Consider the following 60,948-nt stretch of genomic DNA (forward strand, 5'->3'; position numbering starts at 1 on the left):
GCCATTAGATTCACAATACAAAAGCAATAAGCAGACAGGTAAAATAAATAAAAATCAGGTAAACAGCAGACTCAAGTTGTGTTAAAAGTGGTGGTGTCGGAACAGTGTATATATGTTCTTCCTAAAATGCATCAAAGTTAAGGCTTGATGAAGAAGCAGAAGGAGGGTGTTCTGGAGGAGAGGCATACAGACTAGGAAGCCCCAAGTGCTCATTACCAGCCATTTGGTTTCAAAATGCGCAGATACCCTGAGCAAAGCCTTTGATGGTCTTTTAAAAGCCAGGCAGGCTCATGCAGGAACCAGCAGTCCTCCAAGGAATCAGATTCCAAGCCATTTAGCACTTTAAAGGTTAAAATCAGCACTTTGAACTGTGGCCAGAAACACATTTTGGGCACAGTGCAGTTCTTTTTAAACTGGCAAGACGTGTCCTTTATTCTTTGTACCAGTTAGCAGCCTAGCTGCTGTGTTCTGTACCAACCGTAGTTTCTGAACAGTCTCCAAAGGCAACCTCATGGGGAGCACATTGTGGTCATTTAATTTACCCATCAGAACATAGAATCATGGAATTGTGGAGTTGGAAGGAATTCTGAGGGTCATCTAGTCTAACCTCCTGAAATGCAGGTGAATACCTACAGCCAGGTTCTCTCTTTCTGTCTTTTTCTTAAGGCGTAATTGCAGCTGGCAAACAAGCCAAATTGTATAAAAAAGCACTACAACTCACAGAGGATACATTAGACTCCATCCACAAGTTTCATGATACACAAGGTCATCTGTCTCTTCCTCCTTAACAGTAAAAGTACAGTAATAATAAATTAAGTCGCTAACAATTTGCTGCCTTTTCATGATCCCTAAAATCAGCCATGCATGTTCTGCCCTCCCACTCTGCTTCTCAGATTCTCAAGAGAAGCTATTAAGTCATTCATAACAATGTATAGTAATTGTCCCAGCATTAGATTTTGCCATTTGGCTCTTCTCCACCCGCTACTTCTGCATGAATTTACTGTCACAGCCAAGCTAATCCGATGGGTGACCATATCTGAATCTAGATCTGAGCACTTGGCGAAACCAGAAGAAGAAGAAGAAGAGGAGGAGGAGGAGTTTGGATTTGATATCCCGCTTTATCACTACCTGAAGGAGTCTCAAAGCGGTTAACATTCACTTTTCCCTTCCTCCCCCACAACCAGCACTCTGTGAGGTGAGTGGAGCTGAGAGACTTCAAAGAAGTGTGACTAGCCCAAGGTCACCCAGCAGCTGCATGTGGAGGAGCGGAGACAGTAACACATGGGCAAGTTTCCTACATTTCCAGCTTGTAGTAAGGCATGGAACAGTTTTCCATACCATGTGGAGGTGACCGGCTTCCCATGTGGCTGCAACCATTTCACACAAAATTGCCAAGAAGCACATTCCCACTCTACATCCAGTGCACTCTCATCGTACCTACGGGACCGCCTCTTCTGGTATGCCCCGTGGAGGACCTTACGGTTTGCTAACAACAACACCTTGAAGATCCTGGGCCCCAGGGAAACTAGACTGGCCTCGACTACAGCCAGGGCCTTTTCGGCTGTGGCCCCAGCCTGGTGGAACACTCTCCCACAAGAGACCAAGGCCCTGCGGGATTTGACATCTTTCTGCAGGGCCTGCAAGACAGAGCTGTTCCGCCAGGCCTTTGGATAGGATGCAGTTTGACTTACGTTCCTTTGTATAAAACAAGCCCGAAGGAGGCCCCCAACCCACTCACATGTCCTTGTATGATCAGTGGAAACAGTTGGTACTGGCAAGTTTTAACCACTCTCAATTCCAACCAGATAATTGCCGCCTGTCCAGATTTTAACTTGTCTGAATTAATTTTAAGATGTATTTTAATTAATTGATGTCTGTTTTTATGAGGTTAGCCACTCTGAGCCCGGCCTTGGCCAGGGAGGGCGGGGATACAAATAAATTATTATTATTATTATTATTATTATTATTATTATTATTATTATTGCTGGTTTGGGAAGTGGTGTACACATGACATTATCTGCAACCCATATTTATTCAGGGGGTAAACCTCCCTGAGACCTCCAGGTATAGGGTGGGACATAAATTCAATAAATAAATAAATAGCAAGTTTTCCCATAGGAAAGTGATGGAACAAGTGGAAGTGTGGATGAGCCACTGAAATTAGTGCATCTAAGTTAGTAAGGTTCATTCATTTCATCAATTTCAATGGGTCTACTCTTAGTATGGCTAACATTGGAAACAAGGCATCTCATATTATTCATGTTGTGGTGTCTACACACCCAAGAGCCCAAAGATAAATATTGAGGGCCCAAAAACAAATACACTTTTCATGACAATGTGGACTATTTTCTTTTTCTTTTTTAATGCTAAATTGTTTTTTATCGGTTTCTTGAGATTGAGATGATAGTGACCCCATGACAGGAATTTCCATTACTGTGAACTACAGGGGAGGGGAGGGAGATCCCATTGTGGGGACACCATTTTGGGCAGCAAGCCTGTGTGGTAGATAACCTATAGTTCTGCCTTTAAACTTTTGGGCAAGCACTATTGTCGTGGCGTACTGGAAAGGTACCAGCAGAATGTTGCTTTGTTGCGTTTTCATCCTCATTTTCATATGGGACTGGGTAAGAAGTCCTTTTGGGGCGCTGCAAAGAAAAGAGTCTTTGCAGCAAAGGAGCGAACTTACAACTGAAGAATGAGCATATGCCATCTACCATCTGCGCTTTGTTGCTTCATGAAATTTCTATGAGGCGTCCTTACAGGCCTTTGTTTTGATGATGCAAGCAGGATTTTGTGGTGCGCAAGCCACACATGAGAACTCAGACAAGCGCAAGGGTAGAGCTCTTCAGCTCAACAAATGAAATAGTCTCCATGACCTACTTACTAAATATAGCTCTGCTACTCTGCCTCTCTAGATATTATCCCAATATATGGAAGCCTGGAGGAAAGGGAAAGAAAGAGAGAAAAAGGAAAGACAGGAACTTTTCCATTTCTATTCCTTGAGATGAACTTTTCCTCTCCTACCTCCTGTGGCTCTGGAATTCAAATGTCAGTTTTCCAGAAATACATGCATTATCTTTTGTTTAATTGAATTAAATAAGCTGGATCAAGTATTGTTAGCAGCAGTGATGGCTGGTGAAGTCAGAACTGCTGGCTGCCACCATGGATTACAACTGAGGGAATTGCTGTGCTTATCAGAAATGATGAGGGCAGAAGCAGTGAATACCTCACTCATCACGCTCAAGCTTAGGGCTCCTTAAGGCTGGTTTACTTGTTTGCAGTGCTATTTTTCTAGAAAAAGAGGTGCCAGAACCCAACATATTCTCTTATAATGGCAAAGGTGCCCACCTGAGAGGTGTCAGAACTGAGTTCCGGCGAGTTCCAGCTGAAAAACAGCCATGCTTGTTTGTTAAATTTCTATCCCTCCTTTCCTCCCAACAGAGCCTAGAGCAGCAAGCACTTCTGTGATAAAGCAGTGACATTAAAAATAAAATAAACATTTTGAAAACATTGTAATTTGAAAACAATGTAATTTGAAAAGAATAATTCAAAACAATAAAACGTTAACACAAATTTAAAAACGTATGTAGCCAAATCATGTGTTTGAACAGGTCTGTGAAGAGTATGTGGGGTGCCTCCCCCCACAAAATCTTTTTGAAAATAATTTGTTTTAAAAAAAGAGTTTCAACAAGAAAAATGCAGGAGCTTTGAGGGCTACCAAAACCACTGAGGCCCACAAAAAAGATTCTTGGGGACTGGATGCAGCGCATGGGCCATTGGTTACCCACCTCTTCATTTAAGGATACCAAAATTTATCCAAGGAGCATTTTTCTCACTAAGGGGGCAAGACAAGAAGATTTGAACCTTTTGGAAGCTCGATTTCCAAAGTCTTCCATAGATCTCTCTTGGATCTAACCCAAATCAAATTCTCGGGAATGCAAAAGGGTGTGTTTTTTGTTTGCTTTTGCTGCTTTTCCTGCTGTCATCGTTGCTATTTGATTTGTTGCCTTGTTTTTATCTTGATGATCCGACATGGGACTCTTTTATTTCTATTGTAATTCTAGCAATTATTTTAAAAATAGTATCTGTGCACACAACTCAGGGGATGCAAATTTCATTCCTCACCCCATCCCCCAAACACATACACGCATGATAGCACAGGAACAAATCAGAAACAAACGATTTATCAGCCCTTCCCCAACTACATTGCATTTTCCTTTGGATTTCATTTTCAAACAAGGAGTTGGGGGAGGTTTTATTTTTAAAAGAAATGCTGTGCCATTAGGAGCATTAAATATGTCAAAGAGACATAGAGAGCTCTTCCCCTCAGTGTAAACCTGAAGTGCTGAAATTTTGGTTTTATTATATTTAGGTGGTAAAACTGCCAAGGCAGATTTCTCAAGTTCCATAAAATTCAAAGCAGTTTCAATTAAGGCTGGGAAAGAACTGGGTTACAAGCCCAACTTTGAGCAGCTGTTGCATCTTTATCCCAGAATCCTAGGTGTGTAAGATGTAGGTCCTGCACGCCAGAAAGGGGGATCACAGACAAATGTCCCCTGAATTTTCTGCAGTGAGAAGATAGAGTCACTGAGGAAGAGAGCCAGTGGAGGGTATCTTGTACAACAACCCTCTAAAATTCTGAAGCCCAACATTTGACATTTTCCCACCCTGTGGCTTTGGCCTGCATTAAGTCACAACAAGGATCCATCATCTCCCTCTGAAGAAGAAGAAGAAGAAGAAGAAGAAGAAGAAGACGTCATTATTTATACAGTGGTACCTCGGGTTACAGACGCTTCACGTTACAGACGCTTCAGGTTACAGACTCCTCTAACCCAGAAATAGTACCTCGGGTTAAGAACTTTGCTTCAGGATGAGAACAGAAATCGCGTGGCGGCAGCAGGAGGCCCCATTAGCTAAAGTGGTACCTCAGGTTAAGAACAGTTTCAGGTTAAGAACGGACCTCCAGAACAAATTAAGTTCTTAACCCGAGGTACCACTGTTTCCTGCCCATCTGAATGGGTTGCTCCAGCCACTCTAGGTGGCTCCCAACAAAAAATAGTAAAAACACAATTCAACATCAAACACGAAAAACTTCCTTGAACAGGGCTGACTTCAGATGTCTCTTAAAAATCACATAGCTGTTTATCTGTTTGACATCTGCTGGGAAGGTGTCCCACAGAGCAGGTGTGACTACTGAGAGGGCCCTTTGCCTGGTTCCCTGTAACTTCATTTCTCGCAATGAGGGAACTACCAGAAGGCCCTCGGAGGTGGACCTCAGTATCTGGGCTGAATAATGGGGGTGGAGACACTCCTTCAGGTATACGGGGCAAAAGCCATTTAGGGCTTTAAAGGTCAGCATCAACACTGACCAATTGTGCTCAGAAACATCTACACAAAACATTCACAGAATTCACAGAATCCAGGAAAGAAAGAATGCTCAGTCTAATTTTCCATCTTCTAATGTAACGAAAGTGGTAAAAACCTCATAAGTAGTCATGTCTAGGGCTAAGTCTTGACATCAGTGAGGGTGACTGTGCTGCAACTTAATATTTATTCCTAGACTACATTATTGTGGGGGGTAAACCAATGGAAAGTCTCACGGGCAACTTGCCCAGGGAATATTTCCTCCCTTAGAATGACCAGGTTATGAGAAGCCAGGTTGTCAAAGCATTAGCTAGGAAGAAAGTAGTGGGGTGCCTTGAATTACCTATCACTGCTGATTCCTCCTTTAATGTAGCAAGTTTCTAAAATAAACCTCATTGCGTTAACATATATTTATTTATTATTTTTAAGCATAAGAGCATCAAGCACTAATTTCCATCAGGAAGGGAAGACTGAACTAGTTCCAGTCAATGGCAGCTTTGCATTTATTCATTCATGAATCCTTTCCACTCTGTTTCTGAATTAATCTGTGAATTTTTTTATTAATACTGTGCAGCAACAACAAAAATATTTAAATTCATATTTAAATAATATTCTATCAAGAATTATGCATTTAACAACTTTTCAAACAGGATTTTTCCAATGGAGTCATCCCACGCGTGTGTCTGTGAGTCATTGAGTAACCATGGCAGACATGCTTGTTCAAGGAAAGCCCAAATTAAAGATTATCTGCTGTTTGGCAGATAATGGATGAGTTAATTTTGATCTCATCTAAGCCCTGAGGGCTTCTAGAAAGGTCCCTCCTTTTTAATATGACGTGCCTTGTTCTTTGAAAGTCTATTGCATTTGTAGAACCAGATTTACACCAACTAGGATGGACTAGGAGAAACTCAGTACAGAGCTACGACAAAATTGCAGAAACAGAAACAGAATCAGATATAAATTCAGAAGGAGAAAGCATCCATTTGTGTCATTCTTGCCATGGGGGGATTTTTCTATCACTAACACACAGTGCTGGCTTTCCGCTAGCTAGAAAAGTTTCCTTTCTTTTTTTAAAAGTCGCCTCTGGGAAAGAAAAAAAAAGTGATTTTGCAGATGAATAAAAGAAGCAGGGTTGAAAGAGTTCTGCTGTTTTATTTGGGGCAGGATACTCTGTCTCGTTTAACTCTAGCTGTCAACATTTTAAAACAGTTAAAACATTTAAGCTCTATATTTTTATCCTTCATGGTAAGCAGGTGTTACCTTCACTTTTCCATAGAGGAAAGGAGAAGGGCCAGAGGTCAGTAGCATCTGCTTGGAGTGCAGAAGCTTCCAATCCCCAGGATCTCTAGGCGCCCATAACCAAAACTGTCATACTTGCGTTCAGCCGAGCTACTCCTCCAGTCGAGCCCTCTGACACTGATTAACAACCTGAGCCTTTGATGAGGCTCCAGGCACATTCCCTCATTACACAGAGTATACAGCAGCAGCAGAAGACAAGAAATATGAGCTACATGCTAAGAGTTTTATTTCTAACTACACAGACAGAAAAGAAATATACAACCTCTCTCTGTGAAAGCCGAGAGGCAACTGGTACAAAGAAAACAGGAAACCAGTAATATCAACATCCGTCTCCCGTCTCCTGTGAGGCTTCCAACAGTCTGGAATGTAAACAGCGTCTTTGACTCCAAGCACTGCACAGTGGCAATAAATAGAAACCTAACAGAAAGACCCCTTGTCTGAACCCCTGGAAATTCACTGCCACTCAGTGTGGACAATACTGGACTAGATAGGCCAGAAAGAGAAATCCATCCTGTGAGCCCCACCTGCAGTTTATAGAATCAGTGCATGAATTATGGGTCACGGTCCAGCAGCAGAGTGTTTGCTCTGCATACAGAAGGCCCCAGGTTTGATTTTTGGCATCTCCAGGTGGGACAAAGAAAGTGTCAGGAGTTCAACCTACACTCTAGTAGGACCCTGGCAAAGACACATGCCCATCTGGCATGTTCCCTCCCTCCTGGTCGATTGTTTGGGAGCTTCATAAGCTTTCTTCAGCCCAATCCTCACAGCGACCGATGCCTATGGACACCGGCACACTTAGGGATCCACAGAGTTTGCGCATCTTGCATGACAGACCTCAGCAACTCAGCATTTTGGCTAATCTACTTTATTTACGTATAAACACACACGGAGCACTGCATCATGGCTCCCTCTCTCTCTAGCATCAGACAGCAAAAAGAAAAAGAACAAAGGGCAATACAGTGGTACCTTGGGTTAAGAACTGAATTCATTCTGGAGGTCCGTACTTAACCTGAAACTGTTCTTAACCTGAGGTACCACTTTAGCTAATGGGGCCTCCCGCTGGCACTGCACCACCGCCACACAATTTCTGTTCTCATCCTGAAGCAAAGTTCTTAACCCGAGGAACTATTTCTGGGTTAGCGGAGTCTGTAACCTGAAGTGTCTGTAACCTGAAGCGTTTGTAACCCAAGGTACCAAGGTAGTCCCACTTCATGGAACACAGTAACACAAACATCCTGTCTCCGTCACTTCCCACTCTGTGGAGTCAAAAGATATATCGTCATGTGAAAGACAATCCTATGACTGCAATCATAGATCAGGAATTCTAACAGAAAGACCCATCGAGAGCCAATCAAGGTAGATAGGGCTAAGATAGAGGTATAAATGGTCTGGCGTGGTATAAGGCAGCTTCCTAATGTTAAGTTTCCTTTTTTTAAACAAAAAACCCCAGATACTGAAGAAACGTGAAAGTGTGTTCTCCTTCATGGAGAGCATGTGTTGCAGTGGGGGCAAACAAGACATTTCTCTGTTGCTGGGCGGGTTAGTTTAGATGGCCACAAATCTAATTGGGGACCTTTTGGTTGTTAGGGAGAATTTGATATTGCAATTTATGATTGACAGCCAAGGGGCTATTTATTCCCTGTGCAGCTGCCTCTTTTTGCAGCACGCATTGGATCACCCGCCCACCCTCCCTATATTTAGGGCTGTTTGTGTTGACCTTGCTGTGCCTGTCATGGGGTCGTCTGCTTTGGGTTGGGGACTGGTAGGAATTTTTCCATTTGGCTGATTGGCCGGTGCCTTTTGGTTTTTTGCCTACTGCGTAGCAAAATCATCACAACTTGCAAGATTGCAGTTAGGCATTGGTTAAATTTGGTTGGTGGAGGGGGTATGGTTGGCTGTGCCTGCCCCTCCAATGCTGCTGCTGCAAGGGCATTCTGTTAAAGGAATCCAGGGACTCTCCATGGTCTTGTCTGAACCCCTGTCAAGGGGCTAGGGCCACGCAAGAGCCCCTGGGAGCATTTGGGGAGAGGTGAGGGCCTGGCACCCAGCTCTATTATTGCCCCAAAATGTTTTCCCTTATTGACTTTCGCAGGCTTGCGGATGTCAGTTCTGTTCCTACCTCTAGGTGGGAACAGATAGTCGCAAACCAATGCCAAAGCAACCACTCACATTCTGTAATCAATAAAGTTGTGGCCAAAAAAATATGCCAAAAACCTTAAACAAAAATTCTGGATGAATTGTGTTTTATTTGAGGGTGGCTTGGGAACCTCGACACGCAAATGCTTCTACCAGCTGGCTAGGTGTCTTCTTCTTCTTTGACAATCACTCATAGCAGAGTAAGATTGTCTTCATTAAACATGGTTTTGAAAACAGGTAGGTAGCCATGTTGGTCTGCTGTAGTCGAAACAAAATAAAAAAAAATCCTTCCAGTAGCACCTTAGAGACCAACTAAGTTTGTTATTGCTATGAGCTTTCGTGTGCATGCACACTTCTTCAGATATCTTCAGGTGCATGCACATGAAAGCTCATAGCAATAACAAACTTAGTTGGTCTCTAAGGTGCTACTGGAAGGATTTTTTTTATTATGGTTTTAAAAGTCTGTAAGTTACTGTGGAGGCCAATTCTGGATCCACATGTCCTTCCACAGTGGGGACATAGGTTTCCGGGTGGGAGTTGATCATGATGACGGTTTGCCAAGTGTGCCTTCCTCTTAACGCATTTCTCCCTTTCGTCCTGAGTTCGAGCCTTTTCAAAACCCATTACACCTTTCGTAAAGGCTGTTCTCCAATTGGAGCACTCGCAGGCCAGTGTTTCCCAGTTGTCGGTGTTTATACTACATTTTTAAAGATTTGCCTTGAGACAGTCTTTGAACCTCTTTTGTTGACCACCAGCATTGCGCTTTCCATTTTTAAGTTCAGAATAGAGTAATTACTTCGGAAGACGATAATCAAGCATCTGTACAACATGGCCAGTCCAACAAAGTTGATGTTGAAGAATCATTGCTTTGACACTGGTGATCTTTGCTTCTTCCAGTACCCTAGCATTAGTTTGCCTGTCCTCCCAGGTGATGCGTAAAATTTTCCAGAGACAGGTGTTTGGCCAGGTGTATGTCCCTGCCTGCCTGCCCTCCCCCACACTTAAAGTACAATTCAGCCTTGCTTACCTGTTTTCATTAAGGAATACCTAAATGAAATTTCAAAACAATCCCTCTTCTTTACAGGAACACTGACCGAGAACTGATACAAGCAGAAACAGCAGAAACAGTGTGTGTGCCACACAAAGCAGGCTTATGCCAAAATTTGGGCTGCCAGCTGACAAGATATAAGAGTGAGCTGTACCCAACAATGTTATATTCAGAGTAGATCTGCTGAAATTATTGGACCTAATTTAGGATTATCAGTTCATTCCAGTTGGCCTACTGTGGGGAATATTAATATTGGATGCAATGCCTCATCATTTGCTTTTTAGCTAGATACCAAAAAAAGAAAGGAAGGAAGGGAAGACAGGCAAGAACAATGGCTGGTTTTTCTCTCTCAGATATTGTTGCACATTACCAGCTGACTAGACAAGGTTTTTCTGTGCCAAAAATTGTTGGTTCTTAGAGTCACTGGTACGAAGTGCATACTCTTCTCTCCTCCAGTTTCTCCTTGTGTATCAATACTCATAAATCGAGGGAAATTTCCCTAAACATAGAACCATTTTGATAGAAGGAAAGGGATCCTCCCTAAGAAAAATAAACAAGCAGATATTTTTTAATATATTTTTTAAAAAACAAGATTTGTATACCTCTTGCTTGATAAAGCAAAAGCTTGATTCATGAAATTTAAAATTGACAGTGCTTCCAGTCATTGCATCAAGGGCTCCTCTGTGTGTTCTGTGTCTTAGGCCAAGTGAGGAGAGGAGCTTCCTGCCTGTACACATTCGATTGAAGAATTCTTCCCCCAAAGAATCCCGGGAAGTACAGTTTGTTGAGGGTATCCAATCAGAATTCTCTGCTAGAAATCACTATCCCCTCCCATGACTTTGCAGGCGTCAAGGTTAAATGCCTGTGATATAGATGTGTCCCCAGCAGCATTGCTTCATTTGGATATAGCCTGGGTGCGATTTAAATCAAAAGCCCGTCTTAAGAGAGTTTAATTTTCTTTGATCAAGGGTTGAATGGAGATTTGATCCAATTATGGATCAGCTTGTTGCCCGTCGTCATCCCCCATTCGCCATCTTGACCAGCATAACTCCAGGCAGTCTCATTTGACATACGTAATTTCCCAAAGGACGGCTCCTGACAAGCAATCTTTCCTGGAATGACAGTACGACTTTAGGCAATCAGCAAATCCCGAAATAGCAATATCTTTCCCTGACAGCTTTAATTCGGATGCTGATTTTAAAACTACACATAACATAAGATGGCGATAGATGGGAGTCGGTCTCAATTTCTTGCATGGTCCTCTTTATAAAGATGTAAGCTCTGCTGCTGCACAAAGGCGCTGAGAAAGGGGACAAATTGCAGTAGAAACATAGCCACGTGTGCTTTTTGTACCAGTTATAAAGCCTGGAGCTGGGCACAGAGGATTGCTGCATCTGGCTTAGTACTGCCCACACTGACGGCCACCCATGATTTCAGGCAGGGTTCTCTCCCAGCTTTATCTGGAGATGCCATTGGGACTTGTTATGTACTGAGTTGAATAGGATCCAAACTGCAGCAGTCTGATTGGTCCTAGAACAATAGGATCCAAAAGGCAGCAGTCTGATTGGTCCTAGAACAATAGGATTCAGAATGCAGCAGTCTGATTGGTCCTAGAACAATGCAGCAGTATGATTGGTTGGCAGGAACCACCCAATCATGCTCCAGATAGAAGTGAATCCACAACCTGATTGGCTTACAGTAGAATTCCGGAATTAGCCAATCACGCGCAGCCCATTGTGTAAATAATGTATATAAAGCAGATACTTTGAGGGGACTTTCATTCATTCCTCCTCACCACTATGAGCTGAATAAAGAGCATGAAATCACTTGGCAACTCTGAGTATATTTCACTGGCGACGAAGGTGGGATCCCGCTGAGCTGACTGCCACACACAGCACCGCAGCACCACCACCTGCTGCACCGCTGCCTCGCACCGTGTATCCAGGCTTCAGCTCCGGGACACAAGGAACTCAGAATGGCAACCGACAGCAGCTTCTCGCCATTCCACCCAGCATCTGGAGACTGGGAAGCGTACGCCTCCCGTTTCACCTTCCTCCTAGAAGCCAAAGGGGTCACCGATGAAGAAGACGCCAAGAAGAGGACAATATTCTTCAGCGTCTGCGGAGAGGAGACGTTTGAAATCGCCCGGGCTCTCCTTGCGCCTGAAGATGTTGCTACTGTTCCATACAAAACAATAATGGAACAGCTGAAGGGGCACTTTTCGCCACAGCCCTCAGTGGTGGCTCGTCGAAATGCCTTCTACGCAAAGCGGCAAGCCTCTGGGGAAACCATAACTGGGTTTGTGACCTCTCTCCGCCAAGCCGCCCGGTTCTGCAACTTCTCAGAGCTGGAGAACATGCTTCGGGACCGCCTCGTCGGTGGCCTGAAGGATGAGAAGCTGCAACGACGCCTCTACGCTAAGAAGAACCTAACGTTCCAGGTCGCTCTGGAGGAGGCCCTGGCAACGGAAGCTGCTGAGAGGTCGACGCAAGAGGCACGGCCGAGCCAGCCGTCCCAACCGAGGGTCCACCACGAAGACCTCACCAACGACTCAGGATCCAACAGGGAGGAGGTGCACCGAGTACAGCAGCGCACTCAAGCAGCCCACATACCACAGCTGCCTCGACGAGAAGGAGGGAACTGCGCAAGCTGTGGAGAAAGTCACGAGAGGAGGACCTGCCGTTTCCGCAATGCAGAGTGCAGGCAGTGCAGAAAATCGGGACACATCGCCCGGGTGTGTCGGGCTCGGCCCACCCGACGCCAGGCATCAGATGACCAATCCAAGAGCCCCAGGTCCCGGGGCCCAACGCACCAAGGCAACTCGACGGAGCTCACGGACTTCCAGGTATACCAGTTGCCCCACCCCAACGTAGAGAAAATTTATGTAGAGGTACAGATAGAGGGGGCCCCATGCCGCATGGAGCTTGACACGGGTTCAACTCTATCCATAATCTCGGCAAGGACCTTAAGGAAACTGTGTCCTACTGGGGGTCCCAAACTCAGGCTGGCCCCATTCACCCTCCGGGACTTCCAGAAACGTAAGGTCCCCACAATGGGGGTGGGGACCTTCAGGGTGCAATACCGAGGGTGGATGCGGCAACTGGACTTGCTTGTGGTCAAGGGCCCCTACATTAGCTTACTGGGATTGGCATGGTTTGGACCACTGGGGCTAGCCGTCACCGGGGTGAACCACACCAGCTTACAAGTGGACGTGGACGCCATATGCAAGGAATTTCCGGGGGTTTTCGATGGGAAATTGGGACAGTATACGGGTCCCCCCATTGCTCTACAGCTTGACCCCGCAGTACGACCGGTCAGGCTCAAGGCCCGCCGGGTCCCGTTCGCCCTGAAACCCCGTATAGACGAGGAATTGGACCGGCTCGTGGAGCAAGGAGTGCTGGAGCCGGTGCCTAATGCCCCCTGGGAAACCCCAATCATCACACCTGTCAAGCCTAATGGTTCGGTCCGCATCTGCGCAGACTACAAATGTACCATAAACAAAGCCCTCACGGCCCATGCATACCCAGTACCAGTGGTCAGCCATGTCCTTGCCACCCTGGCTGGGTCGAAAATTTTTGGCAAGCTGGACTTGGCCCAAGCATATCAACAGCTGCCACTAGATGAGGCCACAGCAGAGGCACAGACGATTGTGACGCACAGAGGAGCGTTCAGGGTAAAGCGGCTGCAATTCGGTGTCAGCGTGGCACCAGGCATATTCCAGAATCTAATGGACTCTCTCCTTAAAGGGATTCCTGGTGTCACCCCCTTCTTCGATGATGTGTTGATTGCCGGGCCCACACCAGAGGAGTTTGAGGACCGCCTCCGCACCGTTCTGCACCGTTTCCAGACGGCGGGTCTCAAGGTGAAGCGGGAAAAATGTCTATTAGGAGTGCCTCAGGTGGACTTTCTGGGATTTATGGTGGACGCAGAAGGGATCCACCCGACTGGGGACAAGGTACGGGCCATTTGTGATGCCCCAGCGCCCAAGAACAAGACTGAACTTCAGGCCTTCTTGGGACTATTGAACTTTTACCATTCCTTCCTTCCCCACAAGGCGGCGGTAGCGGAGCCCCTACACAGACTCCTGGACAAGCGGGCCCCTTGGGTGTGGGGCCAGCGCCAGGAGGCCGCATTCCAGGCAGTCAAGGACTTGCTTGTCTCAAACTCGGTCTTGGCACACTTCGATGAGAGGCTGCCGGTGGTGCTAGCATGCGACGCCTCGCCCTATGGCATTGGCGCTGTCCTGGGACACCAACTCCCGGATGGAAGAGAGGTACCGGTGGCATACTTTTCCCAGACACTCAACGCAACCGAGCGGAACTACTCGCAAATCGACAAGGAGGGTCTGGCAATCGTGAAGGGAGTAAAAAAATTCCATGATTTCTTGTACGGGCGGCCCTTCACCGTGGTGACTGACCACAAGCCGTTGCTTGGCTTGTTTGCCCCCGAAAAGCAGACCCCCCAAGTGCTGTCTCCTCGTGTCCTCAGGTGGTCAATTTTCCTTGCCAGCTACCAGTATGCACTGATTCACCGCGCGGGGAAGGCGATGGGCCATGCGGACGCCCTCAGCAGGCTACCACTACCGGAAACAGGCCCCGACCCAGCACCTGCACAAGAGGTTATGAGCCTGGAGCTGCTTCCCGACTGCCCCATTCAGGCACAAGAAGTTGCACACCATTCCAAGAAAGATAGGGTCATCTCCCGGGTCCTGGACTGGGTGTGGAGGGGATGGCCCAGCAGCAGCCCCGGGCCAGAATTCGCCGGCTACACAACCCGCAAACATGAACTGTCGGCCCACAAGGGGTGCCTGTTATGGGGAAGCAGGGTCGTTGTTCCCCAGCCCCTCCGCAAAAGGGTCCTCACAGCCCTACACGAGACACACCCAGGGGTAGTAAGAATGAAGGCCCTTGCCAGGAGTTACGTGTGGTGGCCGGGGATCGACGGAGAGATAGAGGCCTGGGTCAAACACTGCCAGGCCTGCCAAGAATCCCGCCCAGATCCCCCAAGGGCCCCAGTCCAGTCCTGGGAGTCCGCCCGAGCACCATGGTCACGCCTGCATGTGGACTTCGCTGGCCCCTTTCAGGGGAAAACATTCTTCATTGTGGTGGACTCCTACACCAAATGGCTGGAAGTCGCACTGGTACCGTCCACTTCTACATCCGCAGCCATCCGGGTACTACGCAGGCTGTTTGCAACCCACGGGCTCCCTGACACTCTCGTCTCAGACAACGGGACTGCATTTACGTCAGGAGAATTCCAAACCTTCACAGCGCAGAACGCCATCCGCCACGTCCGTTCGGCGCCATTCCACCCTGCCACCAATGGCCAAGCAGAACGCATGGTGCGGACCACCAAGGACACCCTTCGTCGCATGACGCAAGGGGATTGGGAGTACCGCCTTGCCACATTCCTTCTAGCACAGGACAGCACCCCCAGCTCAATGACTGGCCGGAGCCCCGCTGAACTACTAATGAGTCGGCGCCTTGCAATCAGATTGGACCGCCTTCACCCCGATAGAGCTCAGGATGAGGTAGTGGTGGGGGAAGGCAGGAACCCCCGGACCTTCGAGGCCCATGACCCAGTGTATGCAAAGAATTTTGGGGCAGGCCCTGCATGGGTACCCGCCACAGTCACCAGGGTCACTGGCCCCGTGTCGTACGAGGTGCTAACAGATGGGGGGCAATGCTGGCGCCGCCACTGCGACCAGATACGGCGACGATTCCCGGGAGAAAACCAGGAGGAGGAGGACAGGTCAGAGGAGTCCCAGGGGAACATTGGGGCAGTGAGGCCCATAGAGCAGCAGGGGCCAGCAGGAGAGGCAGAATCAGTAAATACAGAGAGGACCCGTGAGGCCGGAAGGACACCGGAACCAGAACCACGACTGAGCGAGCCGGTTGCGCCAGACCAAACAGCCCCATCACAGCCAGCATCCTTGGAACACGAGCCAGAACCTGAACCCCGGACCAGGGAACACCCCAGGCCACAACGCACACGTAGGCCGCCGGCATACCTTGAGGACTATGAATGCGATCTCCCGGGCAGGACTGGAACTTAGAGGGGAGGGGTGTTATGTACTGAGTTGAATAGGATCCAAACTGCAGCAGTCTGATTGGTCCTAGAACAATAGGATCCAAAAGGCAGCAGTCTGATTGGTCCTAGAACAATAGGATTCAGAATGCAGCAGTCTGATTGGTCCTAGAACAATGCAGCAGTATGATTGGTTGGCAGGAACCACCCAATCATGCTCCAGATAGAAGTGAATCCACAACCTGATTGGCTTACAGTAGAATTCCGGAATTAGCCAATCATGTGCAGCCCATTGTGTAAATAATGTATATAAAGCAGATACTTTGAGGGGACTTTCATTCATTCCTCCTCACCACTATGAGCTGAATAAAGAGCATGAAATCACTTGGCGACTCTGAGTATATTTCAGACTGAACCCAGGACTTTCTGCATGCAAAACAGGTATTCTGCCACCAAGTTACAGCCCTTTCCCTTCATGTAACTCAGTGTTTCCCAAATGTGGGTTTCCAGCTGTGTTTGGACTACAATTCCCATCATGCCCGAAATACTGAAACTGCTTCCCTAGTTATCCTTAACCAACTTCTTTAGCATCCCCTTTCTTGAAAATGTGGTCTTCATTAGGCATTATTACACTTTGTGGTTAATTTTTACAATATAGTACTAATAGTAAACATCCTTGCCGTTTTTCATTGCTGGTTAGGATGTATTAATATTGCTGTTAATAATAAAGAAAAGCACCATCGGCAAGTAATTAAAGGAGTATGTTGTTCAATCATTCATCACTGTATTTCTTATGCCACCCTTCAGTTACATTCCCTGGGCAGTTTACAAGAAAAGGGAGGAAAAAATACAACAACTGAAATGTGAATACAAAAAACAAATCCTTAATTATGGTTTACTAAAGCCAGCCTCCTTCAACCCATCATTTATCAAACTGTTCTATTTAAGTTAATCAGTTAAGATTAGTCATTAGTCATTACTAACTGTGGTTAGTAAAAAACAGAAGCAAAAGCTCTAATCATACCCTCCAATATACCCTAATATCATATCCTCCAACAATGAAAATAGAGACATCCCATTCCATAATGATAATCTTTATTATTTATACCGCACACATCTTATTGGGCTGCCCCAGCACTCTGGGCAGCTTCCAACATTTATTAAAAACATAATAAACCATTAAACATTTTTTAAAAAACTTCCCTATACAGGATTGCCTTCAGACGGTTCAGGGGGCAGACAACTCTATACCCTCCAACATTTCTCTAATGAAAATAAGGACATCCTAAGGAAAAGTGGGACATTCCAGGATCAAATCAGAAACTGGGATGGCTTGTCTAAATCAGGGACACCCCTGGAAAATAGGGACACTTGAAGGGTCTGTAATATCTTAGCAGCGGTGCTGAAGAAGAGATGAAGGAAAAGAGAGCCCAAAGCTTGCCTAGACTTGTTCATGATGGTTGATGATGATCAACCATTGTTTACAGTTGTATCCAAATGCTTATTGAGTATAGGGCAGGATTTAAGGACTAGACATAGGGAAAGCTGGAAAGCAACCTGTGGCGTTAAAAATATGCTGACTGGGGTAACTTTGTGGTTTTCCAACACAAGTACACAACAGGGAAGGCTGGAGTTCAGAGGCTTTGGTTAGTAAGGCAGAGGTCTGAGGAATGCAATCTTTGTGTCTCGTTCATCACATAGAAGAGGGGAAATATGGAGGTATTTTTCAGGAGAAAAAAGAGGAGAGGGGAACACTAAAAACAGGTGAATAAACAAGAAGGCCAAGTCTCAAAATGGTACTGAAATATAATCAAAGAAACAAAATACACAATCTGTTTCAGATGACCAGATGTGTGTTGTTGAAGTATTTGTAACCAGTTACAGCATCCTTTGTTCCTGAGGAAGGTTGAAACCACAATGTGTTAGGTGTTTTGTATATTTGTTTTAAGTTCCCTTCATACCTCAGCACCAATTTGAGGAATAGACTTGTTTTCCAGTCATGTTTCTTTGGAGGAGGGTTTGGCTGACTGCGGATTATTTAGAAGTTGTTGAGCAACTAGGGCTTGGGGCAACATCAGCATAGAGTTAGTCTTGTGATTGCAACAGCATCAGCAGTCTAGTTCACATCCAGTTGTAGGGAGGAGAAAAAGCAGCCAGATCATTTTAGAAGTTCTTATGGGAAAGAGTGATAATCTAGGGTGTACAAGATTGTGGTAGGGTAAGAGGAATATACCACATAGGAGGAGGAGCTCAGATTAGAATTGTGTGCTTTCCATCTGTTATGACCCAATCTTGCCGAGCAGCAAAACATAAGGGTTTCTTTGAAACTGTCATCAGACAACAGAGAGATAGAAGCAAACACCATCAATCTGTGAACCTTCAAAAGAGGAATTCAGTGATTTGGAAGAAATTTTCAATATGTAAAGATAGTAGAGAAAAACAGACAAGGAAAGCTAGAAATAGATATTCCAAGGAACATGCCGAGTATCCTTATCTTTGCAGAAAACTTTCATTGAATGTAATGTTAGATTTTCTCCAATATTTATATTTTATTGCTTGATCTGGTTTGATTATCTTCCTCCTGCAATCTATTGGCATACTTGAAACAAAGAAAAATTCACTCTTTGAGACTGTAGTCTCCCCTCTGCCAAATTCAAGTATTAAGCATGTATTTATTTATTTAAAAATGGAAGCTTTGGGTAATGAAAGCATTAGCACAGGATATAGTGAATTCATTTTTTCTGAAACAGCACTTGCAAAATTACATGAACCACAACTCTCAGCTTGTGTGGCAATCCCTGTGTTCAATCATCAAGGATTTTATCATTATTTGCCTTCCTTCTCTATATGCTTTTTCACCACCCATCTCCAGAGACAGAAATGGTGGAGTGACAAGCCGCCTAGATGTTTTTAATGTGAAATGAAATGTGCTGCTTTTTGTTGCTTGTGCGTATTAAATTTTTTATTTTAATGGCATGTCAACCTAAAATATATACATGAAAATGACTTAATACGTTTGAACCTAGGAGAACATCACTCTGCAGGTCACTTTATTTATTATTTAGCTGCAGCTCCCTTGCACACCATCTTGTCACAAGAAGCAGAGCAGGATGATGCTGTTTATTTATTAGGATGAGGAGGAGAAGGCAACATCCTTTGTAACGATTGATCTGAGCGTGCCCGGAAGCAGTTTGGAGTCATTTGAAGTTTCTGATATTTTTGTCTATGGGTTAATCTGTTGCAAACGCTGTGCTGTTTAGGACTACAAGGGTGCATATAGTATTTTCCTCATAACTACAGAATGCCATTACATTAAAGACCTATCAAAGCTTAAGGGCTGATACATCCAGCCAGAGATACATTCACTCTGCAGAGGTGCAGTGTTTGTTTCACAATTCCATTCCTATCCAGATCAAGATGTATAAAAGCGTGTCAAATAAATGCTGGAAATGTATGCAGATAGAAAATTCTTCCCTAAAAAGTCAGGAAATGCAGCAGTCTATAAATTTTAGGATTTGGTTGCTCAGCATACAAGAAATATAAACTTCAAGGCATGATTACAAGGAAAGGGTACTGGGGAAATTGAACTGATGGCAGAACTACACCATACACTTAAAGGACACTGACTACTTCTGCCAAATAATTCTGGGAATGGTAGTTTCTCCTCCTCTCACAGACCCATAATTCCCAGGTATCAAACTACCATTCCCAAAATTCTTTTGGGGAAGTAATGTGCTTCAAATTTGCACCAAGTGTCCTTTAAATGTATGGTATGGATCTGCCCTCAGCCTAGGCTTACTCTACGAAAAGGATGGAATAGTAATATATGTACAGTTCTAGCTATTGTCAACTGGTTGTTTTTAAACTACAAAGCACAAAGACTCAAATAGACCTGTGTTAATACCAGGGCTATTTTTTCACATACCCTTTTTCTCCTACTGAGGTCATCTAGCACTCAAACAAAATTTACAGGTTGCCGTGCTTCTTGTTGCATAGATGTTTTGTCCTGGAAGGTTTCGTTTTTAATTTTGCAGACAATAATAATGAATAATGCAGATGAACAACTAGTGCGCCAGAGCTGCGTATGACAGAGAGCTGGTGTTTACACAGGAGAATGGGGTATCATTTCATCTAGCTGCTTTGAGTGGCGCTGTGTATGCATTGCACCAGTTTTTATTGTTATTTGCTGTCGTCTTCTGCCACCATCAACATTTCCAGATTAAAACACCGCAACGTTCATCTGCTCTCCGTCTTTGGCTTGAAAGTGACAGTAATTATTATTACATGATAGCTAATCAACAAACATCGTTGTCACACGCTACTTAATGATTGTAGATCGCTTGCGAGCATTAATGGGGAGATGTAGAAAAAGAATATGAACCTACAGTACAAGAGAACATGAACAGACAATTTGATTCTCAACTGCAATACAGCTCTTTTCTTTCTCTCCTTCTTATTTTTTTTTTCCAGTTCAGGTTTGGAATTCAATAGCATATATTTATGAAAGCATGATCAGCATTGTAAGTTTATCATTGTGTTTGTCCTAAACAGGATAAAGGCACCCCTTACAGGGGATGCTAAAGTGGAAATCATTCCCCATAGTCCTTGACTTGTCATTCTATGAGAGAGAGAGAGAATTGGATAGGTACTGTTCTTTATATGACTGGTCACAATGTTTGGGTCATACTTAATCCAGCAAATAGAATCTATTACAGGTAATGCCTTTATATTTTAATCGTTATTGCCACCTTGTGGCAAAATCAAATTCTGCCTCATGGGTAATTTAGTGCATTGGCCCCACAGCCTTACAAACCCATATCCTCCAACATTTCTCTGATGAAAATAGGGATGTCCTATTCCATCACCACCACCACCATCATCGTCTTATTATTTATACCCCACCCAGCTGACTGGGTTGCTCCAGACACTCTGGGTGGCTTCCAACATACATAAAACATAATAAAACATCAAACATTTTTTAAAAACTTCCCTATACAGGGCTGCCTTCAGGTATCTTCTAAAGGTTGCATCGTTACTTGTTTCCTTGGCTCGGGGGTCACATAACTCCATACCCTCCAACATTTCTCTGATGAAAATAGGGATGTCCTAAAGAAAAGGGAGATATTCCAGGATAAAATCAGAAACAAGGACGGCTTCTGTAAATCCAGGACTGTCCCTGGAAAATAGAGACACTTGCAGGGTCTGCAAACCATAAATGTGATTGCTGCATCATTCAAGAATAAGGGATTATTCACTATGACTCCCAAAGCATTTGAATGATTTCTCAGAAGATTGAGGCTGTTTTATGCTAACACATGACCTCAATGAGCCACTGGTCTGGGGCGGGAGTTAAAACAAATCACCTGGGTCAGGAAGTATGGTCAGGTGATCAGAGTTCTACATATTGTGAGCAGAATCAATATGCAGCTACAAAATGGTAGCTAATTGTTGGCAACTGTCACAAGATCAGCAGCATTTTATCGAGCTGGGGGATTTCAAACTGTCTGCCTTCTGGGAATCCTCTCCACATTTACCTGCATAAAATATTTGAGAAGTCTGGAGTCTGTGCTAAAGTTCATAGCCAGTTAATTGGTCAAGTCTATTGGATCATCATCACCACCCACAACAACTAAAAGTGTGATCATGATTATGTTGAGTCAGAACAGAAGTAAATTCAGTAGAACCAACTCCCACTTAACAGGATTACAGCCTAAGAGCAATTGCACCCTCTTCTCTGGGCTACGGGGACATCAGTAATGAAGAGCAAGCTGTATTTTAGGGAAGTTTCCTGGCATCACTGATGTTCTCATTAAGGAACCAATGATAGGCTTCCAAGGAATCTCAGAGAGCTTTAAAGTCACTATGATGTATGAATGCCAGGATGATGTGTCCTCTCCCTTTTCTACTGCAACAGCCTAAGTAGTGAAGTGATAACAGACTCAAACTTGCCCCAAATATGAGTCTTCCTTCCGACCTTATGGACCACAGTCTGGTTCCATGTTCCAGCTTTTTTTGAATGCAGCAGGAGTGATGCAGATGTTGAGAACTCATAGAAGGAACACATCTGGAATATTATTTTTTAACCTAGAGAGAGAATCACCACAAGGACATTGTCTTTGTAACAGATTCCATCATGCACAGAAAAAGCTGTAGGGAACTCTGAGATGGATGGGGAAAGAGCCATCCACCTAGCTCTGGCTGATCAATGTGAAATGCTGTTCAAAAAAACATGAAAACTATAAAACAGAAGAACCTTGCATACATCACACATGTGCTGCAATCTCTGGCAAGGAAAAGCAAAACAGATAAAACAATCTCAGAACAAAGAGAAACTGCAAGGATACAGAACGGCTCTTCTTGCTTCAAGAAACGTTATGCTGACCATACCGTTTAGAATAAGCTCGTCATCTTCTGTATCTTCTGCTTTGAAATAGATATTCAAAAGTTCCTTCTTAAATGGGTTTGGCTTGCTCACTGCGTATTTTACTTGTCTATACTCTATCACCTTTCCCTTGCGCCCAAGAATCCAGATTGCAGAGTTAACCAATAAGGATTAGTTCTATTTATGCACGGATGTAAGCAAACATCTGCCCAATTCTATCTGGTTATTTTAATTTTCGTCCCCCCTGCCCTGCAACAAAGATGACCATCTGTTCTGTCATCAGCACTGATCTCGCTCTAGAAGCGAAATCAAAAGATCACCTGCCTAGCCACGCATTGTTCTCCCTTAAGCGCAAGCAAAGCTTCAGTGGCATTCATCTATAGCTGTGAGTGCTGACCTGAAAGACAAAAATGTTTAGATGGTCACAGAGCAGCCAGAGGTGCAGCTGGAGATGGGGGGGGAGGACAATTAAAATGTTTTACATGTATTCTAAATTAGAAGGTGTGGGGAGGAGGAAATACTCTGTCAAACGTTCATTCCACTCGATGAACAATAACGCCTTCATGTAAAAATGAATATTAATACAAATAAGACTACACCTCTTTTATGTAAAGTAAATGTGACAATTTCAGCATGTACATAAGCAGCTGGTCATATGTTAACATTGGTTCTGGACTCTACCATTTCAGACTAAGAGGTGGGGATGGCATGGTAGAATTCTCTCTCTGAAAACATACATAGAAAACCAGATATCAGGAATTAGGTGTCTGAGCTAGTTTTCGTCTTGAAGAGTTTTTTTCCTCTCATGAAGGAGCATTGCAAGACATGATCCCCTCAAAGTCATCTGAGGTGTTAGAGTCCTAGAAGAATTTTGCTACGCAATAATGCTGATAATCAGTGCTAATTTTCTAGAAAACGTGGTGATGGAACTCACCATGAACGCCTCCCTCATTCTCTTATAATGGCAATGGCACCCACCTGAGAGGTGCCGGAACTGATTTCCTGTGAGTCCCTACTGAAAAAAGCCCTGCTGATAACGCTGCTTTCATAGATCAGGACCGGGACCAAAACCTTTAACTATGTTGGTGAGCTTAAGAATGTAGTTTTCGATTCAATTCGAAAACTACAATATGATGGATTGAGGAAATATAAATGTAAATGTATGGGGGATGGGGAAGAAATGGTGTTTGCTTTGGTACAGTGGTACAGTGGTACCTCAGGTTAAGTGCTTAATTTGTTCCAGAGGTCCATTCTTAACCTGAAACTGTTCTTAACCTGAAGCACCACTTTAGCTAATGGGGCCTCCTGCTGCCGCCACGCCGCCAGAGCACGATTTCTGTTCTCATCCTGAAGCAAAGTTCTTAACCTGGGTTTCTGGGTTAGCAGAGTCTGTAACCTGAAGCGTATGTAACCTGAAGCGTATGTAACCTGAGGTACCACTGTATTGTAATGTAATATGTGAAAACCAATTGAAAAAATTGCAAAAAAAAACAAACGAATTTAGTTTTCGGTGGGCTGGTTCACACATGCACATTCATTGAGTGAGGTGTCACGCAATGACCAGATATGTGGCTTTGCTATCTCAAGTTAATCCCAACAGGACACATTTATTTTTAGCACCTACTGTCATCTCCTCTACAATATGAGATGAGAGATCTCTCCTCGCTTGATCAATTAACACTGAATAACTCTTAGCCGTATGTGTGAACTGCTTCCATTAAAAAAGTATTCTCTCCGTGTATTTTTGCTGCTGCATTTCTGCGCAGCAAAAAAAGATAATTGCCAGTAAGCTGTAGATCTCTACATAAGCACCAACATATTTAACATTTTTTTGTTGTTGTTGTTGTTGTTGTTATATTATTATTATTATTATTATTATTATTATTATTATTATTATTTATTATTTACAAAGCACCCTTCAAGGATTACACAGCCCTCTCTCTGCAGATGGATAATGGGCAAGTGGCTGTTAATCTCAGTTCCCTCTATCTCACAGCTCCCTCTGCTGCAGCCAGGTGGAATAGCTGCTAACAGGTGAGTTATTGGCACAATGCAGCAGCAAAACCCTCCTGTGCAGTTTCATATTTTCTAATACGCTGGCATAGTCACTGCCACACGTTTTTCCAGGGTAGATTTTATTTATATATCTTAAAATTTCTCTTCTACCATTTCTCCAGTACAAGGGCAACTTACAACAATAGAAAAATCAGAGAACATCACAGAGAACAATAAAAATGCATTGAATTTAAGGTTCTCACAAGAGTTTAGAACAGTGGTTCTCAAACTTTTTTTCTCTGGGCCACACTTTCAGAATAAAAATTTGCTCACACTGCACCGATTTTTTAATTGACAAGAAATGTATTGGAAAACAAAGAGAAGCAACTCCTAGTCGTGCTTGATTTATAACACAAAACACGACTACTTTATAACATGATCATGAGGCATCCAGAAAATGTAAAACAATGCAGCTTCTGTACATAATAACATGAATCATTCCTCCGCCCCCAAAAAATTGATTGACCTTGAATCTTCCTACCACACTCCCTGCTTCTGATTTGATCCTGGAATGTCCCTATTTCCCCCACTAGTGCCACTGCTAAACTGGGAGAGGCAGCTGAGCTGACACTTGTCTTTAGCAGTGACAGCTGTAAGGGAGCATTCTGTTGCTTCTCCATGGCCGCTGCTGCCAGCATCCTCTGTTGGGCAGCTCGTAGCAGCTGCTGGAGAGTGGGCAAGGAGGAAGACAGGTTGCAGTGGGAATGTAAAAAGGTGAAATGCTTCTGGGAGATGATATATAACAAGTTGAAAAAAATGTTGAATTATACATTTATAAAGAAACCAGAAGCATTTCTCTTGGGTATTGTTGGAAATGAACTAAATAGAAAGGAATGTAAGCTTTTTCTATATGCAGTAACAGCAGCAAGAATACTATTGGCCCAAAAATGGAGGCAAGAAGAATTACCAACGATGGAAGAATGGAGGATGAAATTAATGGACTATGCGGAACTTGACAAACTAACGGGAAGGATCCGAAACCGCTGGGACTAGAAATTTACCAAAGACTGGAGTAAATATACGGATTATTTGAAAAGTATTTGTGATGACCAGATAACGTTTGTAGGTTTGCAAGAAGTTCTGTGAGGAATAATATTAGAAATATTGTAAAAATGGAGAAGGAGAGATGATATGTTAAGAGATGTAAAGGCAATATTAAGTTAGGAAATGCATAAGAAGTGATTAAGACGGAGGATTATCAGAGGTGCTGATGGAAGTTCAATTAGAATGTATTTGTGATAAATTGTGTGGTATGTTTTATAATTTTGTATGTTAAAAACCAATAAAAATATTTATAAAAAAAAGGAGGAAGACAGGTTGCTACTGTTGCGGCCGAGCCTCGCACAATGTGCCGGTTCTGAGACAGGTGCACCCTGGGTGGGAAGAAAGGGGGAGCGGAGTGGAGTGCCAGGAGTCTTGATTTTTTGAATTAAAAAATGGGATTAGGGGGTTTTCTCAGGATGGTGGTGTGTGTGTTGTGTTCCATTAGCGTAGTGCTGGTGGCCCATCCCTTCTTCTGAAAAGAAATACTCTGGGAAGGTACAAAAATTGGGGGCCAAGGAGGGTGAGTTGTAGAGGAGTGAGAAATGTCCCTCTTTTCATCTGAGGAATGTTGAAGGGTATCCTAGTGCTGACCCTGTATTATTTGCCAATTCTCTTAAGGCGCTGGTATTTATATTTCATTTGTCACAAGGAGATTTGTGTTCTGCTACATTTTTCTTTGGAACAGAAACCCAAGGAACTATTCATTATGTCAAGTAATCCATTCCCTGTTCAAGTCGGTGACTGAACTCCCATTGACTTGAATCCATCTGGGTTGCAAGCACCCTCACTTTTGTCTTCCTAAAGAGTTTGGCTCCGTGTGCCTATATTTAGTTTATGTCACACTGTCAGAGATCTTCTGTCTGGAAGAGACTGCCTGGGCTATCCAGACTGTTCTGTTATTACAAGCTTATCATTTCTTCTAATCTCTTAAGTGTCTTATTTTGTCATCCTGAGAACATTGTGGTTGGCACCTCTGTAACCTTCCTCCTTTGACAAACTAGTCTAGTGGGTAATATGCCTTAAAAACAGGATTTTTCCACTTCTGGCGTTCAAGTTAAATTTGCAGTGGTTATATTACACTTCATTAATCTTAAACCCCCTTATCGCTTCCTTGTTACTCTTCGTATTTGAGCAAATGTGTATATTGTGCAAAAACATTTATCACAGCCAACCAGCAGGCAGGAGACTGGATGTAAGGGTGGGTTAAATTAAGTGTTCTTTCTCAGGAAGAATGGGCCGTTGTTTTGGTTCTATCTTCTTGCTTTTGGAACTGGATCAATTGAAGGGCAGCTCTCGCATCAGCAGAGAGAAAGAGTTCTAGCTTCAGTAACATAATTTAAGAGTATTGCAGTAATAATTATAATCTGGGCTTTTTTTCAGCTGGAACTCTCTGGAACTCAGTTCCGGCACCTCTCAGGTGAGCGTCATTGCCATTCTGTGAGACCGAGGGAGGTGTTCATGGTGAGTTCCAGCACCTCTTTTTCTAGAAAAATGGCACTGATTATAATCTCGTTCTGTAAGGTAAAGGGACCCCTGACCATTAGGTCCAGTCGTGACCAACTCTGGGGTTCCGGCGCTCATCTCGCTTTATGAGCCGAGGGAGCCGGCGTACAGTTTCCGGGTCATGTGGCCAGCATGACTAAGCCGCTTCTGGCGAATCAGAGCAGCGCACAGAAACGCCGTTTACCTTCCCGCCAGAGCGGTACCTATTTATCTACTTGTACTTTGACGTGCTTTCGAACTGCTAGGTGGGCAGGAGCTGGGACCAAGCAACAGGAGCTCACTCCGTCGCGGGGATTCGAACCACCAACCTTTTGACCGGCAAGTCGTAGGCTCTGTGGTTTAACCCACAGAGCCACCTGCGTCCCATCTTGTTCTGTAGAGGCAAACAAATCAGTTTCTACCTCACCATTTGTTAGATGGCACAATTCCAAAGGAGGGAAATATCCCCATGACTCTTAGCACCCATTGCAGCAGCATTGACACCTAAAGGTTGTGGAGAGGACAAGCTTGCATCACCCTGTGCTTCCATCAGTCACCACTGGAGCTGGAAAGAAGTGGGAGCAACAAACAGTGCAGCTACCTGGATGAGAAGCCCTGCTTCCTAAATCCGTAGGGGCTGGTCCATTAGAATAAATGGAGCCCTGTCCCACCAACCCCAGTCTGTCCTCAGCCAACCCTCCACCTGCAATTGCCTTCTTGCTGACATCCAGCCCAGGCGGTGGCCCTGCCTGTCAGCTTCCCCTTCCTTTGTCTTAGTTCTAGTAACAGATAGGTAGCCGTGTTGGTCTGCCATGGTCGAAACAAAATTAAAAAAATTCCTTCCAGTAGCCCCTTAGAGACCAACTAAGTTTGTTATTGGTTTGAGCTTTCGTGTGCATGCACACTTCTTCAGATACACGTCTTAGTGTTACCCCTTGTAGAACTCAGCAGGGAGGAGGATATGGGTGAAGGCGAGCATTAGATAGATGGCTCTGGCCCCTCCTTGTGTTGTCTGCTTTCCACCCCACCAGACCCAAATGGGCACCAGCCACTATTGCTGCCCATGAATGAAAACGCCAAGTGTTGCACACACCTGGTGGAACTGCTACCAGCAGTTCACTGCTGTAAAGAATAACCCTAGAGCAGTGGTTCTCAACCTTGGGTCCCCAGATGTTTTTGGCCTACAACTCCCATGATCCCTAGCTCACAGGACCAGTGGTCAGGGATGATAGGAGTTGTAGGCCAAAAACATCTGGAGACCCAAGGTTGAGAAAGGCTGCCCTAGAGGGAACCTTACCTTGATGGTAAATTCTAACCTTGGGGTTGGAACAAGGAGAATCCCTGCCTCTATTGAAGGAGGGGTTAATCCCTTCAATGCAGTGGCATGAAGGATGTGCCGTACAATTATCACAGAGCAGGGCTGCACTGCTGGCTATGCTCCTACATGTGAACACTCATGCGTTGGTGTGGAGTAGACATCTCGACAGGGAAGCGGGTGGTGCTGTGGGTTAAACCACAGAGCCTAGGACTTGCCAATCAGAAGGTCGGCAGTTCAAATCCCCACGACGGGGTGAGCTCCCGTTGTTTGGTCCCTGCTCCTGCCAACCTAGCAGTTCGAAAGCATGTCAAAGTGCAAGTAGATAAATAGGTACCGCTCCAGCAGGAAGGTAAACGGCGTTTCCGTGTGCTGCTCTGGTTCGCCAGAAGCGGCTTAGTCATGCTGGCCACATGACCCGGAAGCTGTAAGCTGGCTCCCTCAGCCAATAAAGCAAGATGAGCACCGCAACCCCAGAGTCGGCCACGGCTGGACCTAATGGTCAGGGGTCCCTTTACCTTTACTTTTAGACATCTCGACTGCACTAGACTAGGCGTGAGCAGCTGCTTCTATGCAGCCAGCAGTCACAGTCAACTGGCTTCACCCCAGCATTGACCACGCTCTTGGCCCCACCCCCTGGGGACCCATGCAGAAGTCTAAACTGCCTGCTACTAAGAACAGCCTCATGGAGACCGATAATATTCCTTGGGCAATATACGTGGGCTAAATCCACAACAAAGTACTCTTTGCCGTTAACTTGTGCAACCTGAGCTGGATGCTGGCTTTCTTGAGCAGCTTCTTGTGAAAAGATTTCTTTATTTTTACAGGCCTGAGGAAGGGACCAGACATCAGAATCATTCTAGTGTGCATGTGAACACACTAACAAAATGTTCAAAAGGCATCCCTGACAACTCCCCCAATGGCAAAATAGGGACAGAGGGTTTTTGTTTACAAGAGACAAGTAGAAAGGAGAAAGGTAAATAGGAATAGTTGGGTATTTATTTTACAATTGTAATTTTATTGGTGCAGGTATCTGGGGAGCACCTAGATTTTTAAGTGCCAGATTCTTTCCTTTTTTCAGATCTGGATTTTGGTAGTGTGTATTGCAGCATGATAAGATTTGCCGTGTATGGAATGGAATTGAAATAGATAGCTTGGGCTCTTCAGCCTCATTGAAATGCTCAGCAAACTGTCGGCGAGGAAGTGGTTTGCACCACAGTTTATAACAACTTCAAAAGATTTGTGGTTGTGCTCTGATTGCATCCCATTATACTTAATATAACCTTCAGAATTACTTTTTACCATTACTCTGGACAATTTTAGGTGCAGAGAAAAGTGGCTCATTCAGATACAGTATGCTAATATTACATATCTCCGCATTTGAGATATTCAAACAAGCCATTTCACATATAAAGTGAAAATTGCAGCAAGTATTTATTAAATATCAAGGCTTAGTTTACGGGATGCTCAAGTTGGGACAATTTCGCTGAAGAAGATGTGCAAGGAAATAGAAGGATGCCTTAATAAAGGGATGTTGAAATAGCAGTAGAGTTAGTCAAGCTACAGTCATAGGGCACCTTATCTAATAATACCTTTGACCTGTGGAGAAAAGGGAAATGAAGGATTATGTGATAGCCAACACCCTTCTTAGACTTCATCTATGCTTAAAAACAGAGGCCTTCACTGGGGACGTACAGTGGTACCTCAGGTTAAGTACTTAATTTGTTCTAGAGGTCTGTTCTTAACCTGAAACTGTTCTTAACCTGAAGCACCACTTTAGCTCATGGGGCCTCCTGCTGCCACTGCGCCACCAGAGTATGATTTCTGTTCTCATCCTGAAGCAAAGTTCTTAACCCGAAGTAATATTTCTGGGTTAGCGGAGTCTGTAACCTGAAGCGTACCAGAGGTACCACTGTACTGTTTACATGCCACCCCAATCTCCACATGGTGAGAGACTACAAGGGTGTATACATTTATGGTTAGGTTTCCTTGGAGAGACTGTGATGTCTTCGGGATATATGGTTATATTTCCACAAGTATACAGCTTGAACGTAAGATGAATGGCTCACCATGTTAACACCCCACAGATCTTGCTTCTCTATTGAGGGGAGCCCTGGCCTCTAGGGCAGAGCAAGCATGTCCCCATGTCTCCAGCTTCCATGCTCCTTCCAATTTCGCTCACATGCAGCTCTGGCTGTTGTCCTATCTACTATCAACCTGTGGGTCCTCAGATCTTGTTGGACTACAACTCCCATCATCCCTGAGCTCTGGCCTTGTTAGCTAGGGGTGACGGGGTGTAGTTCAACAACATCTGGGGACCCACAGGTTGAGAAAGGCTGTACTAGATGGAGAAGCAGCAGTAGCTGCCACCACTTACCGTTTTACTTGCTTGGACACTCAGCATGGGGTGGCAGGAGAAGAGAGGTGGCAGCAGATGCTGTGGCATGCTTGCTGGGCTGTCCTGCCCTGACAGTGCAGGGCCCATAGAGGCAGGGACGGACTTTGATAATATAGCACCCTGAGCCAGGACAAAGTTTGGCATCCCTCCCAATTTTGAGACGCGGGTGGCACAGTGGGTTAAACCACAGAGCCTAGGACTTGCCGATCAGAAGGTTGGCGGTTCGAATCCCCGTGACGGGGTGAGCTCCCGTTGCTCGGTCCCTGCTCCTGCCCACCTAGCAGTTTGAAAGCACGTCAAAGTGCAAGTTGATAAATAGGTACCGCTCCAGCGGGAAGGTAAATGATGTTTCCGTGCGCTGCTCTGGTTCGCCAGAAGCGGCTTAGTCATGCTGGCCACATGACCCGGAAGCTGTATGCCGGCTCCCTCGGCCAATAAAGCGAGATGAGTGACGCAGCCCCAGAGTCGGCCACGACTGGACCTATTGGTCAGGGGTCTCTTTACCTTTACCCTTATAAATATAGGGTTTTAAATTATTGTTATTTTGTACCCCCTCAGCTCCTGTGCAGGGAAGCCGCCTGCAATGCTCTAAATCCTGCACTGCTTAGAGTGGGTGGGGGCACCTGAGCGGAGGTCCAGTTCCTCACATTTTGAGAGTTCTGGGTGTTCCTTGCCTGAGGGTCTCCTGGAGCTGGTATTGCAATGGAAAGAGAATTCAATTGAAAGGAGTTCTTTCCAGTCCTCACATGAGCATAAGCGGAGTATGTAACAACATTCTTATTTTAGTTCTGGGTTTGCTTGTTTTTCAGTGCTTATGAAGGATGAAATTTCCTAACATACTCAAAATTCCCTGCTGACATAAACCAACAGGAGATACAATCATTCTATTATCTAGCTGTTGGCCATACTAAAAATGGAATGCTGTTTCCATTAGCTCACCTGTTCTATATTCAAATGGTTCAGATTCAATCCTTGGTGTGTCCAGGTAGGTCTGGGAGGAACCCTTACCTAAAACTCTCCTATGACAGGTGGATCAATAGTTTGATTTAGTAAATGGCAGCTGCCACCTCTGTACCGACTTACTTTCCAATGTTGCTTCTTTGGAGCTATATTATTTATTATTATATTGTTCATTATTGTATTATTAGGTAAGCTTCTATCTATCAGTCCTAGAGAGCTCATAAAGAAGTAGTAAGGGGAGAGGGGAAGCTTTTTTCCCCACCTCTATCCTGCAAGTATATTTTGTACATAATCACATGATTTCCATTTGTGAAGGAAAAATAATTCTTCCAATCTTGGTAAAGCGACCCGAAACGCAATACCTCAAACAAAAATTGCTTTGGCAGTCTCGTACTCTGCATCCAAATCTCCCATTCCTGTTCTCTTGAAGGGAAAACAGGTGAAAATAATTCTCAGAAACTTAGATATAGGTGACACCTGTAAAATTAAATAAGAAGATTAATGGCTCTATTTCTTCAGGCTGTTGGGAAACCAGCCAGGGAAGCAGAACATTCATCCCTATGTGGTGCCATTGTCCTCATACTACCTGAATATTGGCTGAAGCCCAACAGGGTAATTTTAAACAGCACGGATCTAGTGCCTCCATTTGCTTCAGAAGTTTCTCTAGTAGTTAGGAGTGCTTCTTGAAAATTCCAGTAATTGGTTTTGACAAAGACTTATGGCTTATATAATCCTCCTGCAAATAATATTATTGCTGGAGCATAGAAATACAATTCTCCTCTCGTTGAAGCTAAGCAATTACAAAGAATGTGATAAATTTTTAGAGTGGGAAAGTTGTCCTTTAAAAAGAGGAAGAAAAAGAAATAGCAGTGGTGAAATATCTGCAGTGTGGGGTCAGCCTGTGTGAATGCTCCATTTAGACCAGTATTCCGCACGGAAATACAGCACCTATTAATTATAATTTTGCTGGCATCAATGAAGGGGTGAATGAATGCAGAGTGCAGTTAATTCCAGAGCATAGCAGCAGCTTTGCTAGAAAATCTTGTAAAACTGAACCATGTTTCAGGCCAAACTAGACTTGGCACAGGATAGCCATGATTGGATCACTTCACACCGTCCACTTTTGCTAAGACTAGCTCCTGGATCAAGGTAATGAGGTAGAGGGAAGTCTTCCCTGCTTCCACATGCTCTGATTCATATATATACAGTGGTACCTCTGGTTGCAAATGGGATCCATTCTGGATGCCTGTTTGCAACATGAGCAGAACGCAACCCGCGTCTGCGCGTGCGCGGGTCGCAATTTGCCGCTTCTGCACATGCATGTGACGTCATTTTGCGCGTCTGTCCATGCGCTAGCGGTGAAACCCAGAAGTAACCTTTTCTGGTACTTCTGGGTCACCGAGGGACACAACCTGAAAACGCTCAACCTGAAGCAAACGTAACATGAGGTATGACTGTACTGGAATTTTTTTAAAAAATAAAATAAATATTGGCCCAATTTATTTGGTCCTGCTAAATTTGCATGATTGTTTCCTCCAGCCTCCTACGACACTCTGTGGTGCAGCTGAAGTTCCTTTTTCTCTAACAAAGAGCTGGCAGTTCCCTTTGCAATTGCAGCTATTTGCAAATCTTACCTGGGGATCTCTGCAGGTTCCTGCTTCCATCAAGTGATCCAGAAGGGAATTGCCTCTGTTCTACTGTTTGAGCTCTATCTTATCATGTATCATGTATTGGCCTTTTTATGTCAGCTATTTGTCAACAATAGTATTTATTTATTCTTTCTTATCAGCTACCTAATTGCTCTGCAGTGCTGTCTGTCGGTCACTCTGTTGTCACTGTCACCAGGGTGCCTTGTTTTGTCATGTCAGCTATCAAGAAGGGAACTCAAGGATCACTTGTAGATAGGTGGGAAGGGAAGCTGTGCCTTGAATTCAGCAAGATTAAAACTCTGTGGCTGAGCTAGACAGAAAGGGAAGATGTCTGGAAGATTTTGGAGATAACATGTATGGGACTCCTGCAGATGTGGGGTTGTTGTTTTTTCAATGTTTAAGAAAAGTTTAAGAAAAAAAGTTTAAGAAAAGACTCGAGAGTATACCCTACACAAATCCAGAGTGGAGTCCATAACATAGCTGTCAACTTTTCCCTTTTCCTAAAAATTATGATATATGTAAACTGCTAAAGATGAGGTAAAATGAAAATCAGATAGCGGGGACTTGGGGAAGCCCACCTAACAATGTTTAGAAAAAATAAGGATAAGACAAGAATTTGTTTGTATTGTTTGTTTTTTCTGTTTGTGTTGTTTAGCTGTGTTATAAAATGAATTTAAAAATTTGGGGGGGGGGACCTCTTCCCTTTTCTTGCAAGGAATCCTATTTGGAATAAGGGAATTTCCCTTAAAAAAAAGGAAATGTTGACAGCTATGGTCCATAAGATGATTGGATGGCACCTTGTATGTCTCCTTCTGGTAACTCCTGCAGCCAAGCTGGTGCTGAACGTATCGCTCTGCTTTCCTTTGGACCACATCAGTGAGTCTGAGAGGCGGATCTTGCCATCTGTGCAGCCCAGGACCTCCATACACACTGTCCAGGCATCCTCCCCAGGGAAGTCACTTCAGTGCTGCTAATGCTGTATCTTGAGACAGACAGGTGCCTACAACAAAGTTTATTGCTACTGATAGGGAGTGATCATTCCCAGAAATTGGGAAACTTATGCAGAGAATGGCTGTGGGAATGTGGTTTGGCATGTGATATAATTTTACTTCTGAAAGTAAGCAGGTTTGGCCCTGTAAACTGCCAGGTTGGGGAAACTACCTGGAACACATGTAAATTGTTATTGACACTCTGGCAGTGTCCACACTCTTACACTGAATTTCAAGTGCTGGGTTTTTCATCCAAGTTCATGTGGCATTATCCAAAATGCATATGTTTCTGTACTTTGTTACAGAATGTATGGTTTCACAAACCAGCTGCACACCAATTGGTTCCTGGTGTGTACACAAACGGAAATGATTGAAGCCATGCTGATGTGAACAACTGACAGTGGGAGAGCTATGAAACACACGGAGGAGTGGGGAGACAACTGAGCTACAGTCTTCAGAGTGGTTTGGCAATCAATCCCTTTTCCCAGGACACCCTGGTAATTGCAGCTGCATGAGGGGAAGCCCCGTTCCGTTCTCAATGAGCACGAGACGACTTTGACCAGTGGTACTGTGGCCCATATATTGCAGCAAAATACTGGGCAAGGTTTTGCCCAGTATCCTCGCTCTGTGATGGGCTCATGGGAAAAAGCTATCCCATGAGCCCTTGCTGCATAGAGGACAGGGAAGCCTATATAAGGCTGGTTCTCCTGCCGCTCACAGCCATTTTGCTTTGAGAGTTTCCCGCCTGCCCACTGCCAGGTTAGAACCTTCACTGAGCAGTTTTGGGTCGCTGGTTGACAGAACCAGAAATGATTTTTTCTCTTTCAACCTGATTGGCACTTGGTTGGGGGGGGGGGTTTGCCTTTCTCTCAGTGAAATTATGGCCTTCCTTTGTTAGGCAGAAGAACATGGTTTGTATGAGGGCAGAAATGGCATTGGTCAGGATCAACATAATATGGGGGAGCCCATAAGGGGTCTGAGGGGAGGAATGACCATAGCAAACCCAAGCGTGGGTTCAGTATCTGCCTGTTTGGAATCTGCACCCTGGTCACCCAGTGAGGCCTTGGTTGGTTGGCTTGCACCACGGCAAGGTTCAACACTAGCCAACTCCCATGGCACTGGTTTGGAGTGGCCCAAACCCAGCAGATCCATTCCATCAACATGGGGCTCGTGGAATGATGAACTGATCCTGGGACCCAATGCCATGCCAACCCTTGCGCTGCCTGCTGCTGTCAACAAAGATTTGGCCTGATTTTATTCCGTCACTGTTGTACAGCCTGGTTATTTTGCTGCTCTCATGGGTCACATAATGCACCTGCCCGAGCAATAGAGGTCTCCTAACAACTTTCAGCCGCCCTAACGAAATACAGGATTCTTTGGGGAAGCCATGACTGCTTAAAGTGGTGTGATACTGCTTTTAATATATTGTGGGACCTTACTCTATTTTTGTAATCCTATACCAAAACTTACTGTCTTGTTGCTAATTTTCCCTCTAAGAAAACTTGACTTTTGCCATGGCATACTGTGAATTTTGTTGACTCGCCTAGTGTGTATTCCTTGACTGTACACATAGATTCATAAAAGGTAAAGGTAAAGGGACCCCTCACCATTCAGTCCAGTCGTGGCCGACTCTGGGGTTGCGGCACTCATCTCGCTTTATTGGCCGAGGGAGCCGGCGGAAAGCTTCCGGGTCATGTGGCCAGCATGACTAAGCCGCTTCTGGCGAGCCAGAGCAGCACACGGAAAAGCTGTTTATCTTCCCGCTGGAGCGGTACCTATTTATCTACTTGCACTTTGACGTGCTTTCAAACTGCTAGGTTGGCAGGAGCAGGGACCGAGCAACGGGAGCTCACCCCGTCACGGGGATCCGAACTGCTGACCTTCTGATCAGCAAGTCCTAGGCTCTGTGGTTTAATCCACAGCGCCACCCGCATCCCTCCATAGAATCATAGAATTGTAGAATTGAAAGGGACCCTCAGGGTCATTTGTCAAACCCCTTGCAATGCAGGAACACTGCCCACAGCTATCCCTGTGTGAGTGGGTCAAACAAACCAACCTTGTGGTTAACAGCCAAACTCACTGACTCATTGCAGGACCTGAGGCTATGTGTAGGTAGGCAAGGACACATGGTAGCAACTGAATGGGCAAAACACCTGCAAATTTCAAGGAGAGATCTATGAATTTCAATAAGATTAGTGAAATTTCTCAGGAGGGTTGCTTTCTCAAAAGGAATAACAGTTACTCTGAATTTCCCAGTTGTCTGGGGAACTGGGAACACAAAGCAATGTTTTTGCCCATGGAAAAGGAGCATAGGTGCCTCGGAACAATACACTCACTACCAGTAGAGTGATAGGCTAGTCTATGAATCTTGATCTATTTAATAAATAATCCAGTTTGTTTATTTCACTGCTTATACTTAAATGAAGGATAGCAAGCCATTTCTGCGATGCACCATTGGTTTCAATATCAGCTGTGCTAGGGTGGGGGAACCACACAATTACCTTCCTTTGCCACATAGGAGAAGGTTATTAATCTGGTCAGTTTAATGATTCTTCTGTCTCGCATTGGTTGTAATGTATTATAGCTCTTGAAATTCAATGTGTAAATTAGAGTACAATCTAAACAGCTGAAACCCAATCGATGGATTCACTGTAGGCAGCCGGCAGTGAGCGGTATTGTTCTTTAACTCAAGCCATAATTATCTGAATGTCAGAGATCTCTTAATCTTGGGTTTACCTTGCTCGTGTCAGGGTATGATGCTTGTTTACCACTGGAGTTCCTTGCCCCCAAACCATTCAAAGCTGTTGCAAGGAATTGTTTTACACACACACACACACTGTAGAAATATTGCAAAGATTAATATTCTAAACTGAAATTACTGTAGTGTGGCAATATTTTCCCAAGAATATGAGCTGCCTATTTTTAAAGAAAAGAGACAAGGCCTTTAATAGCAAACAACTGAGGCTCGCTCACACTTTGCAGGGAACACAGGTTCAAAATATCTCTACAGATTTACAAGTGTTTATGTGAGAGAGTATACCCTTCTTGATTTGTGCAGCTCAGCTGTTGTGTACATAGGTACACAAACTGTGCACACATTTAGCATGCGGTGGTGTTTGCACACTATTTTGTAAAGGTAAAGGTAAAGGGACCCCTGACCATTAGGTCCAGTCATGGCCGACACTCGGGTTGAGGCACTCATCTCGCTTTATTGGCCGAGGGAGCCGGCATACAGCTTCCGGGTCATGTGGCCAGCATGACTAAGCCGCTTCTGGCGAACCAGAGCAGCGCACAGAAACACTGTTTACCTTCCTGCCGGAGCGGTACCTATTTATCTACTTGCACTTTGACATGCTTTCGAACAGCTAGGTGGGCAGGAGCTGGGACTGAGCTACGCTCACCCCATCGCGGGGATTCGAACCGCCGACCTTCTGATCGGCAAGTCCTAGGCTCTGTGGTTTAACCCACAGCTGCATGCTAATTGTCTGTAGCTGTGTTCAGCTGCTTGACCATCATCCTTGCCACTTTTCAAAGCGGACATAGATGTGGACCAAAGTGTTGGTTACTGGCCAGTCTGGCATCAGTCCAAACCCTCAAACATTTCTCTGATGAAAATAGGGACATCCCATTCCATAATGATAGTTTTACTATTTATACCCCACACATCTTACTGGGTTGCCCCAGCCACTCTGGGCAGCTTCCAACATATATTAAAAAGATAATAAACCATTAAACATTTTTTTAAAAGCTTCCCTATACAGGATTGCCTTCACAAGGCTTGGGTGTCAGATAACTCCATACCCTCCAACATTTCTCCAGTGAAAATCTGGACATCCTAAGGAAAAGCGGGACATTCTGGGATCAAATCAGAAACTGGGACGGCTTCTCTAAATCAGGGGTGTCCCTGGGAAATAGAGACACTTGGAGGGTCTGTCAGTCTGGCACCTGCTACGGCCATCCCCTAATTCACACCATACATTTCAAGAACTAGGGTACCACTTTAAACAGTCATGGCTTCTCCCAAAGGATTCTGGGAGCTATAGGATGCTGAGAGTTGTTAGGAGGCTGCTATTAGTCTCCCAGAGATACAGTTTCCAGAGTTCCCTGTGAAGAGAGATAGATTGTTAAACCACTCTGGGAACTGCTGCTTTTGTGAAACAGGCTTCCCAGGTAGATAGAATCGTACATTATAGATATAGATAGAAGGGACCCTGAAAAGGTTACCTAGTTCAACCCCCTGCCAATGCAAGAAATCTACTTCTGCAGCTTCCTTGATAGGTGGCCATCCAGACTTCACTTAAAAACCCTCCTTGATATGCTCTGCTTAAAAAACTCTAACAAGGAGAGTCTTACAATCTATCACTCATGAATTTCTCCCCCCAGCCCTTTGTATTTTGAGCCCATTGGTTGCAATGATGTTGTCTATTGGTTTGAAATGTGCATTGCTTAGAGATTTATTTATTTTTATGTGTGTGTCTAAGTATAGAAGCTGTCGGCATGTGCCCACACCCCAGAAACAGCTTGGAGTCTCAAACCCTTGAAGACATGTGAAGACAGGCTCCCAGTGGATTGAGCAGATGAAACCAGTTTTGGGGCCAATGGTCAAGAAGGTGGCTATTGCACATGCTTCAAAGGGAAGTGTGGAGCAGATAGGGCTCATCCACTTGGGAGAGTAGCCCATCTAGGAGGAGGAAACTCTGACTCTAAACCACCACTGCCTTGTGGGATAGCTTCAGGAGAAGAAAAGGCTAAGGAGGAAAGCCTACACAAATCCAGAGTGGAGTCTCTAAGATGGTTGGATGGCACCTTGTCCACATCCTTCTGGCAATTCTTGCAGCCAGATTGGTGCCAAATGTATTGCTCTGCTTTCCTTTGGACCACATCAGCGAGGTCCAGGTTGGAGGCAGGGGACCTTGTCATCTGGGCAACCCAGGACCTCCATACACACTGCCCAGGCTTTCACCCCAGGGAAGTCACTTTGGTGCTGTTACGCAGCTGCTTGGCTTCACCCCCCCCCCCGGAGGTGCACTCCATTGTCTCTTCAGACAAACGGATGCCCACAACAAACGAATAAACTTTTGTTCAGGGAGATTAGTCGTCTCTGGCTATTTCATTCATTCTGATTTGTTTGTGAGGAGTTCAGAGGATATTGCATCAACACAAGGGTTATCATACACTTTTCAGTGCATTTTCCCACCGTTTTCCTTATCGCCCAAAGTCTTGGGAAAGTGGTTTTGTTGTGCAAGCAAGACCTCCCAATCACCCATAATTGTGCAACTTGAAACTACTGCTATGTGATTGAATCCTCCCACTGGAAAACAGAGGCAGTCTGGAAGCTTTCACTGTTAAACTTGTGGTTTACTGATAAAACCCTTTGATCCTTTTCACATGTACTGCTGTCAACCCAGGTGTCCCCCAGTTTCCTCCCCAGTTGTTGACAATACTAACTTTTAGATGGTTTATTATGAAGACTTTAAAAGCCTTGTGTTTATTTATTTAGGATGATTGGCCTTTCCTTTTTATCTAATCACAGCCTGGTTTTAATTGAAGTTCTGCTGCCTGTGCTGATTGAAAAGTACAGTGGTACCTCGGGTTAAGAACTTAATGCGTTCTGGAGGTCCATTCTTAACCTGAAACTGTTTTTAACCTGAGGTACCACATTAGCTAATGGGGCCTCCCCCCGCCGCCACGCGATTTCTGTTCTCATCCTGAAGCAAAGTTCTTAACCCGAGGTACTATTTTTGGGTTAGTGGAGTCTGTAACCTGAAGCGTCTGTAACCTGAAGCATCTGTAACCCGAGGTACCACTGAAAATAAACTGAACCATTTTAGAATGTTTGGGTAGCAGAGTTGGCCCAAGACATTTTGGAAGCAGAGGCAAACCACACAAGGACACCCCACTCTGGTGAAGGTGATGGTGTGGAATAAATTTTGCTTTGTCTGGTGGGGGGCGCGGGGAATGCAATACCAGACTTCTAAAAACAACTCCAATACATGCCACTCTGCAGCCTTCCTCTATCACAAAAAGAAGCTCACAAAAATAACTTAACCTGACCTGACTAGGACATCAAACACTTAACGGGTGCTAAATTGCCCTCATCATGCCTGTCCAAAGCAGATAGTTACTCACTTACTCTGGCTGTGGAATACATTAAACCAGGGAAAATAAATATTTTTGGTCATTTCAACAGAACTGAGCACACACACACAAACCAAGGGCACACATACAAATTGCAGCCAGAACCACAACAATAAGAAGTGCTTTGGGACCAGAGGTGAGGCCTGCATCCCAATTCTATCCATGTCTATACATGCCCCAAGACAGGTTTTGACCTTATGCACTTTTATACCTGGAACCAGATTTCAGAGTAATTAGCTGGGCTTGTCATTGCACAAGGACAAACCTAGTAATTAGCTGGGCTTGTCATTGTGCCATGACAAACCTAGACAGCATCTTAAAAAACAGAGACATCACCTTGCCAACAAAGGTCTGTATAGTTAAAGCTATGGTTTTCCCAGTAGTGATGTATGGAGGGTGTAAAGAAGGCTGATCGCCGAAGAATTGATGCTTTTGAATTATGGTGCTGGAGGAGACTCTTGAGAGTCCCAAGGACTGCAAGAAGATCAAACCTATCCACTCTTAAGGAAATCAGCCCTGAGTGCTCACTGGAAGGACAGATCCTGAAGCTGAGGCTCCAATATTTTGGCCACCTCATGAGAAGAGAAGACTCCCTGGAAAAGACCCTGATGTTGGAAAAGATGGAGGGCACAAGGAGAAGTGGACGACAGAGGACGAAATGGTTGGACAGTGTTCTCGAAGCTACCAACATGAGTTTGACCAAACTGCGGGAGGCAGTGGAAGACAGGAGTGCCTGGTGTGCTCTGGTCCATGGGGTCACGAAGAGTCGGACACGACTAAACGACTAAACAACAACAACAACAGCAGCTGGGCTTACTTCTGAGTAAAGGCAGTTAAAAAAACCAAACAAACCATCCAACTATAAATCCAGAACACACTACACCCCAAGTTGCAAGCAGCTGGATTATTTCTGAGTAAATGCAGTTTTTTTAACAAGCATCGAAACACCTGTACCTCTCAGTGTGGTGAAAAGTAACTCCTTGTTGCAGCAGTGAGCACAAGACAAATGAAAGCCCGGGAATAAAGAACCAATCAGAAGAGCCAGGAGGCAGTGGCGCAGTGGCGTAGCGTGGGGGGTGCAGGGGGGGCCGGCCGCACCGGGCGCAACATCTGGGGGTTAGGGTTAGGGGGCGCAAATCCACGGGTTAGGGGGCGCAAATCCACGGGTTAGGGGGCGCAAATTACTTGCCTTGCCCCGGGTGCTGACAACCCACGCTACACCACTGCAGTGGCAAACCAATCAGGAGAGCCGAAAGCCAGGAGAGCACTGAAGAAGATGTGGCTTGGTCTTTTGGCTGCTTCTGGTCCAGCTGCCACTGAAGGCAGAGAAGGGTAGGCCACAGGCAACTGCCTCAGACTGCCTAATGGTAACGCTGGCCCTGTTTAGTATCTCAAAGATAAAACCCTTTATTATACCTAATTTTTAAAGCTCTCTCTCTCTCTCTCTGAGTGTGTATTACACACACACACACATCTTGGGCTGTTCACATAAATTCTAACAACAACAACAACAAAACTCAATACAGGGGGTCCAAACAAAAATGAACAAAACACAGCAGCAACCAAATACCTCAGTTTTAAAACCCAGAAGAGTCAAATATATTTGCCTAACAACTTTGGCATCCAGGCAGCCTTCTCTGGGGAGGGAATTCCCCAAATGGGGCTGTACCACTGAGACACCTTTGTCTCTGGTCACCACCTATCTTACCTCAGATGGCAGGGGATAAAGGAGAACTTCCAAAGGCAGATTGGTATGGGAGTAGATCAGTCTTGTAAATAAGGCCACCAAAATGACTAGCCTATAACTTCTTTTTAACAATCCCAGTTAGGAGCTGGCAGAGGAAGGACAGGAGCCACATTTCTATGCTCAATCTCCTGCATGGAACCTGATTCACTCACCTGCATGCAATTTTTGGTCGCTTTTGTCTACCAGGCTAGAGATTAAATTCACAGTTGGAGTAGGCATTCTTTCCCTATTTGTAAGTACTGTAAATTGTTGGCTCCAGGTTCTCTCTTTAGTCAAAAGAGAAAAATGCACACAACTATAATCGCAACTGGCAAAACCTGCAATGCTGGCAGCAGTCAGTGACAACAGCTGCAAAGCCAATGATATTTGCTTCTAAATCATGCTCTCTCTTTCCTTTCATTTGCAGCCCTGTTTTCTGTGGGGAAAATGACTGTTTCGTCCTAGATTCTAGTTCATTCAAGCAAAAGGCTACTTTGTTTTCTACCTTGGCTCAATTAAAGCACCTTATTGCAGCATTTATTTGGGAAGCAAAGCATGCAGTTTTATTTACAGCACAATTAAACACCGGTACAATTACCAAAGTGGGGGAAGAAAGCTTATCATTGATACTAAATTATTCCTAATAGACTTTGTTAGTCAGTAAATTGTTGTTAAGTGGGTATAACACTTCATTCCAATTGCCACGATATGCAGATGTTCTCCATCTTTAATGCCTGGACTGCACCAATAAAACAACCCGGGAGGGGGGGAGGGCAGGGAGCAACCAAATGAGTGACTCCCCCAAGTGTTTCGAATTTGAGCAGAACCACACTTAGTCCAAGGGACGTGGGTGGCGCTGTGGGTTAAACCACAGAGCCTAGGACTTGCCGATCAGGTCGGCGGTTCGAATCCCCACAACGGGGTGAGCTCCTGTTGCTCGGTCCCTGCTCCTGCCAACCTAGCAGTTCGAGAGCATGTCAAAGTGCAAGTAGATAAATAGGTGGGAAGGTAAATGGCGTTTCCGTGTGCTGCTCTGGTTCGCCAGAAGCGGCTTAGTCATGCTGGCCACATGCACGCCGGCTCCCTCAGCCAATAAAGCAAGATGAGTGCCGCAACCCTAGAGTCGTCTGCAACTGGACTTAATGGTCAGGGGTCCCTTTACACTTAGTCCCTGATATGTTTGTACCCTCTTTCACTCCCATCCAGCCATCCTACTCTTTATTTCCTTAAGTTTTGTGCTCTCCTGTTCCTCCATTCTTTCTTTAGGTCAGGCACTTATGTTATACAGGTGGCTTGTATACCTATTACACCAGAAATTAAATGGGCATAGTAATCAAAGATTATGCCTATGGGAGGTTGTCTCATTCTGTCTCATCATCTTTGGACTATCCTATGCCTGTTTCCCATGACACCTTGGTAATTTTAGGAATAGAGAATCCATATAGGAGCCACTATATATCATACTAGCACATCTCACAAAGTAGTTGTAAGGCTAAGATGGCGTGGGGACCATTTATGCCATATTGCTTTCCTTGGAAGAAAGGTGTGTTATAAATAAAACAATGATTGTATTCAACGTCCCCCTTCACCTTCCCAAATCTGCTCTAGAGAGTTGAGAAGAAACCCATAACATATATGGAGACACATGGGCAGCAGAGTGGGGTGGGTGGGTGGAATTCTGTTGTGCAATGTCAAGGAGCCAAGCGAAAGGTTGTTTTCTGCTGCTCCAGAGAAGCGGACACGGAGCAATGGATCCAAACTACAAGAAAGAAGATTCCACCTAAACTTTAGGAAGAACTTCCTGACAGTAAGAGCTGTTCGACAGTGGAATTTGCTGCCAAGGAGTGTGGTGGAGTCTCCTTCTTTGGAGGTCTTTAAGCAGAGGCTTGACAACCATATGTCAGGAGTGCTCTGATGGTGTTTCCTGCTTGGCAGGGGGTTGGACTCGATGGCCCTTGTGGTCTCTTCCAACTCTATGATTCTATGATTCTATGGTTCTATGAACCACAGGGCAGGCACACACACGAGAAGCACGGAATGCAATTAGCTGTTTATTAACAGAAAATAACAACAGAGCAGAATCCTCTGGTTCATATTAATCTAGCTGATGTTGCTGAAACTGACCACTAGCTCCACCTGTGTGCTGGTCCCATGGGTAGATCGAGAGGCGAGGTCCTAGTCTGGTCCAAGGTCGAAGGAGCAATATGGAGGCAGTTTGTAAAAGCTGAGGCTGGGTTCAGGCAGGAACTGGCAACCAACAATGTTGCTTCCGCAACTTGGGACTGGGGCTGGCTGGCTTTTATCTCCCCCGAGGCATAGGGCGGCCCCGGTCCTCAGGTGACTCGCCTCTCCTGGCCTGGAGGCGAGCACTCCTTCTGTGGGAACTTAGTTCCCTCCACCTCTCTGCCCTGAGCCTCTGCAGCTCAGGAGAGGCTGGAGGGTTACTGGACCCAGAGGCAACCTCAGCTTCCCCTGACGGGGCTGAGAGTGGAGCACCTGTAGGCAATGGGTCATCCATCACCTCAGAAGCCAGAGCAGACTCAGCTGATACCTGCACCTGAGGATCCAGCACAGGTGAGGACCCTTCAGGCTCATGCCCCAGCCCCGGCTCAGCTGGTTCTGGAGGCAGGGAATCCTGTGTAGGCTGGGATTCCTCAGGTTCAGCATCTTACTCTGAATCCCAGGCCATCACAACCTGCCTCTTTTAGCCTTTCATGCTGGATCCCTCCCAAGCAGATGAAGGCTGCATTGAGGGTGTGGACTTCTGCTCTGAACCTGTCTGGCCTGTTGCTCAGCAACATGCAGAACTCTCCTTGAGTGGGTTGTTAGTGGGGGTAGGAGAGCCAAAAGGACTGGGACTGTCTGCGCTCACATTGCAACTCTCAGCCTCTAACCCTGTCCTGGAAGGCCCTCCTTCTCCTGACCCTTCTTGATTACTCAACCCCCCTGTATCTAGCACCTCCCTTCTTCAGGCTGCTCCTCAGTGTCTCACCACCAGGATCTGGGACCTAAGTCACCATTTGGGGGCTCCTGGGCAGAGGGCTCCCACCACTCTTCCTTATCCAGCCAATTCCTGAGATCCATGCAGAAGGCCTTGAGGCAATGGAACAACACTGCTGGTTACAACCATTAATTCTGATTCTATGAATGCAATTAAATTCCTTCTAAACGTCTTAGAAATACAAATCAGAGTTGGATGTTCCAAATTTGCACTGATTCCTGTTTTAGGTATAAATCAGTGGAAATTTGTGAATCCAAGCAAGCTATCTTAATGGGGGCAGAAATTTGGGTAAGACTCTTCCCACCCCATCTCCATTCTCTGAGCAAGACTCTCCCCATTTAGATGACAAAGCGTTTTCTCCTTCATGGAGAGCACATGTTGCAGTGGGGACTAGCAAGACACCCATTTTTGCTGGGTGGGGAAAGAGTCGGCCGCCATTATCATTGAGCTTTGAATGTTGCCAATTTATGATTGACAGCCATACCCTGCGCACAGCGTTGAGCTTTCTCTTTTTGCTGTGCACATCGGATCACCCGCCCTCCCTCCCTATTTTCAGGTTGTTCGCTTGACCTTGTTATGCCTGTCATGGGGTCGTCTGCTTTTGGGGCATGGGCCCAGTGGGAATTTTGTCCATTTGGCTGATTGGCTGGTGCCATTTGGTTTTTGCCTACTGCGTAGCAAATCGTCACAACTTGTAAGGTTCCGGTTAGGCATTGGTTTAGGAGTTGGTTGATGGAGGGGTATGGATTGGCTGTGCCTGCCCCTCCAAAATGCTGCTGCTGCAAGGGTTTTCTGTTAAAGGAACCCAGGGGCTCACCATGCTTTTGTCCTAACCCCTGTCAAGGGGCTAGGGCCACGCAAGAGCCCTTGGGAGCATTTGGGGAGATGTGAGGCATGGTACCCAGTCCCGTCTCTCTCCCCAAAATGTTTTCCCTTTCTGACTTCGTGGGTGTACGAATGTCAGACTGTCCCTGTGTGGGGTCAGATAGTCACAACCAATGCCTAAGCAACCACTCACATTACTTGTAATTTTGATAAAGTTGTGGCCAAAATTATGCCAAAAACCTTAAAACTAAAATCCTGTGTCAACTGTGTTCTATTGGGGGTGTCTTGAGGACCTTGACATGCAACTCAATGAAAAGGAGCTAACTTGAAAGGGAGACATTTTGGTACAATGCTGCCATGACATCACTATTCCTTTTACCAACACTTAAGGTTTCCTTCGTGGATCGCTTAAATCTCTAAAACATTCTACAAGCCCAGCGTATAGTTATCATTGCCAGTAACGGATGTATACAGTACTCACCATCTGGGTGGTATAAATCAAGGCATTCTCTCACACCTACACTCAAAATTAATTATCATATCATTGATCTTCCTTCTGTTCCGGACCAGTTCTCCCAAATGCCTCCATATGTTATATGGCACAAAACAAACCAAGCTTGAACAACATCTTAATATCTCCAGGATACTGATTAATCTGGGTTATGGCATCTATAAAATTTGCTCCCACCAACGCAACCACTACAATTGCATACATCTTTCACGTGAAGTTCTTTATTTAAGCACCACTACGTTCTCACATTTCAAATCCTGCTTTCTCCATACTAAGCTTATTCCCAGCCCCATCTGCTCCTTATCTTGTCTCTTTTTAAAAAAATAAAAAATTATTTTATCCACTCGCATATGTCGCACCAAGGTGGGGAAAATAACAGGAGAAAATAAAACGAACCAAAAACAACGTTGCTGTTAGGATTCTTACTGCAGGATGCAAGAATGAAGCTTTAAAGACACAGAGTGTCTTTGCAGGGCTGACCCACCCATGAGGCAAGGTGAGGTGACTGCCTCAGGTGGCAGAATCCACAAGGGCAGCAGATTCGGCTTTCAAGGAGTGCACTGCAGTAGCAGGCAATACATTCCTTGGAGGCTAGGTTTGCTGCCTCCTCAGTAGCCCCCTACCCCATGTTTTTGCCCCCTCAAAGAATTCTGAGTACTGTAGTTCACCCATCAGAGAGTTACAATTCCCAGAAACCCTTAACAGTGCCCAGAATTCTTTGAAGGGACAAGAGCAGACCTTTTTTTCTTAAAAAATATTTAGGGGTACTCTCATTTTCCTACTCATATTGAAATACTGCCCCTCAATGAGGCCAAACTCAGATTCACAAAATGTTTAGGGGTATGTGTACCCCTGCGTCCCCCCAGAAAAAAGCACTGGACAAAAGCATGCTTCAAAAGTGCTTGAGAAGTATAGTGTGTACACAGCCAAAGTGGTTCTACAATGCTGGGGCAAAATTGGCACAAACGATCAAGATTTAGACTATTATGAGGAGTTGACTAGTATGATGTACATCCACAAAAACATGAAATATAAAAAGAATGAACATCTGTGGTGATGAATCAGTACTGGGCACTTGGCACAATGAGGAAAATGTACTCTACACATCCTGTTTTGTTCCAGGAAATGTTCCAGTTACAAAGGTTTATTTTTAAAAAAATATATTAATGTGATGATTATTCAGTTGTATGGTGAAGCCTTTGGTCATTAGTACAGGCACAGAAACATTTATATTAAGATCCAAAGCTAGCATTTCAATTATTAACCTCTAACATTGCTGGGTAGCCTTCGATTTCTCGAAAGCGTTAGAACAAATCTCACTCACATAGAGTAGGCATCAGATGCTGCTGTTGTTTTAAATCAAAACCATAGAATTTCAGAACCCTGAGGATCATCTAGCCCAGCCAGCTGCAATGCAGGAATATGCAGCTGGGATCAAACCTGCAACCTTGGTGTTATCAGCACCATGCTGTAACCAACTGAGCTACCCAGGCTCATCATTGTAGTTGCAATCTGTACACTGAGTACTTTGTACCTGTGCTTATTTGTCAGATACTATGTACCTCGTTCCAAAACAAGCTGACTGCTTCTGTGTGTCTCTCTCTCACACACACTTTCCCCCAGAATTCATACTCAAGGACAGATAGAACAAACAGACTGCAGGGTTTTCCCATCTGTCTGTTTCCTAACGAAATGGTCTTTGAAGGTCTTTTCTTATTTTTTTTCACTTTGAAAGGATGTGAGTGAGTGAGAGAGAGAGAAAGAAAGAGAGAGGGAGAGAGATCCCATTAGGTTGGCTTTAAAAACAACCACCAGCCTCGCAAAACACTGGTGTGTCTTTCACAGCTGTACGATGCTGGGGGATGGTGGGGTTGAGAAAAAGTGTTTCAGGCTCAAACATTGCATTTGTATTTCACCCCCTTTTGAACCAGCTTGGGCCTTTCTGTCTGAATGGCATGGAAATAAATGATAGCTTAACAACTTCTGTGGGCAAAGTTTTTCTAGCACACAAGTACATGAATTCCCATAAATCTCCACTACGAAGTGACAATAAAAATGATGTGGAAGGAAAATGTTGCTGTCGCTGCTGATGGGACCACCAGTCCCTCACTGCAGCTCACCTCACCCACCCCAGATGGTGAGAAAGCACACTTTTGAATGGGACCTAAGCCAGTGCTCAGTTGACATTGGGCTTGGTGCTGTATTTTGAACCTAAAAAGAGCCAGCATCCTGTTCTGGCAGTGGCTGACCAGATGCATGTGGGAAGCCTGCAAGCTGGACTGGAGAGCAGCAGCATTCTCCCCTACTGTGGTTCCCAGTAACTGATATTCAGAAGCATACTGGCTCCAATCCCAGCTTGGCTCCCATTCGAAAGTGCTGGAGACAGCAGTGTCAAACAGGAAACAGGTCTGGGTTGAAAGTGGTGATGGTCTCTGGTGGTGCACAGACTGGTGACAGATTAGATATGTTGCATGATGCTGAGGGCAGATTCCATTTTGCAGACCCTCCCACCCATCCATAGACAGTGGGTGGCCAGCCGGTGTGAACACAGGAGAAACCTGGAAGTATAGCATAGGGCCAGTCCATGCATTCTGATGCCACTATGAGGACTTTTCAAAACAGCCTCTGATTAGCAATCTCAGCATTCAGTGCCTATACTATGTAGTGTGTAGTATGAAAGCACCCACTCTGCACTAGAAGTTGGCCAGCTAGTTGCAGCTAGTCAGTGGGATGGAAGTCACTGCTATGCTGGTATCATCCACATGGCGGAGGAGGAGGAGGAGGAGTTTGGACTTGATATCCCGCCTTTCACTCCCTTTAAGGAGTCTCAAAGTGGCTAACCATCTCCTTTCCCTTCCTCCCCCACAACAAACACTCTGTGAGGTGAGTGAGGCTGAGAAGTGTGACTAGCCCAAGGTCACCCAGCAGCTGCATGTGGAGGAGCGGAGACGCGAACCCAGTTCACCAGATTACGAGTCCACCATTCTTAACCACTACACCACACTGACTCTCTTGGCGACTGCTCTATGCATTCTTGCTCTCCTTTAAAGAATGGCTACATGTGGGCTGTTTTAGATAGATGGGGGCTCTGTGTGTGTGTGTTGGTGGCAAGCATTGTTTTATCAGGGAAACAAATGGCAGATCCATGTGAGCATTGCAACTTTTTATTCTTTTGAGGGATTCCAAAATTACTCCATCTCGCTCAGAAGTGCTTTAGGAAAGCAAAACCGAGGTGAGGACATTCCTCTCCCCGAGCTATAATTTAGCATCGACATGGATGGCGACAAAGGGGTCTTCGGCAGAGTTGCTGATCTGGAAATAAGCTGTGCCATCGCCATTGACTTGGATTTTAATTCCACTGCAGCCATTGCCTTCCTTCTGCCCAGAAATAACGTCACAGTAAGTGCCAGCAGGGAGGCCGGTTTGCAGAGTTTCAGACATGTTCCTGTTTTAAAAAGAGAGTCAAAAATAATGATAATGTAGTTAGCTATCCTTTATCATCAAGCTTTGCATGCTAAGCTACCTTGGTGGGTCCATTCTGCTATGCCGTTGCTAATAATAAAATCAGATTTCAGTTTGTCCCCATCCTTGCTTTTCTAAGGGTAAAACTGATGATGCTCAATTGCCCACTGCATCCTTCCTTCTATGGAAGATTCTGGGGTGCTTTGCAAGGCTGGTTTAAACATTATTGCTAGATTCTGTATAGCTCTAGGTGCCAGCTAGACTTCTCTGCTTTAAACACATGAGAAATCTCTTCCTACTTACCAGTCGTCATTATTAAAGACAATGAATCCTTTGTTGCCACGGCCAAATGCCACTTGATTGCTGTTATTGTCCCACCAGTTGGTAAATGGCTGTCCGTCCACAACATTGCGGAAAATTACCATGTTCCTTTGGAGGGGGAAAAATGGGTTCATTGGTAATTGATGTACTGTAGAACAGAGTCAAACATGCCAAAGTGCAATAAAGAGATAAGCATGATTAAGGGGACTGAAAGAGTGCTAATCTATGTGTTGGCTTGTAGCCATTAAGCCATGTGCACATTCCAACCTTATTTGACGCCATCGATGTTCGCAGACCCAGTCATTGCCACAGGTTGTGTCTGGATTAATGGTAACAGATTTGGTAGACCCATCCCCGTTGCTCGGAGGTCCAACCCAGTCATTTATATCCTGGTTGTCAAAGAATTGAGAAAACATAAATATTAGACTAGAGGTGAAAAATAATAACAGAACACATTTATTGGAACGTGTAAACTAACCAAACTTGCAGATTATCATATTTCTGGGAGGTAAAGGCCTGGTCTACACATGTAACATAATGAGTTGAGAAGCTGCTAGGGTCCCAATATGTTAGAATGGATGATGCCACTTCAGATGGAGGATCATATCATGATATTCCCTTATACCCCTACCAGTAGAAAGTTAGCACAGAATAATAATAATAATAATAATAATAATAATAATAATAATAATAATAATATATTATTTATACCCTGCCCATCTGGCTGAGTTTTCCCAGCCACTCTGGGCGGCTTCCAATCAAGTGTTAAAAACAATACAGCATTAAACATTAAAATCTTCCCCAAACAGGGCTTCCTTCAGATGTCTTTTAAAAAGAAGATAGCTGCTTATTTCCTTCACATCTGAAGGGAGGGCGTTCCACAGGGCGGGCGTCACTACCGAGAAGGCCCTCTGTCTGGTTCACAGAAAGCAACAGTCTTGGCTGTCACCTCAATAACTAATACACTAGGGTTTTTTCTTGGTTTGGATGAACTTTTACTGTCTGTTTCAGTCAGGGTTTTTGTTTTATGTGGAGGAACATTCAAAACTGATAGGCTGAAATAGTACAGTACTATCTACCACCTTCCTTGACATTCTGCTGTATGCGCAAGACCACACACACATGACTTGGTCAGTCTCTTGGATGTGTAGGATTGTTGGCTCTGTGGAGCAAGGTGCATATTAATGATGCCGATGAGTCTGAAGGACAGAGTTAGCACCTGCATTCCATAAGTAGTTCAAGTCTAATAAATAAAACCCAGTGGTAGACAGCATGGTTAGCCTGCACTGCTCACCTGACTTTTCTCCGGCTACATTTTTAGTGCATACCATCACGTGAAAGAGTAAGGTTGGTGAGGTGCAGTTAGGCCGATGGAGTCTAATCTGGTGCTCTTGCCAGTCTGTTTGCACCACATCAACCTTGCTACCACCTCAGCCTCCCCGCATCCTGGTGTGAAGCAGCAACGTTGCCAAAGGGAGGTCAGGTAAGCGTTGCAAGCCCACCATACCTTCTCTGCAAGTGTGCTTCAGAGTGCAGATGATTATTCTTCAGGGACACCACATGCCCAATCATTACAAAGCAACCATACCAAAAGTAAAGTTAAGATAAATTGATTCTTTTTGGAGTATAACAGTGTAATCATAACCATGTGTAAAGGTAAAGGAACCCCTGACCGTTAGGTCCAGTCACGGATGACTCTGGGGTTGCAGCGCTCATCTCGCTTTACTGGCCGAGGGAGCCGGTGTACAGCTTCTGGGTCATGTGGCCAGCATGACTAAGCCGCTTCTGGCGAACCAGAGCAGCGCACGGAAACGCCATTTACCTTCCCACAGGAGCAGTACCTATTTATCTACTTGCACTTTGACGTCCTTTCAAACTGCTAGGTTGGCAGGAGCAGGGACCGAGCAACGGGAGCTCACCCCATCGCAAGGATTTGAACCACTGACCTTCTGATCGGCAAGCCCTAGGCTCAGTGGTTTAGGCCACAGCGCCACCCGCGTCCCAACCATGTGTGCTCAGAAATAAATCTCAATGAACTCAGTAGAAGTTACTCTCAAATAAATTGGATTAGGCTTGTAGCCTTGAAAGATTTGAACCTCCCTGGGATATTCCTTCCTTCCACCACCCCATTTCAATTTACTGAAAACTGAAATAGCCACCTATATAGAAGAAGAAGAGTTTGGATTTGATATCCCACTTTATCACTAACCTAAGGAGTCTCAAAGCAGCTAACATTCTCCTTTCCCTTCCTCCCCCACAACAAACACTCTGTGAGGTGAGTGAGGCTGAGAGACTTCAGAGAAGTGTGACCAGCCCAAGGTCACCCAGCAGCTGCATGTGGAGGATCAGGGACGTGAACCTGGTTCACCAGATTACGAGTCCACCGCTCTTAACCACTACACCACACTGGCTCTCAGTGCAGACCTCTTTGAAGATGTGGTACACATCTAGAAAAGTGGGGTGCACATCCTTTAAAACTAAATAACAAATGCCCATTGCCAATTTATTTAGGCTCTTTGTTATCACACAATAGAAACTGACCTTTCCATTCTCAAAGTATCTTGGCCAGCGGAAACTTGACATCACACGGGTGAAACCATATGGGTGAGCGAGCATGAAGCCGACTGCCATTTTGTATTGCCTGAAGATGTATTTTAAGAAAATGAACATGAAAGGGAGGATCAGAAATTGAGATTTATATTTATTTCAGGGGTAGGGTGGGGAGGAGGAGCCAGTCAGGCTTCAAGTCTCAAAGTGTTCCTTACCTGGAATCCCAGAAAGTCAAAATGGCAGAACCACCAGCACCATGCCCCCTCTGGTTATCATGATTGTCTACAAAGACAACAGCTTTGTCAGAAGGCATAAAACCCCAGCCTTCTCCCCAGTTCCTGAAGAAAAGAGAGAAAGGGCCAAATTTAGCTAAACACTGAATTTCAATATGTGCAAGGCTCTAAGCTTCGGTATTCAATTTTGCTTTGAAGTATATAAAATTAAATTACTTTAAATAAGCCATCTTTTCTCCACTCCACTTGCGAATGACCGTTCCTAGTTTTGCACCATATTTGAATTCAGTTACCCGGCCATTTCCATAGTAGTCACTGGCTTTAATTGCCTCTCCACCCAAATCAATTACCTGTTGAGGGAAAAGAAGAAAAGTTATTATGATATAGCAACATATGAGTAGAAAATAAAATGGTTTTTTTACGCTCTGAAATCAGCTCTACATCACAAATGTCTGCCCTTGCCGTCCTCTCAAGCTAGCCTTATATGTGCTTAATGGTTGTCTTCAACATAACAGACAGTCAAAGTACCTCTTGGAAGATGAAAGGCCTTGTTCCTTCAGCAAACCAAGTCGTGCTCAGATTTTTCAGCTTGTCTAAGAATGCTTTCATGTCCCCAGGCCACATATGCTTGGAAGCATCAATTCGAAATCCTGCTACTCCAATGTCAATCAGATGATTCATATACTCAGCAACCTTGGAGCGCACATAGTCCTTTTCGAGCGCAAGGTCGAGAAGGCTAACGAGGCGACAGTCGCGGACCTGTTTCGAAAGGTTGTTTTGAGAAATCAAATTCATAGTATCATAGAACTGTAGAGTTGGAAGGGACCACAAGGGCCATCTAGGCCAATCCCCTGCATTGCAGGAATCTTTTGCCCAACGTGGGGCTTGAACCCACAACCATGAGATTAAGTCTCATGCTCTACCATCTGAGCTATCCCAGATGCCTGGTTTATCATTAGTGGGTTGGGTGTCACATTTAAACCAACTTCTCCTATGCAGAAAAGAATTGAAGAAGAGGAACTGCATAAGGATGATGAAGAGAAGAAATATACAAGGGAAGAAAGGAGAAAGTGGGTTTAAAAAAATGAATGCAAGAGCTTCACCTGGTAAGGATCACCATAATTTTCAATCTCTCCACTTCCAGTTTTGCATTTCCAGTCGTTGAAATCCCAGCCGGAGTATGGGACAGCAGGGAAATCGTGGGTCTCTGAATTAAAATAGCTTCCACAAGTAGAGTGGGTGCCAGATCCAGCAGCAGCTCCACACATGTGGTTGACTACAGCGTCAACATAAATATATACCTGAGTACAGAAAAGGCATGACCAGGTTGTATTTATTATCATTGCTTCTTATTCTCTTCTAGGCATAATTCAAGGAGTTGGTTACACCCTATGAAGGCCTAACATACTTTAGAAACTGCTTCCTCTCTTGGGTCCCTTCTCAGGCACTGAGTTCTATTGTGGATGCTCTCTTAATCATACCATCTGTGCTTAGTTACCAACTGAATGAAGAGAGATGTTCTTGGTGGCTGCCCTTCTCCCCAGTTACGGAATGCTTTCCTGCTGCATATTTCCCAAAGTCTAAGCTCGAGGGCATTATGGGATAGATCGTAGGACCTATCTGTTTGGGATGGCCTAGAGGGCTCAGAGTTAAGTTGGAGAATGGTGAGAAGTGTTATTAATGTAGGTGAAATATTAATTCTGTCTTGCAGGTGCTTGATCTGTTAACCACTCCACATCTTAAGGATGGGGTTGACTAGAAATCTCGGTAAATGAAAACAAGGCACTTTGTGTCAGTGATGGAAGGTTTAAAAGCAGCACATTTCATGGGCCCAGTCCTCTAGAGTCTGGGCCATTCCTCCTTTATTTACTTTTAAAATGTCTGCAAAGGAGACATCGAACATGCATATAATAAGTGAGAAACACAATTTAAAATTCATTAAGGGGTCTGTTTTGACCTTGCAGTAATCCTAGAGTTTTCCCTCCTGCTCCTCCTTTGCAAAGTTACTGAAATGGCAATATTAGGTTCCAAGAGACAGCTGCCCATAATAAAAGAGCCTCACTATTTAGACCACACTAGACCACACATGCTTATACAGCATTGTGTATCACTAACTTAACTAGAAGTTAAAGGAAAGGTAGTTTCCTATGGCTCCCAACATTCTTAGGAGAACATGCACAGTAGCTCTGGGGTGTGCCCAGGAACCACAGCAAATGCTATTTCCATTATTTCTGACCTTTCTAGACATTTCCCATAGCTTTTTGTGGGACTGGATGATTTTGTATATGCTTGCAGGATCCTTGAAAGTTAAATTGTGAAGCCCTACATATAGCAGAGCTACCCCTGGAGTAAGTAACTTTAGTTAGTTTGGGAAAGGTAAGGGGAGAGCAGACAGGGCTCTTGATGGCAAAGAGGTTCTAGATCCTGTTGCATTCTCAGAACTGATTCAGATTAGTGCTGCTTTTACATTTGATTAATTTAAGGGTGTCCAGGGGATGTCCTCCAAATCCATCCAACTGAAATGGGTCCATTCTGAATTGAGTTAGGCAGACTCCACCCATCCCTAGCTTGTTGGGGTGACAAGTGAATTTTACCAGCCATCTCCCTGGAATAATTGGCTCCCTAATTGAATACATGTCACTGGCATAGAACCATAGCTGATTTGATCTGAAGTTCCCCACTACAGGTATAGACAGAATTTCCCAACCACTTACTCCAACATTGTTGCATCTGGTAACCATGTCTTTAAATTCATTCTCATTTCCAGATCGTGAACATAGCTTGTAACTGATGGGCTGGTATCTTTCCCACCATGGCCTCCATGGATTTGTAATAACGAGGTTTTCATTTGGAGGGGAGATCTGTGAATTAAGAGATATTAAAACACCACACACCAATAAATACCATTTCAACAATTTAGTAGAGAGCTGATGGTGCTGCTTAAGTTATTGTGGGCTGTGGTTGACATAGCCAGAATCTGTACAGACAATCCAAAACAAGTGATGAGCAAATTCTCCTCAGAAAGCTTTCCCAATCTTCCTCAGAGAGTCTTCAGAAGAACCAAATGTGAGAGGAACTGCCCCCAGCCCTCCCTGACAGCATCATTTCACCCAAAGCAACAGGGAGGCCTTGCAGGCATCTACTTGCTTGGAAATGACACACATGCAACAAAGTCAGGAGTGTCCTTTCCTGCTGGAATTCACAGGATTTTTAATGTTTCTATGCCCTTGATTCAAATGAATTGAATGCTACAAATCCCAAGAATCCTGACAGACTATGGCCAGGAACATCACTTCCTGCTAAGCAGAAGCCAGGGAGATCTCTCTTGGCTCCACTAGCAAGGTGTTCCTGCTGCCAATTCACCCATCCTTTCAGAAGGGAAACAGGAAAAACCAGGTTTCCAAAAGACTCCATGGATACAGAAGGTTCCATGTTGCATGTTGTAAAAGACAACAAAAACAGTCATGGAGTTACCTCTTGTTATCTCTCTCCCTCCCTCTCTGATTTATATTGCCCTGAGGAGTAGAAACGAGGAGTAGAATGTTATCACTCTCCTATTGCACTGGACCACTCTGCTCTAATGGAGAAGTGTGATAAGATGTTCTTTATCACTTGGCTGGATAATAGAGTTGTCTGGCTTACCAGCTAATTTTATACATTCCTTGCTAACTTAATTCTTGGCAAAATTGTGGTCTTGTGACTTAGCAAGTTGTAGAGTAGTTTTCATTATCCATTATCTCTATTAATATTAAAAGAGTGTCTCATTGTTATGCACAGAAGAATCATTAAAGATCATGAAGCCCATAGCAAAATGCTTCCATCTTCTTTCCCACACGCCATTATTCATGGAGTGGTTTGCTTAACTCTAAACCAGACCTATAAATAAAGCCTTAGCCAAAATATTATTTGGGGTGTTTTTTCCTACCCCAAATTACATTGTTGGATGTTGCCAAGTTGGCTATGTGAACCGGTCCCACATTCCGAACAAATTTCAAAAGCTTCGGTTGTCACTTTGACATTGTATTTCAATAGTCTTATTGATTCGGACACATTAGTTAAACCAGGAGTAGCTAACATCCTAACCTCCAGGTGGTGCTTAACTATAGTTCTCATCATCTTTGGCAAGGCTGTCTGGTGCTGATGTGAGTTAAGAGTCCAGCAAAATCTGCAGGTTATGACATGGAGTTCAAGGGTATCATATTGGCTACCCCTGAATTAAACCATTAAGCATTAACTATATTTGAGTCCTTCACCTTGGTCTGTTTCCAATGACTGGTCTAAGTACTCTCCTGTAAGCACCTATTATTTCCAGTTGTTAGTTATATTGAAATCGCCACTTGTTGTCTTTGGTCCAAATAAACTGTGACAAGCAAATATTGAATAGAAGTTGCCTACCTGGACTCCGCCAAATCCATTAGGTGCCAAATAACGCTCGCATTCCAGAGCAATGTCAGCCCAACGCCATTCAAAGAGATGGACAATTGCTGTCCTTCTGGGCCTTGTATTTGGGTTATACTGAGCCCAAGAAAGCTCAAAAGCAACTAGGAGAAGAAAGACCCTCATGTTGTCTTGGACAATTGCCGTTGTTGAGTGCTCTGCTTTGCCTTTCTATTTATATTCTTGCTGCAGATCAAAGTACACTTCAGTCGTGATGCATTCAACACAATTGGCTATATTTAATCAAAGGTCATTCCGTTTGGTGGTTTAAACAAAAGTAACAGGTGAAGATAACAGACCAAATTCTCTGGCTAATAACTTCAAATCCACAGGATAAGGCTCCGTGTGATTATTCATGTCTGTGTTCGCAGCTAAAATAGATTAGATAGTCCTGGGAACAGACATTCAGAGGCTGAATCCATGAACTTGTATGCACCGTGAAGAGTTTGCATGGACACACTCTCCTATTCCTTTCAACAGAAGGAGCCGTTCCACACTTGCAAAGTGAAAATTATTATGTGCATGGAGCATATTTTAATGGGAACCTATTAATTGGAATCAGTGTCATTGCAAATACTGTGAATTGTAGTAGACAGTGCAAGTGACTCCTGGTGTCCTCATGTTTTTTCACAACACACACAGGTTTCAACACAATGCCAATCATCCCTTTTCGTAGGTTACACCATTCAGAGCTTGTTACTTGTTGTCCATCATGGTGAATTCTTCCTTCTTTCTTTCTTTCTTTCTTTCTTTCTTTCTTTCTTTCTTTCTTTTACACTTGCCCTACTTCTCCAAACTGCAAGATGTTCCAGGGCCACAACGCTTACCCAGATTCGGTTTACTTTAGAAGGAGGTGACCGTAGGCTTAAGGATGCTCATATTTATTTAACAACACAATAATGGACTTTTTCTTTTCTGTGGTGGCTCCCTGCTTGTGGAATGCTTTCTCCAGGGAGGCTTGCCTGGCACCTTCATTAAATCATCATCATCATCATCATCATCATCATCATCATCATCATCATGTTGTACCCTGCCCATATGCAGCTACATTGGCACCAGGCAAAAACATTCCTCTTCTCCTAGACCCTTGGCTAATTAAACCATCTATGCCATGGGTAGGCAAATTAAGGCCCAGGGGCCAGATCCGGCCCAATCACCTTCTCAGTCCGGCCCGCAGACAGTCTGGGAATCAGCGTGTTTTTACATGAGTAGAATGTGTCCTTTTATTTAAAATGCATCTCTGGGTTGTGGGGCATAGGAATTGGTTCATTTTTTTTCCTTCCAAAATATAGTCCGGCCTCCCACAAGGTCTGAGGGACAGTGGACCAGCCCCCTGCTGAAAAAGTTTGCTGACCCCTGATCTATGCCATTCTATACTGCAGTGTGGTATCGGTTTTGTTTGTTATTATGGTATGTGTCAGAGCTGCCCAAGGTCCCAGCTCACAAAGGACCAACGCTGCTTCGTTGTTAGGTACAAAGTCTTTATTGAAGTTCAGTTTCACTTCCAGAGCCGCAGCGCGCAGCTCTACGTCTCAACTGTTAGACCGCTGATGCTCCGTCTGAGTCTCCTCCCCCCTGACACCAATTTAAGATTCTAGCCTTACTCCACCTCTTCCTCAGTTCCTTCCGCCTCTGGTTCCGCCTGGCCGTTGGGGTCTCGCCCTTTCTAGCCTCTTCTGACGCTGAGTCCCCTGAGCCTTCCCCCTCCCTCCGGCGGGCTTTAGGAGCTGGTTCCCCATCCGGGTCTCCTGCTGTCCCCCGCGCCTGTACATTTGAACTTGGCGCGCGCGCCCAGCCGGTAACTTTTCTCCTGACCGTTTCACTGCTGCTGCTGTCACTGCTTCCCCCTCTGGGGGGGCTAGCTGCAACTGACCTCCCCTCCGTTGGAGGCGTGGTCAGCCCTGACTCACTCTCTCTCCCCGTTGGAGGAGACGCTGGCCCTGACACATGTGACTCTTCCCCCCCACTACGCTCTGGTGGGGAAACTGGTCCCAATCCCCCACTGCTACTTTGGGGTTCCCCTCTGTCTCCTTGTTTCTGGTGCGTCCCCCCTGGGACCCCCCTTGCCCTGACCATAGACGCCCCCTTCTGGGAATCTTCTGATTCGCTGGAGAAGCTCATGGAATCTCTCGGGCCACTGTCATACTCCCCTACGCTGCCCTCGGAGTCTTCCCCTTCGCTCTCCATTTCCTCTCTCCCCAGTGCTCCTGCTCCTGAGTCCCTGACAGTATGTATTTTTGTGGTTTTATATTGTAACCCACCCTATGATCTTTGGACAAAGGGCAGTATAGAAATATAATTAATCAAGTAATTAATAATTGGGGTAGCATGCCGCACTAGCATATGCATTCAGTGATACAGCAACCAAAAGTTATACGCATTGCAACCTCACTTCCACATATAATCAATTGCTCCCTATAGTCAAGACCTAACACTTCTGTACCTAAGCAAATTGTATGTCAACTGTATTAATCAAGATGTGTCACAATTACCCATAAGAGAAGTGTCCCAGTTTGCCATAGGTTCCAGGGATTGTACTGGTGTTAAACATTCGAATTAGGAGTCTGCAGGAACAGAGAGTCTTTTATATACTCTGTGGAATATAACAGGAGTTTTCAAAGTACATTGTATGAGAAGCATAACCTACAATTACAAAGGGTGGTACATGACTAAGGCTGCTTAGTCACAATACCTTTAAAACACATTTCCCCTCTCAAAGAATTCTGGGCTCTTTTATTTGTTAAGGGTGAAGAGAATTGTCACTCTGTGAGGGGTAAACTATAGTGCCCAGAATTCTTTGATTTGAAACATGTGCTTCGGATATTTTGCTCAAACTAGACCCAGTGAGATTAACAAGCATGACTTCACTAGATCCATTAATTTTAGAGGGTTTGCTCTGAGGAAAACCTAGCTGATTACTACCCATAGCCACAAAGTCTAGTACTTTCCTAAAGAGCAATTCCCAACACACACACACACACACACACACACACACACAAACACACACACAAATTCCCAAAGAGACAGATATCTCCATATTTACCAGTTTTGTTGAAGAGCCAGAAGATTCTGATAAGAGAATGATAGGTTTAAAGGTAATTTTTCAGCAACAGATGACTTCAGATTCATCTCTCCTTGATTATATTAACCTCTCTGAAAGTTTAGAATACACTTGCATTTCAAAGTTACCCTTAAGAGATTAGAAGAAAGATTAAGAACTGTCTGCACTAGTGGCTAAACAGCTTCCTAGTAACATTTTATTTTATGACTTCATTGTTGCCTGTTTCTTAGAAATATTGAGTAAAGAAAAAGGAAGAAACTTAGTCAAGCTAGTATTGTTAATATATTAACATGACAAGATAAGCATGTACTGAAGATATCTCAGGAGCTTCAAAGCAGTAGTACTGAGAGTCACTGGCAGTGTTCTGTTATAAACCTGAGTGGAAACTCATTAAGAAGAGCTGATATGTACCGGTATGTCTGTGGTTCTCAAACTTCCCAGCCCCCTGCAGAGCACTGGAAATCGCTGAAAGTCTTGGTGGACCACTTAATGATTTTTCTGCCTATTTCAGCAATAGCAATGAGCTGTGCTAAAT

At 44.7% G+C, this 60,948-nt stretch overlaps 1 protein-coding gene and 1 long non-coding RNA gene across 2 annotated transcripts; both read right to left on the minus strand.

The window, feature by feature from the left end:
- Positions 1-20,767: 20,767 nt before the first annotated feature.
- On the minus strand, positions 20,768-47,836 carry LOC310765496. The gene is made up of 3 exons (XR_014549607.1): positions 47,674-47,836; positions 22,577-22,653; positions 20,768-20,980 (listed from the first exon to the last, which is right to left on the minus strand). It is a non-coding gene; the product is annotated as an uncharacterized lncRNA (long non-coding RNA).
- A 1,661-nt stretch (positions 47,837-49,497) lies between these two features.
- Positions 49,498-57,805, minus strand: LOC310765479 (pancreatic alpha-amylase). The gene is made up of 10 exons (XM_083620487.1): positions 57,311-57,805; positions 55,630-55,776; positions 54,019-54,216; positions 53,444-53,674; positions 53,132-53,265; positions 52,898-53,020; positions 52,674-52,773; positions 50,400-50,521; positions 50,115-50,240; positions 49,498-49,794 (listed from the first exon to the last, which is right to left on the minus strand). Exons 1-10 carry the CDS (start codon positions 57,476-57,478, stop codon positions 49,605-49,607), a joined length of 1,539 nt encoding a protein of 512 aa, XP_083476613.1. The 5' UTR covers positions 57,479-57,805; the 3' UTR covers positions 49,498-49,604.
- Between the last annotated feature and the right edge of the window lie 3,143 nt (positions 57,806-60,948).

This window comes from Podarcis filfolensis (genome assembly GCF_964270895.1).
Source record: "Podarcis filfolensis genome assembly, chromosome: 6".
NCBI lineage: Eukaryota > Metazoa > Chordata > Lepidosauria > Squamata > Lacertidae > Podarcis > Podarcis filfolensis.

What these genes read in the sequence shown, in the direction of transcription:
- LOC310765479 (XM_083620487.1), bottom strand. Translation starts at nt 57,478, where the DNA reads ATGAGGGTCTTTCTTCTCCTAGTTGCTTTTGAGCTTTCTTGGGCTCAG. An exon ending in ATGGATTTGGCGGAGTCCAG is followed by an intron (nt 55,777 to 57,310) that starts GTAGGCAACTTC and finishes CTTAATTCACAG; the next exon opens with ATCTCCCCTCCAAATGAAAA. An exon ending in CCAGATGCAACAATGTTGGA is followed by an intron (nt 54,217 to 55,629) that starts GTAAGTGGTTGG and finishes TTCTGTACTCAG; the next exon opens with GTATATATTTATGTTGACGC.